Source organism: Bubalus kerabau, chromosome 3, assembly GCF_029407905.1.
Source record: "Bubalus kerabau isolate K-KA32 ecotype Philippines breed swamp buffalo chromosome 3, PCC_UOA_SB_1v2, whole genome shotgun sequence".
Classification (NCBI taxonomy): Eukaryota; Metazoa; Chordata; class Mammalia; order Artiodactyla; family Bovidae; genus Bubalus; species Bubalus kerabau.
In genome coordinates, this window is record NC_073626.1 from 160,848,036 (window position 1) to 160,918,897 (window position 70,862).

The 70,862-nt window shown below is 45.2% G+C and overlaps 2 protein-coding genes across 10 annotated transcripts; one reads left to right on the plus strand and one right to left on the minus strand.

The window, feature by feature from the left end:
• The first annotated feature begins 2,049 nt into the window (after positions 1-2,049).
• On the plus strand, positions 2,050-45,515 carry LOC129646770 (sterol 26-hydroxylase, mitochondrial). The gene is made up of 9 exons (XM_055573497.1): positions 2,050-2,805; positions 38,294-38,484; positions 42,705-42,904; positions 43,008-43,205; positions 43,354-43,526; positions 44,336-44,502; positions 44,690-44,771; positions 44,852-45,064; positions 45,201-45,515. Exons 1-9 carry the CDS (start codon positions 2,536-2,538, stop codon positions 45,318-45,320), a joined length of 1,614 nt encoding a protein of 537 aa, XP_055429472.1. The 5' UTR covers positions 2,050-2,535; the 3' UTR covers positions 45,321-45,515.
• A 1,760-nt stretch (positions 45,516-47,275) lies between these two features.
• PRKAG3 (protein kinase AMP-activated non-catalytic subunit gamma 3) lies at positions 47,276-57,744 on the minus strand. Of its 9 annotated transcripts, none has more exons than XM_055573494.1 (15): positions 57,510-57,560; positions 57,116-57,173; positions 56,831-56,940; positions 56,492-56,647; positions 55,751-56,154; positions 54,796-54,877; positions 54,512-54,570; positions 54,365-54,410; positions 54,105-54,159; positions 53,779-53,905; positions 53,479-53,647; positions 52,340-52,377; positions 52,044-52,190; positions 51,454-51,685; positions 47,286-50,871 (listed from the first exon to the last, which is right to left on the minus strand). In XM_055573494.1, exons 4-14 carry the CDS (start codon positions 56,643-56,645, stop codon positions 51,569-51,571), a joined length of 1,398 nt encoding a protein of 465 aa, XP_055429469.1. In that variant the 5' UTR covers positions 56,646-56,647; positions 56,831-56,940; positions 57,116-57,173; positions 57,510-57,560; the 3' UTR covers positions 47,286-50,871; positions 51,454-51,568. The 9 variants fall into 9 exon arrangements, with proteins under 9 accessions (XP_055429462.1, XP_055429467.1, XP_055429465.1 ...); XM_055573495.1 differs by having other exon boundaries at positions 57,116-57,155; positions 57,510-57,546; XM_055573492.1 differs by lacking the exon at positions 56,831-56,940 and having other exon boundaries at positions 47,285-50,871; positions 57,116-57,155; positions 57,510-57,586.
• Between the last annotated feature and the right edge of the window lie 13,118 nt (positions 57,745-70,862).

The window sequence follows — 70,862 nt, forward strand, 5'->3', positions numbered from 1 at the left end:
ATGAACATGCTGAGTGACTTCACATCAACAAAAATAAAATATATCAACAAAATGAACCCAGAAGGCAGAAAATGAATAAAGATAAAAGCATAAATTGGATTTCCACTTCTGTTAATACTGGACTTAACTCTCTTTCAAAGGATAACTTGAAAAGCTGAATCAAATATGACCAGCATTCTCTTAAAGGCATCAGCATCAGAGAATGAACAAGGCAATAAAGGGTTATCAGATAGAACTCCCAAGGTAAGTTAGGTGTTAGGTACCACTGTCCTCTTAGTGCATGCTGCTCAGAAGCTCAGGCATGTCCAACTCTTTGTGACCCCATGGACTGTAGCCCACCAAGTTCCTCTGTCCATGGGATTATCCAGGCGAAAATACTGGAGTGGGTTGCCATGCCCTCCTCCAGGGGATCTTCCTGACCCAGGGATGGAACCCACATCTCCTGCTTGAATTCAAGTGTCCTGCATTGGCAGGCAGATTCTTTACCACTGAGCAACTGGGGAAGCCCGTTCCTCAAAGTAGTATTTCCCATTTTCAGAAAAAGAAGCTGAGAAGCTGAGTGGTTTAGATTCATGGGGCTATCTGAAGTATAACTGAAGTCCATAACCCAAAAGGATTAAGGACCGGAAATACACTAGCCTTCTAAAGGACAGCAGTACAGCTTCAAAGCATCTCATTTCCTTGAAACTGGAATTCTGGTGATTCTGGATTGTGGTTGCCTTTAGGCAACTGTCAATAAACAAAAGTAAATCTTCTGCGAGGAAAATGAAATCATCCTAAGCTTCAAATTTGTTCCACCAGAAACTTAAAGAATACATTTTCTGAATGAACACACAATCAAAAGAAATCAGGCCCAGGAAGAAACCTGACAATATACACAAAACCACCAGAAATAATGGACAATAGAAATTGTTCCACATAGCTTCCATATATTGGAGTTATTGGTCATAATCCTTAGAACTTTTGTAACTATGCTTACAAAAGTAAAGGGGATAAGAAAAAATAAAATTAAGAATTTGGTACAAAATTAGAAATATTAAAAAAATAGATTTAAGAAAACTAATCAAAATTGAAAACTGAAAAATACAATAATAGAAATTTAAAATTCAATGGATGGATTTAACATAGACACAGCTGAAGAGAGAATTAATGAGCTAGAAGAGACTAAATGATAGAACAGTACAGAAGAGAGGGTAAGATACCCGGAGGATACATTTAGAAAGTCTAACATATAATTTGAAGTCCTAGAAGGAGAGGAGAAAAGTAAATGGGGTAGAAGGAAAGTTGGAAAGTCTGAAAACTTCCAGAACTAATGAAAGATATTCAGTCACAGAGTCAAGAAACTCTATGACCCGCTAAGGGGATAAATAAAAAGAAACCCACAACTAGCTACATGAGCCATCAATCTAATTTTCGCCCTCTTGATCTTAACAGGCCATTACTGCCTCTGCCTGCCTATAAATAACCAGTTCTTCAAATGCTCTTAGAACAAACTTTATCCTCCTGCTGGTTCAACCTCTAATGGGTTGAGTACACTTTGGCTCCTTGTTTATCTTATATGTGTATGAGTCATGTTTTTAACATTTCGAAACTTGTACTTCGAATATACATATATGAAACGGAGATTTCATGAAATAATTCTTCTCCTTCTTGAAATATTTTCTGTTCTATTTTATTCTTTTCCATCTTATTAAAAGTTCATTTTGGTCACATTCACTAAACGTAATCTCAACCCGGTAATCTCAATTTGCCTTTTGAAAAATCCTGCCTCAGCTGACAAGGGAGTGAGTGGGTGATGGGGTGGGAGAGGGGGTAGAATTGCATTTAAAAAAAAAACAACAAAAAAACCCTAATACTTAAATTAGTTACTTTGGCTTCCTCCCTCCAAAGAATCAGACTACCCTGGATACAGGATCAGGTTTTCTGGGATTTTGTTTTTCCTTTGGAGGATTTTTTTTTTTTTTCCCCCCTCTTTCTTGCTCAGCGCTCGGACTCCGGGATTAATCCCCGGGGACTATTTGGAAAAAGCCAGCGGCCGGCTCCATTTGGCCCCTGGGAAGAGAGGAGGCCAGCCCGCAGGACAAGCGAAGGCCGGTCTCCCTGGGTGGGGCCTCGCGGCCTTGGAGGGCTCCGGGGTTGTCCAGAACTTCGCTGCACTCCTCGCCGGAGTTGAGACCAAGCGAACTTCGAGTTCTCCTCGAGAGCTCGCGGAAGTGCGAGATGGGCAGTCGCGGAAGGGGCGGCCATCGTTAGAGCTCCGTCGGGCTCCCCTAAGTCCCCCGTGCATCTTCTGCCTTGGGGTTGTCCGGCCCCTTCCCGAGCCAGGAGGCTTCCAGTTGGAAAGGGTGACTTCTGTGAGTCCCTTAGGTCATATCTGGAGGGACTGAAGACCGCGAGGAAAAGGGAACAATAAGGGCCCGCCTTAGTCCGGCACGCCCTGGGCCACCGGTACCCTTGAACCCGCCCCTGCTGTTCTGTCTCTGGGCAAAGTCCAGGCGCTCTGGCTCGAGAGCCAAAGGCGCGGCGGGGCGAGCCATGAACCGAATGGGCGCTCTGGGCTCCGCGAGGCTGCGATGGGCGCTGCTGGGGACGCGGGCGGCACTCCCTGGCCTCGGCTCGTACGGGGCCAGAGCCAAGGCGGCGATCCCCTCCGCCCTCCCTGCGGCCCAGGCGGCTGAGGCTCCCGGAACCGGGCCTGGCGATCGGAGGCTGCGGAGCCTGGACGAGATTTCAGGGCCAGGGCAGCTGCGCCTCTTATTCCAGCTGTTGGTGCAAGGCTACGTTCTGCATTTGCACCAGCTCCAGGTAACCGAGCGAGGGTGGTGGCGGTGGTGTGGGGCTCGCGTCAAAGGGATGCGGTGAGCACCGGGACAGAGAGGCTGGGGATGAGGAGACAATGAACAAAAAGTGGAGGACATCAGGAGAACGTAGCCCGGACCGACTGGGGCTGTGGTCATAACCCTGGACGTGTGTAGCGGTTCTGAGTTGAAATGAACAAACAAGTCAAGGAAGGGCATGAAGCCGTAGGGCACAGGTAGGAGATACGTCGGGAGGCTAGGATTAAATTGGATAGAGGTTGGGAGAGAAGGGAACTGTCTTGGTAATAGAATAGCAGTTGCAAGTGTGCAAGCTGCGGGATGTTATAGAACCACTTTTTCTGTGGTGATATCCCTACCAGACTTCTTTCAAAGGAAGTGGTTTCTGGAGGATTGCAGAGGTTTGGCAATTTGCAGGGTAAATTTGCCCTTAGTGGAAAGAAAGATGTCATTGCTTAAAAGAGTGAAAGCAAAATCATAGACATTAATGAAAAGGCACATTTTTGTTATTAAGAAATCAATATCCAGTGAGAGGTTTATCCGGTGGAACACTGTTATGAGGCACGGATGGATAGCCCACTGTCAATGGACAGAGACTGGAAAACCCAATGTTGGTTAAGTTGGAGAGGTTTTAGGAAGTGAACCGAAGAGATTCACGTGGGATCTGTCTTCCTGAGAACTATTAAATATTAACGCACCCACTCTGCCCCGGGAACTTTTCTAAGAACTGAGCTTCAATAAATTATGGCCAATACCCACATGCGGGTTAAATGCTCCTTTTGGGGAAGAGGGGGATTGTTGTTGTTCAGTCATTAAGTGGTGTCTGACTCTGCCACCCCATGAACTGCAATACGCCAAGCTTCCCTGTCGTTCACCAGCTCCTGGAGTTTGCTCAAACTCATGATGTCCATTGAGTCAGTGATGCCATCCAACCATCTCATCCTCTGTCATCCCCTTCTCTTGCCTTCAGTCTTTCCCAGCATCAGGGTCTTTTCCAATGAGTCGGAGTAAACAAATCAGTAATCAACTAATTTCAGAAAGACCTGAGTGCCCTGGGAGGAGAAGCCAGTCTGGGGATGGGGGAGAAGTGGGACCTTTGATTAGACTGTGCCATCCAGGCACATGTGAGGTTATCAGTGGTTGACAAGAAGCATCGACAGCCCTTGGGCTGGGCTGATGAACTGATTGGTCACCTAGTGGCTGTGCTGGGCAGTAGTAAAAAATGAGGAGGAACTGTGGGGACTTGGGATATGACAGGCCTTTGAGGAGGGCCTTGAAGGCCAGACTGCGGGTCCTGGGGGTTCCTCTGAGGGGTCATGGTGGGCTCTTGAGCAGGCATGGGGAGAAGATGGCTTCCAAGGGACACTGCCCAGTTATGTGCCATGGGATGGATTGGGCAAGAGAAGCAGAGAGAGCCTCCGATAGCAATAGAAATGGCAGTATTTGAGTAACCACTTCCCCTCCCCCTCCGGAAACTGGACTGAGAGTTAACAATGAGAGAGAAAATGACTGTGAGGCTTTGAAAGTCCATACTGAACAATTTCTCTGCACCTGGCTGGGCCACTGCCATCTCCCCTGGGATCTTCTCTGTTGGGTTCATGTTTTTGAGATATGGTGGGCAGGTCACAATGCACTCAGAGATGGTTAAAAAAAAATCATTTGCTGTGTGCTCCGCTCCAAGAAACCAAGTAAGCCAAGAAACCAAAGTCCTAAGAGCTTCTCCTGCTTGATTTAACCTCTAGAAATGTGAGCAACCCAGAGGATGCCCCAAGGGTGGGTTCTAAGACTTCTTACCATTTCTTAGGGAAAGTTTACTGGAAAGCTTTCCTCAGGATTATCTCTATAGCAGTAACTACCAAAGAAATTCTCGACTGCCCTAGAAAGTGGAAGACGAAGCAGGAGAAAGCCAGAAATGCGTGGCCTTTTAAAGGAGAGATCAGGACTCTAATTTTGCAGAGCCTCCTGGCTCTAGCCTTTGTATTTCAAAGATCTGGAGTCACGTGAACCTGGGCTGCTCCATGGGCAATATATTAACTCCTCCGCTGTGTAGCTGGTGTGAGTTAGTATAGAGTGGAGGGCTGCACATCCTTAAAAGCCCATTAATACCCTTTTTTTGAGGAAGAGGATGCTTCCAGTGACTCACTTTTTATCAGTTCAGATCTGTTTGGTTGCCATTCTCACGGTTTTAAACTATAAACCAGCTTTATTGGTTCCTATTAGAAAAGTCTAATAATTGTGTGCCCATCAGGTATATTTTGCTCCAGGTATTCATGAGACCATGCAACCCACCATTTTGGTCTTCTGAAGTTCTCTTGGCTCTGCTGTCTCACAGAACTTAGTTGATTGGCCCGGGTTAATCGCCCATTCCTGAACCCATCATAGTGGCCAAAGGTGTGCTATAGCTTAGACTCATGCAGGCTCACTCCTAGAGCTGGGGCTGGGATCCCTGCCACCTAAATAGGTGTCGACTGCATAGGAGGAGGAGTGGAACTGAGATAAGGGTAGCCGACCATAATGTCCCCTGCACCATCAGTCGTCCAAAACTGCATATTACACATAAAATTAATAAAATCAGCTTAGGGAAGCATTGTAGGACTTTAAGGGGTCGGACTGGGAATTGAGACATGTGAGAATCATGCAAGTGCATAAATGCCAGTTCCCTTCTCTTTTCTAACTAAAATAATGAGAAAGAGTGTTGAAAAAGTGAAATGTGAACATATCTTAAATTTATATGTAAATTTACAACAAATTGATATCTTTCAAAGGTGTGGACCCTGAGAATGATAAGGTCAACTGTCTATTCTGTAGCTCTGATTGTGGACTGCCTGGGTTGGTGACCCCTCTTCTGTCTCCCTAATGCTTCCTGTACATATTTGTCATTTCATGCATCATCTTTTTTATATATGTATATACTTAAGAAAATTTTTTTTCCTGTGAGAAGCACTTTGAGATTTACTCTTTCAGCAACTTTCAAATATACATATGGTACTGTCATAGTCACCGTCCTGTGTGTTACACCCTGGGAGGTAGTCCTGTAATCCCCACTTACTTATTTTATAACTGAAAGTTTGTACTTTTTGACCACCTTTATCCATCTTGCCCTCCTCCCATCCCTTACCTCTGGCAACCGATGGTGATGGGTTTTCTGTATGTTTGAGTTTTGTTCTAGTTTGTTTCGATTTTAGATTCCACATATACATGAGATCATTCAGTATTTGCTTTTCTCTGTCTGACATTTCATTTAGCATAATCCCTTCAAGTATATCCATGTTGTAAATGGCAAGATTTCCTTGTTTTTTTATGGCTGAATAATATTCCTCTGTGTGTGTGTGTATGTGACATTTTATTTAGTCATTTATCCACTGATCAACACTTAGGATGTGTCTATGCTTCTATGTCTTGCCTATTGTAAATACTGCTGCAGTGAACATTGAGGTATATAGTGTTTTCATTTTCTTTGGATAAATACCGAGAAGTAGAACCACTGGATCATATCATAGTTTTATTTCTAATTTTTTGAGAAACCTCCATACTGTTTTCCATAGTAGCTGCACCAATTTACAGTCTTACCAACAGTGCACAAGAATTCCCTTCTCTCCACATCCTTCCCAGCGCTTTTTTTTTTTTTTTTTTTTGTCTTTGAGCCATTCTGATAGGTACAAGTTGATATCTCATTAAAGATTTAATTTGTATTTCCCTGATGATTAGTGATGATGAGTACCTTTTCTCTTACCTGTTGGCCATCTGTATGTCTTTTAAGGAAAAATGTCAATTCAGATCCTCTGCCCATATTTTAATTGGATTTTGTTTGTTTTACTATTGAATTGTTTGAGTTCTTCATGTATTTGGATGTTAACTCCTATCAGATATATGATTTGCAAATATTTTATCCCATTTGGTAGGTTGTCTTTTCATTTTGTTGATGGTCTCCTTTGCTGTGCAGAAGTTATCTGGTTTAATGTAGTCCAACTTGTTTATTTTTGTTTTTATTACCTTTGCTTTTGCTGTCAAATCCAAAAATAATCATCAGCAAGGCTAACATCAAGTAGCTTACCACCTGTGTTTTCTTCTGGGATATTTATGGTTTCAGATTTTATGTTCAAATCTTTAATCCATTTTGGGTTAAGTTTTGTGTATAGTGTAAGATAGTAATCTTTTGCATGTGGCTATCCAGTTTTCCCAAAACCATTTATTGAGGAGGTTGTCCTATTATATATTCTTTACTCCCTCATCATAAATAATTTATGATATATATATATATATATATATATATATATATATATGGGCTTATTTCTAGGCTCTCTATTCTTCCACTAATCTGTGTATATGTGTTTATGCCAATACCTATTGGCATAATAGCTTTGTAATATACTTTGAAATCAGGACACAAACCCTCCAGCTTTGTTCTTCTTTCTCAAGATTGCTTTGAATATTCAGGGTCATTTTTAATTACATGTAAACTTTAGGACTGTTTGTTCTATTTCTGTGAAAAATGTCATTGGAATTTTAGTAGGAATTGCAATGAATCTGTAGATTGTTTTGGATAGTATGGACACTTTAATAATACTAGTTTTTCCAATCCATGAGCATGGAATATCTTCCCACTTGTCTTCTTTAATCTCTTTCTTCAATGTCATAATTTTCAGTGAACAGGTTTCCAGGATATTTTATTTTTCTTGATACGACTGTAAATGAGAGTATTTTCTTAATTTCTCTTTCTGGTTGTTTGTTATTAGCTTATAGAAATTCAACTGATTTTTGTATTTTGATTTTTTATCCTGAAGCTTTACTGGATTCAGTTATTTCTTCTAATAGTTGTTTTGGTAGAGTCTTTGGGGTTTTCTGTATATAATATCAGGTCATCGTCAAATAGTGATAGTTTTACTTCTTTTCTGATTTGGATACCTTCTTTTTTTCTTGCCTAATTGCTCTGTCTAGGACTTCCAATGCCATGTTGAATAAAAGTGGCAAGAGTGGGCATCCGTCTTGTTCCTGATCTTACAGGGAAAGCTTTCAGCTTTTCAGTTGACTATGATATTAGCCATGGACGTGTTACATATAAGCTTTATTATGTTAACAGTTCAGTTCAGTCACTCAGTCGTATCCAACTCTGTGACCGCATGGACTGCAGCTTGCCAGGCTTCCCTGTCCAGCACCAACTCCCAGAGCTTATTCAAACTCATGTCCATTGAGTCGGTGATGCCATCCAACCATCTCATCCTCTGTTGTCCCCTTCTCCTCCTGCCTTCAATCTTTCCCAGCATCAGGGTCTTTTCCAATGAGTCAGTTCTTCATATCGTAGCCAAAGTATTGGAGCTTCAGCTTCAGCATCGGTCCTCCTAATGAATGTTCAGGACTGATTTCCTTTAGGATTGACTGGTTTGATTTCCTTGCAGTTCAAGGGACTCTCATGAGAACTCCTATGTTAACAGTACATTCTCTCTGTATCCAATTTTGTTAGCATTTTTATTGTAAACGAATGTGGAATTTTGTCAAATGTTTTTTTCTCTATCTGTTGAGATGACCCTATGATTTTTATCCTTCATTTTGTTAATGTGTTGTTACATTCATTGATTTGCTGTTCAACCATCCTTGCATCCCTGAAATAAATCCATCTTGATCAGGGAGAATGTTTTTTTTTTTTTTTTTAATATGTTGTTAAATTTGGTTTGCTAATATTTTGGTGAAGATTTTTTCATTTATAATCATCAAGAATACTGGCCTGTAATTTTCTTTTCTTGTAGTGTCCTTGTCTGGTTTTAGTATTAGGCAAATTTCAGCATCATAAAATGAGTTTGAAAGTGTTCCCTCCTCCCCTCCCCCACTTTTGGGGAAAAGTTTGGTATTAATTCTTCCTTAAATGCTTGGTAGAATTCCCCAGTGAAGCCATCTGATCTTTGACTTTTGTTTGTTAAGAGTTTTGATGACTGATTCAATCTTTTTACTGATCTGCTCAGATTTTCTATTTTTCTTGTTTCAATTTTGGTATGATGTGTGTTTCTAGGAATTTATCCATCCCTTCTAGGTTATTCAATTTGTTGGCATTTAGTTGTTCACAATAGTCTCTTGTGATCCTTTGTATTTCTATAGTTCAGTTGTAATGCCTCCTCTTTCATTTCTGATTTTATTTATCTGAGTTCTCTTCTCTTTTTTCCTTTGTGAGTCTAGCTAAAGGTTTGTCTATTTTGTTTGGCTTTTTAAAAAGCCAGCTGTTAGTTTCACTGATCTTTTCTGTTGTCTTTTTAGTCTCTATTTCTTTCTTTTAGATCTTCGTTTTTTCCTTCTGTAACTTTGAGGTTAGTTTGTCCTTCTTTTTTCTAGTTCATGAGGTATAACATTATGTTGTGTGAGACCTTCCTTGTTTTGTTTTGTTTTTTCTTCTTTTTTTACATCATTCTTATTTCTTAATGTAAGCATTTATTGCTGTGAACGTCCTTCTTGAAACAGTTTTTGCTGCCTGCCATCAATTTTGGCTTTTACCACTCTTTGCACCCTTTCTGCAAAGCTTGTTCCCACCTTCTACTGGACATTAACATCAAAGGCCAGATGATCTGTGACCTTTTGAACCCAGTAGGCTTTGTTCTGCCCAACACAGAGGATATCATTCCCATGTTCAGCAGCTTCATCACCATGTCAACCTCCTTGCTTGTCTGCATCTTGGCTGGCAGCATGGGCAGCCCCATAGTGACTCTGGAAAGGGATGATGTCTGGGTGTTCCCTCCTGCTTGGTCTCCATTGTTGTTTGATCTGCCCCAACAATCTACCCACACACCACTGCCACGTCAGTGCCCCTAAAAGCATGTTTGATAAGTTGTTCACTTGCTCAGGAATCCCCACAGGACCTGGGGAATCATCCTTAAATATCTCAAGCAAACATTTGCATCCCCAGCCTCCTTTACCTAGGCACCCCTTCCTTTAAGTTTTGGTATGTTGTATTTTCCATTTTCACTCATCTTTAGTTATTTTAATTTCTCTTTTGATTTCTTCTTTGACTTAGTAGTTTCTGTAGCATGTTGTTTAATCTCCACAATCTCCATGTTGTTTTATCTCTTTAACCAGTATTTGTGAATTGTCCAGATTTCTTCTTGCAGTTGATTTCTAGTCATTCTATTATGTGGGAAAAGATGCCTGATTGGATTTCAGTCTTCTTAAATTTATTAAGATTTCTGTTGTGGCCTAACATTTGATCTATACCGGAGAATGTTACATATTTGCTTGAAAAGAACATGTATGTTGTCGCTTTTGGGTGGAATGTTCTGTGTAGATCTGTTAAGTTCATCTGACCTAATGTGTCATTTAAAGTCAATGTTTCTGTATTGATTTTCTGTCTGGATGATGAAGTGGATTTTCTGTCTCCTACTGTATTGCTATCTTTTTCTCCTTTTAGGTTTGCTATATATTTAAGTGCATGTATTTCTTTCTTTTCTTTTTAATGTTTATTTATTTATTTGACTGTGCTGGGTCTTAGTTGCAGCTCATGGGATCTTTGATCTTCATTGCAGCATGTGGGATCTTTAGTTGTGGCATGCAGGTCTTTAGTCGCAGCATTCTAATTCTTTGTTGTGGCATGTGGGATCTAGTTCCATGACCAGGGATTGAACCCAGGCTCCCTGCCTTATGAGCACAAAGTCATAGCCACTGGACCACCGGGCAAGTCCCCTAAATGCATTTGTTTCTTATCATTGCCTATTTATGTGGCTTAGAGACTGGGGTGTGAAGTTCCAAGGGATGGGCCTATGTTTTTCCCAGCTCTGTGTCCCGCCAGCACCAGGCACAGTTCTGGGTACAGGGGAGGTTCTTGGTAATGTTTGATAAATAAATACATTTCATGTACCAGTCAAAAGGCTGTGAGTGGTACTCAGCAGTAGCTACATCTGGTGGTAAACTTTGTGAGACTCTTCTCAGCTCCCTAATCTGAATTGTTTGACATAAGATAGAGTGAAAAACAGACGATGATGGAGATGGGCATATTGATCAAGACTGGCCCTTCAGGTTTTAGCTTTGCAGGTTCAGAAACTAAATTTTGTCAGTTCATTCAGCATGGGTAGACTATTGGGGACTGACCCCCATTGGCCAAACCCACAGAAAGAAATTGTGGATTGGAGTATTTATTTACAAGACTTAGCCCTCCAGGGATCTTATACTTCATCACACAGAAGCCCCCTATTCTAGTTACTCCTACCTGTCAAACTATCCCCAAACTTAGCAGCTTAAAGCAACAGTTTGTTATTCTCCTCATGATTTTGTGGGTCAGGAATTTGGGTAGTGCGTATCAGAAATGGCTTATCTCTGCCTCACAGTGGAGTGGAGCTTTAGTTTGAATGGGTGAAGATGTCTGAGATGGATCAAGTAGGGCCATATATTTGGGCCTCAGGTCTGACTTTTAGCTGGTTTCCTTAACTTTTCTCCATGTCACATATGCTGAGGCTGGAATTTCCAAAATGGCGTCTTCAGTTGCATGTTGGGTGCCTGGACTGGTTTGACCAAAATGGCTGAGTGTCTCTTTCTCCACATAGCTAGCCTGGGACTTCCTCACAGCATGGTGGGTCTCTGGATAGTCAAGATTTCTTCCAGGGTGCTGGTTTCCCCCAGAGTGGAAATTCCAAGAGATGAAAGTGGAAGTTGCCAGTTTCTTAAAGTCTCTGTCTGGAAACTGGCATAGCATCATCTTTGCTGTATTCTACCCATCAGAGCAGTTACAGAGCACACCCAGAACCTAGAGAAGATGGAGACCTGACCTATTAATGGCAGAGATATCAAAAAGTATGTGGCCCTCTTTAATAGGCTTAACCTCTTCCTAGAATCCAGGTACCTAGGGAAAGAAATTAGTAACTGCTTTAATGGATTGCCTGGTGTACAGAACTAAAGCATAGAATTGCATGGGAAAAAATTTCATCTAGGCCTTGGAGAAACCTGTTTGAACATGCTTCTCTGGTGCCTGTTCATTAGATTAAGTATCTCTCTCTCTTCAGAGATAAACACTGCCTAGTTTTGCTGTTTGGCTCCTCCTTCTGGGTTTTGTAATGACCTCTCTCATCCTGTTAACACATTCTTTCTTCAGTTTGGCTAATACCGTTGATTAGATGGATTTTCTTTCCCAGTGCTCAGGTTACCATCAAGCCTTCCAGAGATTATCCTCCAGTTACCTTGACTTGGCTCAAGTATTCCTCAGTCTCATCTGGCAGACATTTACAAATTGTCCCTGAGACTCTGGTGGAATCTAATGTATCGCTTTAAAGCCTCAGGGATGGGAAATTTGAAACTAGGTATTAGGGTATAGGTGGCTCAGTGGTAAACAATTTGCCTGCCAATGCAGGAGCCGTAGGAGACTAGAGTTTGATCCCTGGGTCAGGAAGATCCCCTGGAGAAGGAAATGGCAACCTACTCTAGTATTCTTGCTGGGATAATCCCATGGACAGAAGAACCTGGTGGGCTACAGTCCGTGGGATCACAGAGTCGGACATGATTACCGTTACCATTAGGGTATAAAGTGTCACTTATACCAACTTAAGCAAATGCACTGCCAGAATTTTTATCTTACAGATAAAATTTGTGGTCATTGAAATATTCCAGACTATTCAATATAGCAGTATTTCTGATTGGGAAATGTTAGAATGACCTACATTGCCGAGGTCCAGCCCCGGCTGATCCAGGGTATTCGAAGGAGAGACGGCCTAGGCGACTATTTATATGTTAATTAGAGATAATAAAGGTGGGAAGATTTGGGAGAATGGCATTGAAACATGTAAAATATCATGTATGAAACGAGTTGCCAGTCCAGGTTCGATGCACGATACTGGATGCTTGGGGCTGGTGCACTGGGACGACCCAGAGGGATGGAGTGGGGAGGGAGGGGGGTTCGGGATGGGGAACACATGTATACCTGTGGCGGATTCATTTTGATATTTGGCAAAACTAATACAGTTATGTAAAGTTTAAAAATAAAATAAAATTAAAAAAAAAAAGAGTAATAGAATGAGGATAGCTCAGTAGGAAAATTCAGTGGAGAAAAGAAGCTGAGTGGCTTGGTTTACACGGAAAATCAGTATAACCCGTGACACCAGGTTAGCTCTGACCACGGAGGCCGCAGGCGCCCTCTCGAATAGCGGAAGGTGCCCCACCTTAGACACCTTCTCGAGTGGGTCTTAGAAGCCCAGGCAAATAAATGGTCGCAGAGGATATCCGCGCTCCAGATGGACACTCAGCTGGAAGTTAAAGGGAAGAATGACATGGGGAGACCAAGCGTTGGTGAGCAAGGCCCATAGCTTTATTTTCAACAGGGGCTTTTATACCCTAAGTTACACATAGAGGATAATAGGGGATGCAAAGTCAGCAGTCTTTGATGCTTATCAAAAACCAGGGTTTCTTTCCTGCAAATTTATCGTATACAAATGGTTTAGGTGATTTACATCATCTTCTGGCCAGAAGGCCTATTAACATTTTATGACTCTTGACAAGGACTTATCAACAAAGACTTATTTTCTCTAAGAGTAATTATTTTAAGGTTTGGTGCCATCTTTCGAAGATAAAATTGCATTCTTATAGGGCGGATGTGTAATGGGTTTACAAAGGAAAGAATTTATTACCTTAAGTGTCTAAAGTTACTAACACCAAGGCCACTACTTATTTTTTCTACGTACCAACTATATTAATTAATACACATTCAAGGATACAATTCAGGGGATGTGGAAACTTGGCAACAAACATTGGCTCATCAATGAAATCTTTTACTAGTTTTATTCTGACAGTTTCTAACTCTCTGAGAGGCTCTAAGCTATTTGAATATCTTAAGCTTCCTGTGCCTCTTGAGGCTGGGAGACTGTAAACAATCATATGCATAGCTGTAGGTGTCCGGGTAAACTTGTCAGGCGAGTTAGAGAGCCATCTGAGGGGTTTGGATTTAAACACTCCTAATTGCCCAGGAACTTTATTAATTGAAGCTGTAAGTTAACTCTTTGACAGAGAGAGCGAGATGGTGGCGGGGGACAGCTCCCAGTAAAGTCAGAGGTGAGAGCACAAAGCAATAAAGTAGGCAGACTCTGGTTTTTTGGGGGTAGATGCTCGAGAATATCCGGGGGCACTCCCGAGGCTCGATCCCGCCTTTGCGTATGCCGAGCCTCCTTCCTCATGACCTTTGTCACGAGTGGAATGTCTCTCGCCGGCTCCCGGCACTACATGTCGCAGTAGGGAACTAATTAAGTTGTAGTACATTCATACAATGGAATTTTATGCAACCATTAAAAAGAATAGAGGCACGAAGTCTTTCCTAGTGGTCTAGTGGTTAAGAATCCGCCTGCCAATTCAGGAGACATAGATTCGATCCCTGGTCCAGGAAGATTCCACATCCTGTAGGACAACTAAGCCCGTGCACCATAGCTACTGAGTCATCACCTGAGAGCCGAAACTTCTAACCCTACGTGCTGCAGCTGCTGAAGCCTGCATGCCCTAGAGCCTGTGCTCCATAACAAGAGAAGCCATCGCAGTGAGAAGCATGTGCACTGCAACTAGGGAATAGTTCCTTCTTGCTGCAACTAGAGAAAGCCTGCACGCAGCTACAAAGACCCAGCAGAACCAAAATAAAAATAAACAAATAAATTAAAAACATCTTAAAATGTTAAATCTTTTAAATCTATGTGTATTAATATGAATTTCTTGCTATGATATGGGAGGAAAGTAAGGTCCAAAACCATATAATATCCCATCATGCTTAGTCACTCAGTTGTGTCCAATTCTTTGTGACCCCACGGACTGTAGCCCCCTAGGCTCCTCTGTCCATGGAATTCTTCAGGCAAAAATACTGGAGTGAGTAGCCATTCCCTTCTCCAAGGGATCTTCCTGACCCAGGGACTGAACCAGGGTCTCTTGCATTGCAGGCAAAATTTTTTTACTGTTTGAAATTTTTTTACTGAGAGAGAAAGAGAGAGAATGTGTATAAAATATCCCTGGGAGGACACACAAGAAATTGGTAATTTCAGCTGCTTCTCTGTAAGGGTCTTGAGTCTGGAGATGAGACTTAGGAGAAAGACTTAACTTTTTACTGCAGGACTGCTATGAACCTCCATCAGAGTTTCCTCTGGCTTCATCCTGCCCAGGCATAATTCACCAACTTTTGAGTCTTTTTGTACCCTTTTTGTACTGTTTACGTTTTAACAGTGTGCATATACATATTACCTTTAAAATTTTTAAGAACAACAACAAAAGAATGGAGAGCAAGAGATAAAAGGATGGCTGACCTAGCTTCCTGGTCCAGCATAATATTTTGAAGTCTTTAATAGGTCTTCCTCTTGTGCCCCTGTTTGGCTCTGTGTCCTTACTTTTGATGTCCACTTCTGCGTCTGCACCCTCTTTTTAGTTCTGTGTCCATTGCTCGTCACCTTGTCCTTATTCTTGGAACACTCTCATTGTTCCACTCCAGAACAGCCCAACTGGCAGGTGTACACAGTGTACAGAGGTTTGCCTCTGGGTGTGTCAGGAGTGTGGCTTTGGGATGGGAAATACTTCTGTTTTCCTAATAGCCTCTATGAAGATGTCACAGGCAATGCCTTTTCTTGGATCACCTTTAGATCTTCCTCTACTCTCAGCCCATTGTTTCTCTACAGTAAACAGTCAGAGGGAAATTCTTATTGTTCACCTATCCTGTGCATGTCTTTGTAACCTTATGACAGTGTTTCTGTCTTGCATAAAAGCAGACATTTTTATGATTATCAAAGTAATGGCTGCACACATGCACAAAAGTGTTTTTTTTGTAGCTTTGTTTGTAAAATAAAAAATTCAGAAGCATATTAAATGCCCATCAACAGGGTAGATAGATTGTGATATAGTCATATAGTGGAACACTATGCAATAGTTGTAATGCATGCACAAGGTTTTATATATCAATATAGAACTTAGCAGGGAGAGGGATAAATTAGGAGTTTGGGATTAACAGATACACCCTACTATATATAAAATAGATAAACAGCAAGGAGCTACTATATACCACAGGGAATTATATTCAATATCTTGTAATAACCTATAATGGAAAAGAATATGAAAAAGAAAAATATATATACATATGTGTATATATATATGTCAAATGGAATTACTTTTTGTACACTGGAAACTAATACAATATTGTAAATCAACTATCTTCCATTAAAGAAATAGGACTCAGAACCAAAGTTGAGTATAAAATGATATGTGTTGTTGTTCAGTTGCTCAGTTGTGTCCTACTCTTTGCAACTCCATGGACTGCAGCATGCCAGGCTTCCCTGTCCTTCTCTATCTTCTGGAGTTTGCTCAAACTCATGTCCATTAAGTCGATGATGCCATCCAACCATCTCATCCTCTATAACCCTCTTCTCCTCCTGCTCTGCCTTCAATCTTTCCCGACATCAGGATCTTTTCCAATGAGTTGGCTCTTTGTATCAACTAGCCAGAGTATTGGAGTTTCAGCTTCAGCATTGGTCCTTCCAATGAATATTCAGGTTGATTTCCTTTAGGATTGACTGCTTTAATCTCTTTGCTGTCCAAGGGACTCTCAGGAGTCTTCTCCAGCATCATGGTTTGAAAGCATCAATTCTTTGGCACTCAGCCTTTGTTATGGTCCAGTTCTCACATTAGTACATGACTACTGGAAAAAACCATAGCTTTGACTATATGGACCTTTGTTGGCAAAGTGATGTCTCTGGTTTTTAATATGCTTTCTAGGTTTGTCATAGCTTTCCTTCCAAAGAGCAAATGTCTTTTAATTTCATGGCTGCAGTCACCATCTGCAGTGATTTTGGAGCCCAGAAAAGTAAAGTCTGACACTGTTTCCACTGTTTCCCCATCTATTTCCCGTGAAGTGATGGGACCGGATGCCATGATCTTCGTTTTCTGAATGTTGAGCTTTAAGCCAACTTTTTCACTCTCCTCTTTCACTTTCATCAAGAGGCTCTTTAGTTCCTCTTCACTTTCTGCCATTAAGGTGGTGTCATCTGCATATCTGAAGTTATTGATATTTCTCTCAGCAATCTTAATTCCAGAGTGATTCATCCAGCCTGGCATTTTGCATGATGTACTCTGCATATAATTTAAATAAGCATGATATGTAAGATACTGTTAATATTTCTAGAAATTAAAAGCCACATGAAGATGATATGAGCTATCATTGTGTGTATATAATATTACATATTATATTACATATAATATGTAATAAAATTACATAAATATTGACAGAACAAACACTTTTCAGATTCAAGATAGTGGCTGCTCTGGGGCCAGGGCAAAGGGAAAGATAAAAGGGGGACTTTGAAATGCTTTCATGTTTAAAAAATATTTAAAACAAATATGACAAATATTAACAGTTCTTGATTCTGGAGGGACAGTATATAGTGTTACTTTTTAAATCACCCACATTAAAATATTCATAATAAAAAATACAAGTAATCATGCTCGTCATGAGTCCATATGGATGCCTGGCTTGGTCTGATCTTCGAGAAGAGCGCTCAAGGCAAGATTCAGAGCAAGGAGAACCTGGGAATGCTGTTAACTATTTAGCACCTTCTGTCACTTGGAAATGTGAATTCCACTTGTGTGAGGGGGTTGAGGCTAAACCCCAGATGGCACTTGGACAGCACTGACTCATGACTGTCCCGCTGGACTCCTCTTCACCTTTGACCCTAAATGATGCCTCTTGCTGGCATCTGTCAGGGGAGGCAAAAGGGTGCCCTGTGCCTGAAGTTACATCTCTCCGTCTGTTTATCTACTAGATGGTTGCCAGCTTTTCGGGCCAGGTTTGTTGACACTGGCCAAAAAGCACTTGGTGTTTATGAGTTCACTTTTGTTCTCAGGACTATTTACTTGCTGTTTCAGTGTTGTTTTTCCTGTGCTGAGAGCCTGCCTAAAGAACCCATCATCAGTAAACCAAACAGGCCCCTGAGTAGGAGAATAGAACATCACAAGGCAATATTCCGTTGTTTTTTTTTTTTGAAGGGAGATTTTAGACTGTAAAGAATCTGCCTATAATGCAGGAGACCTGGATTCGATTCCTGGTTTAGGAAGATCCCCTGGAGAAGGGAATGGCAACCCACTCCAGTATTCTTTCCAGGAGAATCCCATGGACGAAGGAGCCTCGAGGGCTACCTACAGTCCATGGGGTCGCAAAAAGTCAAACACGACTGAGTGACTATCACTTTCACTTTTAGATGATTTTAATGTGTTTTTTTTTTTCCTTCTGACAGCTTTCTTGAGATATAATGACATACCGTACAGTCCTTCAGTCTCTCATGTTCCAGGAGGATCACAAAGTCTGCCAAAACTCATGTTTTAAGCTCTTAAGCTGTAGCTCAGGTCTTTGAATGTGTGGATATGTGTGTGAGTTTGCCCCATGGCTCCAACCCTGACCTTTCACTGATCCAACTAAGGATTCTCAGGGGCAGAGATCACCCCATCAGACAGACATTCTAAATATTTACTTTTATATATTTATTTAGCTGCATCGGGTATTAGTCTCAGCATGTGGGATCTTAGATCTTCATTGCGGCACATGGGATCTAGTTCCCGGACCAGGGATCAAACCCTGGCCTCCTGTATTGGGAGCACGGCGTCTTAGCCACTGGATCACTGGGGAAGTCCCCAGATAGATATTCTAATTTTACTGTTAGGAGCTCATACCAAATCTGTTCTGTTTGTCTTAGGCACCATCAGGTGGAAGTCACTACAACCATGACTCTCTCTAGTTTGACTAGGCCTATTTGGACTGCAGCAGACTACCGGCGAAGGCAATGGCAACCCACTCCAGCATTCTTGCCTGGAGAATCCCAGGGATGGGGGAGCCTGGTGGGCTGCCATCTATGTGGTCGCACAGAGTCGGACACAACTGAAGCGACTTAGCAGCAGCAGCAGCAGACTGCACCCAGGCTCCCCGTTCAGGGGACGACTGGAGTTGTCAGCAGCCACACCTCCCCCACCTCAGCTGGGCCACAGAAGTTCTGGGCAGTGTGATTGTCTATTGCCACCCATGCTGAAGCGTGTAGAACAACCCGTGACTCATGAATAAACAAAAGAGGCCAACGGTAGCAGGATGAGGCTGAAGAGGCCAAATCAATGTTCAGAAAGTTAATCTCGCTCTGTCATCTTTAGTGGACACTAGTTTTCTGACGTCACTGGATCTTGGGACATTTCTGAGAGTTTTCAGATCAGATTCTCTCTGGCCAGTGGTCAAGTTGAGGGTGGTGACAGCAGTCTGGATTAAACTGGTGAGATGTCTGTAGACAAGAACTGAAAGAGAGAGATTAGTAGTCCCTCCCTCCACCCCCAGCCTCCCGGGTTGATCTCCGATGTCCCACGCTACAGGCGCACCTGTCATTTTCACGGCCACATGACCAGTTTGAGCAGTCTCTCTAGCAGTCACTCTATTCTTTGTCCCCATCCTCCTGTGTCTTACCCTCACATGATCCCGGTTTCTCCTGAGGTGCCTCAGTTGTTTCTTTCTTGTATACCTGGTACCACCCTAGAACATCTCCCACCTCCTGACATGGGGGCCACATCAAGACCACCTTAGGAGTTGTCACCTCATATCATGGTCATTAGCATCAACATCTATGATTGTGCAATAGCGGCAAGCAAAGATGGTGACTGAAGAAGCACCAAGTTGGAGTAGTTCACTCCCTGACTCATGTTTCTACTTGCAAATTCCGGTGGCCTCGTTTCCCAAGGGGGTAGGTGTGGGAAGAAAAATGGAAGAATGAGAAGAAGGAATTATGTAGTTCGGGTGTCTTACAGCCTATCTGGACCTCTTGCCACCTTCCCCATATCATAATGAAAAATTGCTTAAACAGGAGGTGCTCTTCTGGTGAATTGCCACATTTATAGTCCAAACTGATTTTCTTAAGTGTCCACTGGGAACTGAGCCTTGGTTGTCCAGTTATCTTATTCAATTTCTCCTTTAAGTGTCTATTTCCTCTTTCAATGGCACCTGCTCCCTGGGAGTGATATGAGGCATGAAAGATCCAGTGAATATCCCCAAGTAGCTGCCCACTGGTAGGCAGTTGTTACTATAAAGGTGGTGCCACTGTCTGATTGGCTGCTCTTGGGAATCCAAATATGTAGTAGAGTCCATCTAAGAGTCTTTCACTAGTGCTCCACCCCCATCTGCTGTGTGGATGAAGATGGCAGTGCCATGCCTTGAAAAGGTATCTACTGCAGCCAGTGTCCAATGCCATCCTTATGAGAATGATAAGGGACCTACACAGTCTATTTGCCAGGACAGGCCAGATCCAGTACCCCTTTGCTATGTGCCCCAAAGTGTCCTTTGCCACTGGCCTTTGTAGCTGGCAGTCTGCCAGTCTTTCTTGACTTTGTGTGCTCAAACAACTTGTTTTGGGGCTCAGTCTTGAATTGTGAACCATTTACCCTGCCTTGTGCAATGGGCATCCCAGATCTTATCAGTTTGCTGATTCCACTGATGTTCATCCAAGAACACCTTTTCCATAGACATCACCTGGGTCACAGACAGGGAGTGTGGATCTTGTGTAATCTGCTGCCATTATGGTATCTTCAAAAAGGCTGAGACTTGACCATCTAGGCATCCTGCAGCCAGGTAACAGCCCAAACTGCCTTGAATCAGTGAAAATGTAACAGGGTATTTATGCATAGGTCTTTTCAAAGCAAGTTCCATAGCTCGTAACTCTGCCCAGTGAGCAGCGTTTCTGCGCATAGTTTTTTATTTCTTTGTCTGCACTTTGCAGCATGCAGGATCATAGTTCCCTGACCAGGGATTGAACCTGTGCCCCTGCATTGGGGACACAGAGTCTTAACCACTGGACTGCCAGGGACCCCCCCTTCCATGCATAGCATGCATAGTTCTAAACATTTTTCTTCGTGTTGCACAACAGTAGCTGCTCAGTACACCTCACGGCCTTCAGCTTAGCTGATCCATCCATGAAACAGGCCAAGGCTTTGTCAGGAACCTCAGTGTGTTGAAGCCCCCAAGAAACCCAACGTTTAAGTATATACCCTGCATTTGAATCAGCACATCTAGAGAGTGACTAACCACTTAATGCTAGGTTTACTTCTTTCCTGGACATTGTTCTCATTTCTTTCTCCCCTACCCCCTACTTTTTTTTTTTTTTTTGCCTTGCCGTACAGCTTGTAGTATCTTAGTTTACTAACCAGGGATTGAACTTGGGCCACAGTAGTGAAAGTACAGAGTCCTAACCACTGGAGCACTAGGGAATTCCCCTGGTATTCTCCTTTCTGACTCACCTGAGAGGCACATCAGGGTGCAGCAACACTTTGCTTTGTCTATCTCTCAATGTCCACCAGAACTCAAAAACAAGCCAGGCAGTATCTTTCAAATGGCGTGTTCTAAGTGGTGACGTCAGGCAAGCACCATGTCCAAACCCCTAGAGAGCCAGTGCCTAGTGGCCACATAACTTTGCCACAGCTCCTGTCTGCATAATTGTTAGTCACTGGCACAGGCCTTGTAGATGACTATCATCATGTTCACATGGCATTCTCCCCTGAACTTATGTGCGTCTATGTCCAAATTTCCCCTTTTTATGGGGGCCCCAGTCATAGTGGATTCAGGTCCACCCTTATGACTTCATTTTAACTGGATTACTTCTATAAAGACATCGTCTTAAAATAAGGTCACATTCTGAGGTACTAGGCTTAGGACTTCAACAGATAAATTTGCCAGTGGGACCCAGTTCAAGCCATTAACACCCTCTCTTAGCCTGAAGGGCACTTATCTCAATCTGTGTCTAGGCTTCCATTCTGGAAAATTGGTTGCCTAGAACCAAATAGTTTTCCAGCGTCTCGCTTTGGGGCACAAGAGAAGATCTAACTGTCCCTCAAAGATTGATGGTACCCATTGAATAAACTGCTCTACCTAACCATCATCTGGGCATTCGTGATTTCCACTATAAATCCAGGCCTGAGTTACAGTGGCCCTCCAGAAAGTTATAGTTTCCCCTCTGAGGGAAATTGTGAGTGATTGTGGGTGATTGTGAGATGATGGCTTCATTGTGGATATAAAGACTCACTGCAGCAAGCCCTAATTAGTCTTTACCTATTCTTCCTCCACCCTCATGTCATCAATAATGTATTCATGGCCAGAGTGGCTAGGAGCTTCAGTTCAGTTGCTCAGTTGTGTCCAACTCTTTGCAACCCCATGGACTGCAGCACGCCAGGCCTCCCTGTCCATCACCAACTCCCAAAGCTTACTCAAACTCATGTCCATTGAGTCGGTGATGCTATCCAACCATCTCATCCTCTGTTGTCCCCTTGTCCTCCTGCCTTCAATCTTTCCCAGCATCAGGGTCTCTTCAAATGAATTAGTTCTTCGCATCAGGTGGCAAATTATTGGAGTTTCAGCTTCAGCGTCATCCCTTCCAATGAATATTCAGGACTGATTTCCTTTAGGATGGACTGGTTGGGTCTCCTTGCTGTCCAAGGGACTCTCAAGAGTCTTCTGCAATACCACAGTTCAAAAGCATCAATTCTTTGGCGCTCAGCTTTCTTTATAGTCCAGCTCTCACATCCATACATGAAAACTGGAAAAAGCATAGCTTTGACTAGAGGGACCTTTGTTGATAAAGTAATGTCTCTGCTTTTTAATATGCTATCTAGGTTGGTCATAACTTTTCTTCCAAGGAGCAAGCATCTTTTAATTTCATGACTGCAGACACCATCGGCAGTGATTTTGGAGCCCCCCAAAATAAAGCCTGTCACTGTTTCCACTGTTTCCCCATCTATTTGCCATGAAGTGGTGGGACCAGATGCCATGATCTTAGTTTTCTGAATGTTGAGCTTTAAGCCAACTTTTTCCACTCTCCTCTTTCACTTTCATCAAGAGGCTCTTAAGTTCGTCTTTGCTTTCTGCCATAAGGGTGGTGTCATCTGCATATCTGAGGTTATTGATATTTCTCCCAGCAATCTTGATTCTAGCTTGTGCTTCATCCAGTCCAGCATTTCTCATGATGTACTCTGCATATACGTTAAATAAGCAGGGTGACAATATACAGCCTTAACGTACTCCTTTTCCTATTTGGAGCCAGTCTGTTGTTCCATGTCCAGTTCTAACTGTTGCTTCTTGACGTGCATACAGATTTCTCAGGAGGTCGGTCAGGTGGTCTGGTGTTTCCATCTCTGTAAGAATTTTCCACAGTTTTTTGTGATCCACACAGTCAAAGGCTTTGGCGTAGTCAATAAAGCAAAAATTTCTGGAACTCTCTTGTTTTTTTGATGATCCAGTGGATGTTGGCAATTTGATCTCTGGTTCCTCTGCTTTTTTTAAATCCAGTTTGAACATCTGGAAGTTCACGGTTCATGTACTATTGAAGCCTGGCTTGGAGAATTTTGAGCATCACTTTGCTAGCATGTGAGATGAGTGCAATTGTGCAGTAGTTTGAGCATTCTTTGGCATTGCCTTTCTTTCGGATTGGAATGAAAACTGACCATTTGCAGTCCTGTGGCCACTGCTGAGTTTTCCAAATTTGCTAGCATATTGAGTGCAGCACTTTCACAGCATCATCTTTTAGGATTTGAAATAGCTCAACTGGAATTCTGGGAGCTTGAAGTCAGTCATTAGGTGATGAATTGATTTCCATCTGCCTTCTCAACAAGCAGAACTGATGTGGCTTTTGCATCTGCTACTGGGAGCAACCAAACTTCTAGAGTCTCATTAGATTTTTAGCCAAATCTATCTCCAGTTTCTCCTTTCCTGCTCCTTTTAAGAAGGGGTCTCAGTCTATCTCTGAGGAGCTGATTGCCCTGGATGAATAAAGATATTTTATGTATGGTCACAACCTCCTGTCCTAGCCAGGCAATTTCACTTTCCTGGTGGTACAGAAGGGAAAGGAATAATCATGGAATGCTTCTAAAAAATTGTGTGGGGTCCTTTCCCCTTTAAAAGGACTTACCTGGTGGCTCAGATGGTAAAGAATCTGCCTGAAATGCAGGAAACCTGGGCTCAATCCCTGGGTTGAGAAGATCCCCTTGAGAAGGGAATGGTACCCACTCCAGTATTCTTGCCTGGAGAATTCCATGGACAGAGGAGCCTGGCAAGCTAGTCCGTGGGATCGCAAAGTCAGACACGACTGAGCAATTAACACTTTCCTCTTTAACTCTAACCACCAGTAGAATTCATTAGGCTCTCAGGACAATGGTTAAGGACTCCTGTCCCCTTGTCGCTAAGTCCACCAGGAATCAGGTCCTGCCACTGCCCACTGGGATCCCATTCCATACCTTGTGAGTTGGCCTGCTGGGGTCCCACTTTCATTTTTCTAAAAGGATGTTGTGACTTTATCAGCTTTGGGGAGGTTGTTGTTTTTCAGTCCCTAAGTTGTGTCTAAGTCTTTACAACTTCATCAACTGCAGCATGCCAGGCTCCTGCGTCCTCCACTATCTCCCAGAGCTTGCTCTGATTCATGTCTGTTGAGTTGGTGATGCTATCTAATCGTTTCATCTTCTGCTGCCCTTTCTCTCTTTGCCTTCAATCTTTCCCAGCATTAGGGTCTTTTCAAATGAGTCAGCTCTTCGCATCAGGTGGCCAAAGTATTGGAGCTTCAGCTTCAACATCAGTCCTTTCAATGAATATTAAGGGTTGATTTCCTTTAGGATTGACTGGTTTGATATCCTTGTAGTCCAAAGGACTCTCAAGAGTCTTCTCCAGCACCACAATTCAAAAGCATCAGTTCTTTGGCGCTCAGCCTTCTTTATGGTCCAATTCTCACATCTAATACCTGACTACCGGAAAAACCATAGCTTTGACTATATGGACCTTTGTTGGCAAAGTGGTGTCTCTGCTTTTTTATACTCTGCCTAGGTTTGTCATAGCTTTCCTTCCAAAGAGCAAGTGTCTTTTAATTTCATGGCTGCAGTCACCATCAGCGGTGATTTTGGAGCCAAAGAAAATAAAATCTGTTACTTCTTCCTCTTATCCCCTTCTATTTGCCATGAAGTGAAGGGACCAGATGCATGATCTTAGTTTTTTGAATGTTGAGTTTTAAGCCAGCTTTTTCACTTTCCTCTTTCACTCTCATCAAGAGGCTCTTTAGTTCCTCTTTATTTTCTGCCAATGGTTATCATCTGCATATCAGAGGTTGTTGATATTTCTCCCAGCAATATTTGGGAGGAGAGGGTTCAAAATCCCATATAGTCCATCTGTCAGGAGCAGGGGGGCAACACCCCTGGAGTATGGTTCCTTTTGCAAGTACAGTATTTATATCAGGAACATACTGCTTTTTAGTTGGTAAAAGATAGCAGTTTTTCTTCGACTGCCAGAGAGATTCTGTGTTATCACTCCAACATTGTTTCCAGAAACCACTTGACAAGCTCACTCCAAACCTTGTTGGGGCTTAGCAGTCAACCCTGCTGAGATCTTTATCTTGCTAATCAAGATTTCCTTTCGGGGCTTCCCTGGTGGCTCAGTGGTAGACAATGCAGGAGACACGGGTTTAGGTTTGATCCCTGGTCCAGGAAGATCCCGTGTGCTGCGGAGCAACTAAGCCCACGAGCCACAAGTATTGAGCCTGTGCTCCACAATGAGAGGAAACCACTGCAATGAGAAACCTGCCCACTTCAACTAAAGAATAGCCCCCCACTCCCCGCAACTAGAGCAAGTCCATGCAGCAACAGAGACCCAGCACAGCCGACAATAAATAGATAAATAAAATTATTTTTAAAAAAAGACATTACACATGTAAAACTTTGGACATCAGAGGAAGTTTCCTAACATTTTGGAAAGTCACATAATTAAACATTGTATTACTGGTTTCACATTTTTGCCAAAGTAGTAGAAGGAATGGCCTCAGACTCCTCACTTGCAGGATCACTTCCCCTTTTGTTCTCTCTTCACTGTAGTTCTTGCCCCAAACTATTATAGTTGCCTTTTTTTTTTTTTTTTTACAGAAACCCAGACACAGGAATGTAGAACAGACACCTCAGGAATTCCACAGTGGCTGGAAGCCCAGGGGTCCAGCGCAGGCAGCCAACCCCACCCACTACCAGAAAGGACAAATTTGCATTTACTTTCAGTTTTCAGTGGCCAGTTATGGACAAAATAGATAGGACTGTGAGAAGACCCCCTACTCCTCTGCAGGATGGGTCTACTCTCTCTTAACCTGGCCACCCAACCCCTCCACCCACCACCACTTTCCTCCTCCCCTCACACGCTAAAGAACAGCCCTAAACAAAAGGAGTCAGATGACTGCGATGCTGAGTTGTGGAGTACCAGGTTGTTGGGGAGCCTCTGCTAGCCTTCAGGAAGAGATTTTATTATCTGTAGCTCTTTTCTAAGAGAGGAGAACAGCACAGCCACATTGGTCAGAACTCAGAGGCCATGGGAAACTCTTCAGGATACCGGGTCTTATGCCTGTCAGGAGATATAGGGGACATAGGGAGGGAGATAGCTGGGTGACAGCTACATGTAGGTCTCCAGTTCTGTTATGGGAGGAAAGGGCATTCAGCCTCAGGGAAGGCAGGTGTGGACAAAAAATGTTGCCTGCCGTATCAGTCAACACAGGATACTGTGGTCATTAAGTCACTGGCCACTGGACCTGCCCCCAGCAATCGGCTGAGAGGGGATCCAGGGTAGAAAAGAGCAGGATACTGGCCCTAGGTAGCTAAAGTGCATATCAAAGGAATGATTTCAATGAACCCAGACTCTTGCATATATGTGACAGGGACAGAATAAAGGGACAAAGTAGATAATTAAATAATTAATCCTACTAGGGGATTATAAGTAGAAAAAATATGGGATACCCTTGTTAAATTAATGATTACTTAAGAAAGCAGGTTTACTTAACCACAAAACCGAGCAAGCTTGCTTAATGAGCAACACAATCATGCAATAGAAACATGAGACAGGCCCCGAAACAATAAAACAACAGTGGCATGAGGCCCACAGCCTGCCCAGTGAGCTCAGTAAGTTAGGACACTCTCTCTACACACATAAAAAGCAATAATTTGTGGACCTAGCTTGACCATGTAAGGACATGAAAACTCCCCTGCTCAACCTGGAGGAGGAGCTAATGATGGAAGCATGACATCTACTCAAGAAAAACAAAAAGGTCTTCTCCCACCACCCCGCTTTTCCTTTTATTATAAAACTGTAGCCAAGTAAGTTCTTGGGGTATAGCATCCTCACCTGGCTGCTTGTAAGCCTCACAAACATCCTATTCTAATAAACCACTTCTTGTCATTACTTTGCTTCTTGTGGAATTCTTTCTGCACCGAGACATAAAGAACCACACAGAGCTCTTCAGAGGACCCTCAAAATGCCACCCAACAGTTTCACATAGAAAAGCACTAAGTTCATTAATTGCAGATGTCTGGTTTTCTTTAAGTAACAGTAATCTTCTCATGTTCCAACTACCTGGGTTTTGTTGCAAAAGCTGCTACATGTACTGTTTCCTCACTTACCTCTTTGGAGCAGTCCCTCAGAGCTATCTGAGAGGCTGCCTTCTGGGCTTAAGTCTTCAGAAATTTCACTGAATAAAACATAATTCTCAACTTTTAGGTTGTGCATTTTTCTCGGTTGACACAGGGTTCAAACCTTTGTGTCTGCAGACAGAAAGATCAGGAGGGTGCCACCGTCAGTCTATTACCCAACACAGTGACTGAGCCCCTGTGCTGGAACTGAAACTAGGGCAACAATCTCCTTCCAGGCAATCTTGACCCCTCAGCTGAAATGAGCAGGACAGCTGTGGATGACTGACTTGAAATCAGAACCCATGACAATGAGACAGGCACATTTTTTTTCCTATAAAATGACCCTTGTTCTAAAAACAGGCAAATAAATATGAGTTGCCTACTAATTATTTGTGATTACATAACACATTTAAGAGAATGTCATTTTGACTTAATTGAAGTAATTTGCAGAGGTAATACCAGATAAATTTCTCTATTTATCGTACAGAAATCAGAAAATATAAAGACACAAAACAAAGAAAATCCAAATCTTCCATCTCAGCACCCTGTACCTATTAAGTGTCTGGCACACATAGGTGTTAATAAGCTTTTGTGGGCTTTCCTGGTGACTCAGTGAAAAAGAATCCACCTGTCAATGCAGGAGACATGGATTCAGTCCCTGGTTCAGGAAGATCTCACATGCCGCGGAGCAACTAAGCCCATGTGCCACTACTCTTGAGCCTGTGCCCAAGAGCCTTCCTGTGCACTGCAAGAGAAGCCACCACAATGAGAAGCCTGCGTACCGCAACTAGAGAGTAGCCTCTGCTTGCTGCAACTAGAGAAAAGCCCACACAGCAATGAAGACCAGCACAGCCAAAAATAAATAAATAGAATTTTTTAAAAAAGCATTTGTGAAATGAATGCATAAATATACACATAGTCTTCAGGGTATTACTCCTGCTTGTTTGTCTTTGGTGAATAGACTTCCACGTTTCCCCCATGCGTCATCCACATATTTACTTTTTGAATGAAAGCATACCATATACTCTCTTTTATAACCTGCCCTTTACTAAAATATGAATATCTTTTACTATCACTTGAGTAACAATTTTTAATGGGTATTGCATTGTGGCTACATGAGAATATACTGAAGCTTGTTATATTGTTATATGTTTAGATTTTTTAATGTATGAAGATTTGGTAAATATATCTATTGCTAAATATCCTGCACATCATGAATTAGCTCCTTAAAATAAATTTTCCTAGAGATGGGAATACCAGACCACCTGACCTGCCTCTTGAGAAATTTGTATGCAGGTCAGGAAGCAAGTTAGAACTGGACATGGAACAACAGACTGGTTCCAAATAGGAAAAGGAGTACGTCAAGGCTGTATATTGTCACCCTGCTTATTTAACTTATATGCAGAGTACATCATGAGAAATGCTGGACTGGAAGAAGCACAAGCTGGAATCATGATTGCCGGGAGAAATATCAATAACCCCAGATATGCAGATGACACCACCCTTATGGCAGAAAGTGAAGAGGAAGTAAAAAGCCTCTTGATGAAGGTGAAAGAGGGAGTGAAAAAGTTGACTTAAAACTCAACATTCAGAAAACGAAGATCATGGCATCTGGTCCCATCACTTCATGGGAACTAGATGGGGAAACAGTGGAAACAGTGTCAGACTTTATTTTTTTGGGCTCCAAAATCACTGCAGATGGTGACTGCAGCCATGAAATTAAAAGACGCTTACTCCTTGGAAGAAAAGTTATGACCAACCTAGATAGCATATTCAAAAGCAGAGACATTACTTTGCCAACAAAGGTCCATCTAGTCAAGGCTATGGTTTTTCCAGTTTTCATGTATGGATGTGAGAGTTGGACTGTGAAGAAAGCTGAGCGCCGAAGAATTGATGCCTTTGAACTGTGGTGTTGGAGAAGACTCTTGAGAGTCCCCTGGACTGCAAGGAGATCCAACCAGTCCATTGTGAAGGAGATCAGCCCTGGGATTTCTTTGGAAGGAATGATGCTAAAGCTGAAACTCCAGTACTTTGGCCACCTCATGCGAAGAGTTGACTCATTGGAAAAGACTCTGATGCTGGGAGGGATTGGGGGCAGGAGGAGAAGGGGACGACAGAGGATGAGATGGCTGGATGGCATCACTGACTCGATGGACGTGAGTTTAAGTGAACTCCGGGAGATGGTGATGGACAGGGAGGCCTGGCGTGCTGCGATTCATGGGGTCGCAAAGAGTCGGATACGACTGAGCAACTGAACTGAACTGAACTGAAAGTGGAATTGGTGCAGTAAAAGATTTCCTCCAGTGCCGGGAGCCAGCACGGGAGTTCCCACCCATGGCAAAGGTCATGCGGAGAGTTCTGGTGGGCAAGGCGAGCCAGAACTCTAGGGGTGCCCCTCTGGGCCTGCCTGAGCGTATACCCCAAAACCAGAATCTGTTTTACTATTTCACGACTTTCACCAACTCCTCTGACAGTGCCCAGGGGGCTGTCCCCGACCACCTTTTCTCTGAAGGAAATCAACTTAGAGCTCTAGCTAATTAATTAACCTCCTGGGCATAATAGGAGTGTTTAAATCCAAACCCCTCAGATGGCTCTCTAACTTGCCTGACAGGTTTACCCGGACTCCTACAGCTACGCATACAATTGTTTACAGTCTCCCAACCGCGGAGAGGCACGGGAAGCTTAAGATATTCAAATAGTATAGAGCCTCTCGGAGAGTTAGAAATTGTCAGAATAGAACTAGTAGAAGATTTCATTGTTGAAAGATTTCATTGTTGAGCCAATGCTTGCTGCCAAGTTTCCACATCCCTTGTATTGTATCCTTGGAAGTGTATTAATTAATATAGTTGGTATGTAGAAAAAATAAGTAGTGGCCTTGGTGTTAACAACTTTAGACCCTTAAGGTAAATTCTTTCCTTTGTTGTAAACCCACTGCACCTTTGCCCTATAGGAATGCAACTGTATCTAACACCTTTGGAGGATGGCGCCAAACTTTAAAATAATAACTCTTAGAGAAAATAAGTCTTATGGTTGACAAACCTTTATCAGCGTCATAAAATGTTAACAGGCCTTCTGGCCAGAAGATGATGTAAATCACCTAAACCATTTGTATACGATAAATTTGCAGAAAAGAAAGCCTGGTCTCAATAAGGATCAAAGACTTCTGACTTTGCATGATTTCACACCCCCTATTATCCTCTATCTGCAACTTAGCGTATATAAGCTCCCTTTGAAAATAAAGCTACGGGCCTTGCTCACCGAAGCTTGGTCTCCCCGTGTCATTCTTTCTTGTTTCCTTTTCCTCCTTTTCTCTTCTGTTCTTCCTTCACGCCAAAATAATTGGAGCGTGGGGGTCCTCTGCGACTACTTATTTGCCTGGGCTTCTAAGACCCACTTGAGAAGGTGCCTAAGGTGGGGCGCCTTCTGCTACTCGAGAGGGCGCCTGCGGCCTCCGTGGTCAGAGCTAACCTGGTGTCACAGGTTATATTGATTTTCCGCATAAACCAGTTATTATTGAGCATCTAAGAAATCTCTGCTTTGCTATTCTAATCGCCAACACCGTCCTCCTGAGGGAATCCCTGGAGCCAACGGGGGCTGCTGCTGCTGCTGCTAAGTCGCTTCAGTCGTGTCCAACTCTGTGCAACCCCATAGACGGCAGCCCACCAGACTTCCCTGTCCCTGGGATTCTCCAGGCAAGAACACTGGAGTGGGTTGCCATTTCCTTCTCCAATGCATGAAAGTAAAAAGTGAAAGTGAAGTCGCTCAGTCATGTCCGACTCTAGCGACCCCATGGACTGCAGCCCACCAGGCTCCCCCATCCATGGGATTTTCCAGGCAAGAGTACTGGAGTGGGGTGCCATTGCCTTCTCCGCCAACCAGGGCTGGACCCCAGTAATCCAGGCCTTTGATATATATTGGCTGCCAAATCATCCTCCAGAAGTTATAAGGGCAACAACTTTGTGCAATAGGGGGAATTCCCATTTCTAAAAAAAAGACTCTGCCGGTATCTTCTTCCCAGAGCAAATAAACAGATGAGCAAACACCCCTTAAAACCTGATCTTTAATCCTATATAAGTAGCTGGCAAGGCAAAGGAAAGGTTGGTCTAGTCCTCTCTTCTTCTTGATTCACAAGAGAGGAAGTCTTGGAACCACAGAAGAGCCAACTCAGGGGAAGCCCCCTCACTCCCTTTCTGTTCTCTCTTTGCTGAGGGGAAATCTCAGCAGGGCCCTTTCTGAGCCTCTGGAGGTTTTAAGTATCACAAACTTCTAGGCTTTTTCTTAGGGGAAATTCATGAAGTATAAAACAATGAACCATTTTAAAGTGCACAATTCAGCAGCATTTAGTGTATTATTAATGTTATAAAACTACTGCCTCTCTCTAGTTTCATAACTTTTTCAAATTTTGATACCCTAGAAAGAGACCCTGTTATTAGTCACTCCTCATTCCCCTTCATGCCACCCTTTGGTATAAACATTAATTTGCTTTCCATCTTTATGGATTTGCCTTTTCAGATATGTCATATAAATGGAATCATACAGTATGAGACCTTTTGTCTCAGCTTCTTTCAGTTAGCATATGTTTTCAAATTTCATCCAAATTTTAGCTTGTATTGTACTCCCGTACTTTGTTCCTTTTTATGGTGGAATACTATTCCATTGTATGTATATCCCGCAATTTGCTTTCCCATTCATCAGTTGATGACTTTCAGGTTGTTTCCACCTTTTGACGACTATAAGTAACCCTGCTATAATCATTGCTGTACAAGTTTCTGTGTGGTATATGTTTTCATTTCTCTTGAGTATATACCTAGGAATGGAATTGCTGGATCATATGGTAATTCTTAATGTTTAACTTTTGGGGAACTTGCCAAATGGTTTTCTACAGCAGCTGCACTATTTTTACTTTCCCATCAGCAATATACGAGGGCTTCAATTTCTCCACCTGCTTGCCAACAACTTGTTACATTCAGTTTTTTGGATTTAAGTCATTCTAGTGGATATAACCCCCGGAGAAAGAAATGGCAACCCACTCCAGTGTTCTTGCCTGGTAAATCCCTTGGATTGGAGGAACCTGGTGGGCTACAGACCACGGGGTCACAAAAGAGTCAGATACAACTTAGTGACTAAACAACAAGTGGATATAAAATGCTTCCTTTTTATGGTTTTGATTTGCATTCCTTAATGATCAGTGATGTTGAACATCTCTTTGTGTGTTTATTGGTTATTTGTATGTCTTTGGAGAAATGTCAAGTGATTTCATCCTTTGAAAATTGGATTGTCCTCTTGTTAAGTTTTAAAGAGTTGTCTGTATATTCTGGATATTAAACCCTGATCAGATATATGATTTGCCAATATTTTCTCTCATTATGTAAATTGTTTATTCACATTCTTGATAAAGTCCTTTGATATGCAAAAGTTTTAAATTTTTATGAAGTCCAATTTTTTAATTTTTTTCCTTTTATTGCTCATATGTTACTATTCAAATCTAAGAATCCATTGCTAAATCCAAGATCATGATGATTTACCACTGTGTTTTATTCTGAGAGTTTTATGGTTTTAGCTCTTTTATTTAGAGTTTTGGTCCATTTTGAGTTAATTTTTGTATATGAAGTGAGGTAGGGGTCCAACTTTGCTCTTTTGCACTTGGTTATCCATTTGTCCTAACACCATTTATTGATGAGATTGTTCTTTTCCCCCTGAATGATCTGGGCACTCTTGTCAAAAATCAATTGACCATAGATATTTAGGTTTATTTCTGGATACCTTTGATTCTAGTCCATGGGTCTATATGTGTATCATTATGGAGAAGGCAATGGCACCCCACTCCAGCACTCTTGCCTGGAAAATCCCATGGATGGAGGAGCCTGGTGGGCTGCAGTCCATGGGGTCGGTAAGAGTCAGATGAGACTCAGCGACTTCACTTTCACTTTTCAGTTTCATGCATTGGAGAAGGAAATGGCAACCCACTCCAGTGTTCTTGCCTGGAGAATCCCAGGGACAGGGGAGCCTCATGGGCTGCCGTCTATGGGGTCACACAGAGTCGGACACGACTGAAGCAACTTAGCAGCAGCATGCTATTACCAAACTGTTTTGATTACTGTAGCTTTGTAATAAGTTTTAAAATCAGAAAGTATGAGTCTTCCATCTTTGTTTTTCTTTTTAAACATTGTTTCAGCTATTTAGGGCTCTTGCAATTTCATATGAATTTGAGGCTTGGTTTCTGAGAAAAACCCATGAAAATTTTAATGGAGATTGCATTGAATCTGTAGGTCACTTGGGAGAGCAGTGCCATTTTAACAGTATTAAGTTACCCAATCTGTGAACATAGGATATCTTTCCATTTATTTAGGCCTTTAATTTCTTTCAGCAGTGTTTTGTAGTTTTCAGTGTACAAGTGTTTTACCTCCTTGGTTAAATTTATTAGTAGTAATTTTATTCTTTTGGATGTTATATATTAGTTTACTTTGGCTGCTCTAACAAAATACCACAAACTGGGTGTCTTAAACAACAAAATTAATTTTTTTCACAGTTCTGAAGGTTGAAAGTAGAAGATAAGGTACCAGCATAGTTGATTTCTGGTGAGAGTCTTTTTCTAACGGGTAGAGCAGGCACATGCCCATTAGCTGGAGACTGTTAGTGTTACACCCTTAGCACAGTAGTTTGAGGTCCCACTATACCAACAGTGGACCTCACTGTGGTCCTTGTGGTAAAGGGTACAGTAAGAGGTGGATCGTGGTCTTCTCCCCAGGGCACTCCAGGCTCTCAGGCCTTGGGGCTGTTGGGGTGATCTAGAGAGGCCCAGGGACGGGCTGAAGGCTGGGGCTATGTCCTGAAGAGCTCCTGAGTCCTTGCAAGGGCCGCCCGCTGGCTAAGCCCAGGCTTCAAGGCATCAGTGAACTTCTCCCATATCCCCACCTCTGTAACCTAATGGCAGTGACAGTATTCATGGGTCACAGTCCATGTAGGCCTCAGAAACTGGACACTGCCATGAAAGTCACCTTCATCCAACTTCAGGCTTTCCATTCAAATAGTTTCAAAAATAGGTACAGTTTAGATTGGTTATCTACTCCTAGGAGGTGACCAGAGGTCAGGGTTAAGTTGAAAGGACATTTCACGTCACTACTTCAGGTCCACCTCTGTGGTTGGGGCTGTTTTCAAAGAAGGGTGATTCTTGTGAGCTGGTTGGTATGTGCTACAACAAGTATTCCCATTGATCCTATACAAATGATTGTCTCAAGTGAAAAGCCTGAGGGCCAGCTCGGTCCTGGGTACCTGGCTCCCTCAGTGATGACAGCTGGGCTGAGCCTGGAAACCTGGCCCTGAAGGTGCCAGCAGCTGAGAACCGCCTCTTCAGCCAGGCGTGGGCACTGGCGGGAGGACCCAGACTGGGTACTAGATGAATGCTGCTGAACAGGGTCATGAGCCCACACAGGGACCCCCTCCTGTTAGCCAGGGCCTGGATCTGAGAGGGTGAAAGTTGAGCCATGGGCCCTTGCCCGTTTTTGTCAGAATAGAGAATAACATTTGTCTTGGTGGAGGTTTATAGATACATGGTGACCGGACTGTGATCTGACCTCAAGAACAAAGGATCTGACACCAAGAAATTTTTTTTTTTTTTTTTGGACATCAAGAAATTTGCAACAACTAAACCATGCCCTGGGCTTCCCAGGTGGCGCTAATGGTAAAGAATTGGCCTACCAATGCAGGAGATATAAGAAATGCGTAGTTCGATTCCTGGGTCGGGGAGACCCCCTGGAGGAGGACATGGGAAACTACTCCAGTATTCTTGCCTGGAGAATTCCATGGACACAGGAGCCTGGCAGGCTACGGTCCATAGGGTTGCAAAGAGTCAGACACGACTGAGCAACTAAGCACGCAGGCACAACCATGCCCCTCCTTCTCCTTCATCTTTCTTATAAAAGGGCTTTGCTGAAAGCTTTCAGGAAGTTCAGGGATTTTAAGGCATGAGCCACTCACTTATCTCCTTACATGGCCCTGCAGTAAGCCTTTCTCTGCTCCAAAGTCTGATGTTTTGGTATTGTTTGGCCTCATTGTGCATTGGGCACACAGACTTGCATTTGGTAACAATTTTTCTGGCTTGCAGACAGCTACCTTCTCCCTGTGTACTTAAATGATCTTTGCTTGGTGGGTGGGTGTGTATGTGCACACACACAGAGAACTCTCTGATGTCTCTTCTTAGGAGGATACTTACTGATCCTACTGGATCAGGGCCCCACTCTTATTTAATCTTATTTTCTTAGATGTCTCTTCTCTAAATATACACTGAGGGTTGGGGCTTCAACCCATGAGTTTTGGAGAGATGCAAACATTCAGTCCATAAAAGATGCTATTATAATTATCTATTAGAATTATTCTCTTAATTTCCTTTTCATATTATCCTTCCAGGCTTTCTAAAATTAATGCCTGCCCCAGTGGAGCCGCTGTTATCAGTGTCCTATGTATCCTCTCCCCTGCTTCCTTTCTGACTCTGTCTCATAAGCTCTGTTTTATCTGCAGCTTGTTATTCTTCCACTTGATTCGTTGGCAACTGCTAAATATTTACCGAGTGCCTGTAATGTGTTTATCAGTGTGTCTCGCAGTAGGGGAGGTATAAAGAAGTACAACATGGTTCCTGTCCTTGAAGACTTTCAATTTAGTTAAAGAAACAGACATCTACATCTACAAAATAATTTCGGAAATGAACTTCCTTGGTGGTCCAGTGACTAAGACTTCAGCTTCCAATGCAGGGGGTATGAGTTTGGTCCCTGTTCAGGGAACCAAGATCCTGCAAGCATCTCAGGCAAAAAACCAAAACATAAAATACAAGCAGTATTGTAACAAATTCAATAGAGACTTTTTAAATGGTCCACATTAAAAAAAATCTTTAAAAAATTTAAGGAACCATTTATAAGCATAAGTAATCCAATTCTTAACTATGTGGCTCATGCCTTAGGATGTAAATAAACTGTAAAAGAGTAGGTCACAGCAGTGTCCCCAGCCCCTAGATCAGTATAGGAGGAACAGGATATGAGCTCAATAAATGAGTATTGGATGAATTTAATACTGTCCATCTTTGGAATTTCATCTGGCAGAGGCTAGCCCTCCCATTCATCCTGGAAGATGATCCCCAGGGGACTCTGGTCTGCAAAGGGGCATTTAGATAGGACGTATCTGAGAACGCTGGGGCTCTCTAACTGGTTCAGGTTACGGCTTAATGGTAGGCTCACAGACATAGCACACATCTCTCAGCAAGTGTTCTGGTGTCTTTCTAAAATAAGTTCTTACATAAATAGATCCTTGTTAAGTTCCACCGAGTAAACTAACTGAGAAGAGGCGTATGAAGGAAAAGGGAAGAAAGCAATGTCTAGGCATGGGGGAAAATGTCCCAGAAAATTCCAAACCAATAGCCAGGAAGTGGTGCCAGGAGCTTTGGATTCCAGGCAAGAAGTGCTGCCCAAGCTTATTAATCTGATCCTTTAAAATATGATTTTTTTTCTGATTCCAAGATGAAGGTAGAATACTTGAAAAACATATCACAGTATAAAGAAGAAAGTAAACTATCTATAAACCATGACTTAGAGATAAGTATTGTTTGCATCATTATATAAAAACATTACATGTCATTTTACTTGAACTTAACAGAAGGAAAAGAAATCAAACTTCAGATAAGACCCAGTGAAATTGATGATTCTGTGGACTATGAGTTCTATAATATGCATAAAAATCTCTTCTCTATAATTAAAAAAAAAGTTTATTTATTTTATTTTTGGCTGTGTCAGGTCCCAGCTGTGGCATGAAGGATCTTTGTGTAGTTGTTTCTCTGTAGTTGTGGCACACAGCTTGGTAGTGGCAGCAAGTGGGCTCAATTGCCCTGTGGAGTGTGGATCTTAGTTGCCAACCAGGGATCGTGTCCTCTTTATTGAAAGGCAGACTCTTAACCACTGGACCACCAGGGACATCCCTTGTGTCCATAATTACAATGTTTCTTTTATAGAAACCCTTTGGACTAATTTTGATATTGGAACACATCTGATCCTCTTAAAACATATTCAGTAACAGATTATGAAAGATGAAGTACTTGGGAAACCACTATGTTTCATTTTATTTCAGGGTAATTTAGCTAATAAATTTAATCTTAGTATTTCTGGATTTTTTTAAGTTTTACCTCCCCCTGCCAAAACATATTTGTTTTCTCCCTTATTTTCAACAACTTTAAAAACATCATTCATTTGCAATGTCAATTTCATAGATGTTATGTGTCTCAACTGTCAAGTGCTGTAGAAATTCTAAGATAAAATATTGAGAATATATACTTTCCTTAACACAGCTAATAAAATTTTTTATTAAAAAAATTCATGCCACATCGTTTACTTCATACTTACATCTTGATTTTCTCATTCAGCTTCTTATTTTTCCTGGCATTTCTAATTGTGTTTCTTTTTTCTTATTGGTTACACGAGATGCTTATCTTCTCATGTTTGGAAGCAAACTGCAGGAAATTTAAATGCCTTCTATGACAGGAGGTACAAGAGATTCAGGTTGGATCCCTGGGTTGGGGAGATCTCCTGGAGTAGGAAATGGCAACCAGCTCCACTATTCTTGCCTGGGAAATCCCCTGGACACAGAAGCCTGGCAGGCTACAGTCCATGGGGTTGCTAAGAGTCAGACATGACTGAGCAGCTGAGCACACACACATGAAGGGGCCATAGACATTCTACTATACTTCACTAAGGGCTCAGTTTCCCTAAAACCCTGGACCCCCAATACCCATACCTCAGCCTACTCCAGTTTCACAGGTATCTCATTTTTCCAAAATTTCATTCCTCTAAGACCTTAGTTCCCCCAGTTCTGCCAGCTACTCATTGCTCTCAATACTTTAACTCCTGTGTAGCTATTTTGTCCAGTGTTCTCCTTTTAAGACTACAGGCCATCCCAGCACCTACCTCCTACACAGTGAGTTTTGCCCAGCCCACCTGCTCTGGTGTGGCCATCGGACATTTCCTCTATCCTGTTTCTCCTCTCCAGGAAGTGCCTGCTTGCCTAGGCCATGATGATTCAGCTTTGGTTGAACCCTACAGGTGCTGAACAAGGCCAAGTACGGCCCAATATGGATAAACCGAGTAGGGCCTCAGATGCACGTGCACCTGGCCAGTGCCCCACTCCTGGAGCAAGTGATGCGCCAAGAGGGCAAGTACCCTGTACGGGACGACATGAAACTATGGAAGGAGCACCGGGACCAGCAAGGCCTGTCCTATGGGCCCTTCACCACGTGAGCTGGGGCTGGAGGGACTGGAAGAGGGCCCCAGAGGCCAGGCACAGGAAGTGGCACTGGGCAGCCAGAGGATAATGGGCAGAGTAGGATCTCCCTGTGTCCTCCGAGCCCGAGTCTGGAAAAAAGCCTCTGTGTCTAGAAAGCGGTGGTTGGGTTGAACTGAAGCCCATGAACCATTCATTGGCTTTTCCACTAATATAGCCTATGACTATGAACAAATGAATAATATACCCTCCTTGGGCTTATGTTTCTTATGTATAAAATGGGAAACTTGAATTACAGGATCTCCAAGGTATCTTTCAGACCTTTCAAGCTCCATGATTCTGTATTATGGTTGAAAATATATTAACTCAAATCCTACTGGGACATATTTACTTATAGTTGAAAAAAAAACACAGCAGCATCATATTAGTTGGGAGGGCTCAATTTAATTTTAAGAATATTTTCCAAATTATGTATTATATGCTTGTTGTTGGTTATAACTTTCATGGATGCTCTCAACACGGAGAGATACGTGTAGGTTTTAGCCTCAAAGTCATACCTAAAAAAGTTAAGATTATTTTGGCAGTGACACATTGAAAGATAAGCTGAGTATATTATATATTCAAATACCAATTAAGGTAAATAATTGAGAATCATTGGTGATAAACCATTCCCAGTGCCACAACTTGTAATTGGGTATATTACAGGCTTCTTTTTGCTATAGTATGTTAAGAGAGCTTCCAAAACAATGAATGGCTTTTTATTTTCCCTAGTTGTCTGACATCCACGTTTCTAAAGTTGTTTTTTTAAGGGATTAAAGTTAATCCAGGTGGTTGAAGTAATAGCAACAACACTGATAATAACTGAGTGTTTATGACATGCCAGACATCAGGCGAGTCTCTTTACATTTATTATTTCATTCTAACCTCACAACAAGGCCAGGAAGTAGATAGTATTATTAATCCCCATTTTACAAATAAAGAAACTGAGGCCCAGGAGGGTTTGGTTTTTGCATGACTTGCCAGAAGTGACACGGTGAGTAGTGACATAGATATCTCTGATTCTGAAAGGCAAGGACTTACTGCCTTGATGTGTTTGGAAAGGAACAGACTGGTTGGAAGGTTCATTTTCTATGTCTTTGATGCCTGTATGTTCATTCTGTCATTTCATACCTTTCTCTTTTCCTGGTTCCTTCATAGGTGGGTGGTTTCAGAACTTAATTCCTTGGTCCTTTTTTCTAAGTTCTGAGAAGAGAATAGAGAATGTTCTTTAAGAGCTGTTTAGCCTGATATCTGACCTTGAGGGCAAGATTTGGGTCTCAAGGATCCTGTACAATATTTGAGACCCAAATCTTGCCAAGAGAGTAAATCCTTAAAGTTTATATTTTTATGGTGACAGATGGTCAGTTCAGTTCAGTCGCTCAGTTGTGTCCGACTCTGCAACCCCACGGACTGCAGCGCACCAGGCTTTCCTGTCCATCACCAACTCCCAGAGCTTACTCAAAACTCACGACCATCAAGTCGGTGATGCCATCCGACCGTCTCATCCTCTGTCGTCTCCTTCTCCTCCCACATTCTAGTCTTGTTATGGTGATCATTTTGCAATGTATTCAGATGTCAAATCATTATATTGAAACCAATATAATGTTGTATGTCAATTATAAATCAATAATAATAATAATAATAAAAGATTTGGGTCTCAGTTTTTCACCAGGTCAGGCCATCACTGGACTTGATGGTTCAGATTTAGAGCTGGAGCTAAACATATACATATATATATATATATATACACACACACACCCCTTTGTGATCTATTATACCCATTTCCTCTAAAGCCAGTTTCCTAAATATGTTATATAATATATGTATTTAAAATCTATTTTGCTAACCTATGAGACTTTTTTGTTTTAACATATATATATATATTTAAAATCTCATTTTCTGAAGCATTGTTTCCCAAGAAATATTTTAAAAACCACAGAAAGGTTCTCATTTAAGTTCTGCAAATCTATTCCTATTGTTGGGAGAGTTTTACTCTTGGAGAAGCACCCAAAACCTGGAGTTCCAATAAATACGTCTGTTCTGGTTTTCATTTTTTTTCTAGCAACACTTTTAGTTTACCTTTTTGCAGTTTCCCCCAACATAAGATGTCGCTAGTGTAAAGAACCTACCTCCAAATGCAGGAGACCTAAGAGACGCGTGTTCAGTCCCTGGGTTGGGACAATTCCTGGAGGAGGGCATGGCACCCCACTCCAGTATTCTTGCCTGGAGAATCCATGGACAGAGGAGACTGGTGGGCTCAGTCCATAGGGCCGTAAAGAGCTGGACATGATGGAAGCAACTTAGCACACACACCAATATAAGAAAGAAAACTCCTAGGGTTTGAAGTTCATTTATTTATTTATTTAGTTTGTTTTTTAGGGTTCATTTAAGTAAAATATATTTTTCAAATTTATTGAAGTATAGTTGGCTTACAGTGCTGTGCTGTGCTTAGTCACTCAGTCACATCCAACTGTTTGCAACCCCATGTTTTGTAGCCTGCCAGGCACTTCTGTTCATGGGGATTCTCCAAGCAAGAACACTGGAGCATGCCCTTCTCCAGGAGATCTTCCCAAACCAGGGATCTGACCCAGGTCTCCCACATTGCAGGCAGATTCTTTACTGTCTGAGCCACCAGGGAGCCCAATAGTTCAAAATAAAAAACTTGATTCTTGCCTTAATACTTGTGAATGTTTTTCTTTTTTAAAGACCGTATGAATTTTTAAAATTCAAAAGTAATATTTATTGTAAAAATTCCAGTAATAAAATATTGTCTCCCTACCCCTTGGTCCCATCCCATCCTCCTAAGTAATCCTGACAATTTGGTGTATATTCTTATCTTGTTGTTGTTTAGTCGCTAAGTTGTATCCAACTCTTTGTGACCCCTGGACTGTAGCCCTCCAGGTTCCTCCATCCATGGAATTCTCCAGGCAAGAATACTGTAGTGGGTTGCTATGCCATGCTCCAGGGGATATTCCCAACCCAGGGATCGAACCTGCCTCTCTTACATCTACCTGCATTGGCAGGTGGGTTCTTTACCCCTACCGCCACCTGGGAAGCCCTATATTCTTCTGTGTGAACATACAGATATGCATGTAGATATATATAGGGTTCCCTCTCTTCCTCTTAAAATTTTACCATGTTATACTTATTACTCTACATCTAGCTTTTTAAAAAATTGACCCATACCCAGCTTGCTTAGGAAAGGTAATGGGTTTAGGGGACTGCTGAAGATGGGAGTAGCCCCTGAAAATTAAACCCCTGAATGGGAAGTGTGTGTCCATCCCCATGAGCATCCCTGTCTAACCAGGGTGAGGACCCAAATACCTACTGCATGGCTATGGCAAGAGGACCTGGAGCATCAGCCAGATAACGCTCTCCATCTCCTTGGTGCCTTGAGCCTAGCAGAGCACAAAGGTCCTCTGAGCACCTCAAGAACCCTCAGTTGCTCTCTTTTATCCCTCAGCCTCAACACAGAGGGACCAGAGCCACTGTAGCTGCCTAGCTCATTTCACATACAGAAGATTATAGAGTTGTGTCATCCTAAGATAATCACAGTCAACATTCATTAAGTATTCACCCATTTGCCAGGCACCAATCTAAACACGTTAATTATCCTACTAAGATAGGTGCTCTTATTACTTTCATTTTACAGAAGGGAAACTAAGGCACAGAGAAGTTGAGTCACTTGCCTAACGTCACTCGGCCGACATCATCTGACCTATGATTTGACCCTAGGCAGATTGGTTCAGACGGCTTCCCAGGTGGCGCTAGTGGTAAAGAACCCGCCTGCCAATGCAGGAGACGTAAGAGATGGGGGTCAACCCCTGGGTCTGGAAGATGCCCTGGAGGAGGACATGGCAACCCACTCCAGTATTCTTGTCTGGAGAATCCCCTGGATTGGAGGAGCCTGGCTGGCTATAGTCCATAGGGTCGCAAAGAGTCGGATACAACTGAAGCGACTTAGCATGACACAGGTTGGTTCAGATGCCCACCTTAACTACTTCCTTTATGCTGTTAGTGAAATTCTGAAGTTTTGTGATTTGAAGATTCTGTCATTTGAGAGTTTGTGATTCCATAATTCTAGATCTAGGAGTCTGAGATTTTCCTCAACTCTGTAAGGGTCTCAGGGTGGGAAGATACCACCTAACCCAGTCCCCACCAGGTACTGACACTGGTGTCACTCTTCGTCTGCAGGATGGGAGAGCAGTGGTACCGATTGCGCCAGACTCTGAACCAGCGGATGCTGAAGCCAGCTGAGGCTGCGCTCTACACGGATGCTCTGAATGAGGTGATCAATGACTTCATGGATCAACTGAAACAGCTGCGGGCAGAGAGTGCCTCAGGGGACCACGTGCCTGACATCGCTCACCAATTCTACTTCTTTGCCTTGGAAGGTACTCTGGTGGGGAGAAGGGACTGGTGGGCATGTGTCAGGGCTAGGTGTGGGTTAGGGGTAGGCTGTACTCCCCCCTGATAACAGCTGCCATGTACCTCCAGCTATTTCCTACATCCTGTTTGAGAAACGTATTGGCTGCCTGGAGCGCTCCATCCCCAAGGACACCGAGACTTTCGTCAGATCTGTGGGGCTCATGTTCCATAACTCGCTCTTTGTCACCTTCCTCCCCAAGTGGACTCGTCCCCTGCTGCCCTTCTGGAAGCGGTACCTGGATGGCTGGAACACCATATTCTCTTTTGGTGAGGAGTCCAGGGGAAGAAGTGGGGGCATGGGTCCCAGGCTCGATGCAGTAACCGCCCCCAGTACTCTCTCCCAGGACTTTCTCCCTCGGTCCTTGGAGAGCATGGCTTTTGGCCGCATCCTCCTGGTTCCCCATTGTCCCTGTAGGAAAGAAGCTGATTGATCAGAAATTGGAGGAGATAGAGGCCCAGCTGAAGACAGGGAATCCAGAGGAGACCCAGATATCTGGTTACCTGCATTTCCTGCTGACCAGCGGACAACTCAGTCCTCGTGAGGCTGAGGGCAGCCTGCCCGAGCTGCTCTTGGCTGGAGTAGACACGGTGCGTGAGTGGGGCGGGCGCGGAGGCCAGGGCCTCCCAGCTCTCATCCTGGGCCAGTTTCCCACTATCCTCCACCTGAGCCTGACCTTCGTCCCTCCAGGTACCTGCTTCTCTTTCTGTAATGTGGATTTAGAGCTGGAAGGAAAATGGGGGTCATTCAGCCTCGCGGAGGTGGGCCAGGAGTGGTTCCAGTGTGAGGGATTCGCTCACTCCCTGGAGCCTCTCTGACAGCTGGGAAGTTTCATCTCATACCTAATCTACTCCTTCATGCTGTCATCTAAGCAGAAAGTTGAAGAGCTTGCCCATAGCACCTTCTTAGTAGGGCCTCTTTTGTGTGCTTTTGTCCTGTTAGGTTTCTCTGTTAGTCTCCTTTGCTGTTACGGTGTGATTCTCTATCATATCAGTCCTTATCCTGCATGAAGCCACGTTGAGCATTGGAGAGAGGGTCCTATAAACCCTGGAGTCTAATCCTGCTGTGTAAAAGTGTTAGTCACTCAGTCATCTCTGACTATTTGAGACCCCGTGGACTGTAGCCCACCAGGCTCCTCTGTCTATGGGATTCTCCAGGCGAGAATACTGGAATGGGGTGCCATTCCCTTCTCCAGGGGGTCTTCCTGACCCAGGGATTGAGCCCGGGTCTCCTGCATTGCCGGCAGATTTTTTACCATCTGAGCCCTCCGGGAAGCCCTGCCATACTCGAAGCAATTTAATTTCTCTCCCACATTTTGCAAACATGCAAACACCTTCCCACCATCTAACTGGGCCTCTTTCCTAGAAATCCCTGCTCACTTCATCTCTTTACCTCCCAGACATCCAACACGCTGACATGGGCCCTGTACCATCTTTCAAAGAACCCAGAGATCCAGGCGGCCTTGCATAAGGAAATGGTGGGCGTGGTGCCCGCTGGGCAGGTGCCCCAGCACAAGGACTTAGCCCGCATGCCCCTGCTCAAAGCTGTGCTTAAGGAGACCCTGCGGTAGGATACTGTCCCTGGGAACAAGGGTCTGTGTGTGGAGGGGAGCTCAGAGACAGGAGTGGGAAGTGGGGGCTGAGGGACTGTGGCCAGGGTCAGAGATGAGATGGGAAGAGGGGACTGGGGGACCAGAGGGGTGTGGCCGAGAGGGTGGGCACTCTGACCCTCCTGCACTTTCTTTTCCTTGCAGTCTCTATCCTGTGGTCCCTGTGAACTCCCGGGTTGTCGTGGACAAGGAAATTGAAATTGGTGGCTTCCTCTTTCCCAAGAATGTGAGTAGGGCTGGAGAACCAGGGTTCCCGGGGGCACCTCACAGACCTACACTGATGTGCCACCCAACCTGTGTGTGCAGACCCAGTTTGTGCTCTGCCACTACGTGATTTCCCGGGACCCTGACATCTACCCTGAGCCTGACAGCTTCCAGCCCCAGCGTTGGCTGAGGAAGAACCAGCCTGATGCCCTCAAAACCCAGCACCCATTTGGCTCTGTGCCCTTTGGCTATGGGGTTCGGGCTTGCCTGGGCCGCAGGATTGCAGAGCTGGAGATGCAGCTGCTGCTGACAAGGGTGAGTGGGGAGAGGCTGGAGGGGTATGTGGGCCAGGGGAGCTGATGGGGGAGTGAGGCACGGGTGGGGGTATGCTAAGGAGGGCAGTGGATGGAGGTCACAGACTCTAAGCGCCCCTGTGCCTTTTACCTCCCAGCTGATCCAGCACTATGAGGTGGTCCTGGGCCCTGAGACGGGGGAGGTGACGAGTGTGGCTCGCATCGTTCTGGTTCCCAACAAGAAGGTGGGCCTGCGTTTCCTGCAGAGACAGAGCTGAGCTGGGCCCTTGTTTCCCCACTTCCCTGGCACAGGGAGATGGAGAACCTCAGTGTGCTTCCTGCAGAACCTGAGCTTTTGCTACTTTGTATCATGTTGAGCATCTCCCTCTCAGACAGAAGGCTGCTGCCATGGCACATTGCTAACCTTGAGGGAAAATACTGAATAAAGGGTTTTTTATTCATAACTGGAGATCTTTGTCATTCTTGTTGACAACCCAGCATCTGAAGCTCTTTCTGTGGTTGGGGAACACGCTCTCCCACTTAGGAAACTTGGTGGGAGGCATAGCCGCCTCCCTCCATGGAAACTGAGCACATCCTATGCTTTCCCAGACCTCACAGAGAAGTCTTGGCCTTACCTAGCATTGGCTGAGGCCCTATCCAGGCGGAAGCTGCCAGTCCACTCCCCAGGCACAGAGAGGACACCATATTTTGAACAGAAAGTGCTTAGATACAGGCAGTGAGGTCACAAACATGGTCGGAAGAGCTCTAGGATAGGCCTACAGGAATGATTCTAGGGGCACCCCTGGGGAGGCTCATCAGTCCCAGAAGCCACACTCAGAAGGATGGGGTTTGGGAACTACGACTGTTGGCCCCAAAGCTACTCCATGTCTCCTGGATCTGTGCTGACTAAACAGAAAAAGAAAAGATGCCCCCTCCTCCCAACCGCCCTGACAGCAAAAGGAACAGGAGCTGCAGAGGGTGGTCTCTGCCTCATGAACACCTTTCAGATCTCTTGCATACAGTTAAGAGGCAGAGCCTAGGTCCTACCTGGGACTCCAGCTTTGAGACAGTCTGTGGATTGTAGTATTTAATTTTCCAGCCCCTTCAGTACAGGAAGCCAACTAGAAGGAAAGTGGGTTGGCATGGAGATCCAGTGCTCAGTAACACAAGCCTAAAAAATCAACTAATCCCAGCCTCGAGGAGGCCCAGCCCCAGTGGGAAATTTCTGCTGAGTCACAGAAACCTGGACTTTCTTATGTCTGTGGGGATTTGAGTTTGAGCCTACTAAAAAAAAAAACACAAAAAAAACACATCATTGCCATGATTAACATCCTTCCACGGCTCCTCAGTCCTGAGTCAAGGTCTCAAGTCCTTACGGTGGCTTAGAAGGCTGGTGTTCCAGCAGCCTGCTCTGTGCACTCGCCCACCGCCTCCACCCTTTCCACAGCGGTGCCCCAATTCCTTGTATCTCCCCCGAGCACGTTCTGCTCTTTCCAGCCTCAATACTTGGTACTTCATGTCCCGTCTCCTTGGAACACCCTCTTCACCAACTGGCGTATCGTCTCAGAGAACTTGCTTTTCCTCAGGACTCAGCTCAAATGTCACCGCCTCTGCAAAGCCTTCGCTGACCTCTCTGGGTGAGCGCGAACACTTCCTCTTGTGCTATCCCCTGTCCACCCATAAAACCAAGCACTCAGCGTGTTCACTGCATTCTAGACCCGAATGTCTCCCCAGCTAGCTGGGAACCCCACGGAGGGCACAATCCCAGTGTCTGACTCTGTGTCTAGCACAGAGTTAATCAAGGTAATGAATAAATGTTGAATGAGAAGAGACTGGACTAGAAGGAAGGAAAGGAGAGTGGAGGCTACAGAGCTTTCAATATTAAAAAGAGAAACCTGGAGAGAACTGAGCGGGGATGCTTGATTACAAGCCCATGACTCTCAAATCCACCAGTGTAGGGCTTCACCAGTCAGAGCTCTTTGTAAATGTACAGGATGGGGCTGGGCACTGAGGGGGCCAGGATCTCTGCACAAAGTTGACCAGAGCAGACTGCTGCCTTTCCCAGTGGGCTGCTCCTCCAGACCACCAAGGGTCAGCTGCCCAAACCACGGGGACCCCTCAGTGCTTGCATTTTGGGTCGAGGGTGGAGGGGAGGAGGAAGTCATGTGATGTGGCTGGGATCGAGGTTTTTAGCAGCTGCAGAAGAGTGTCAGGGTTCATGGTCTGTGGCTCAGTTAATGAATTTATAGGCTAATCTCACATCAAAATCTCTGAAGATCTGGTATATCTGTAGGTTAGAATACTATTCAGCCATAAAAAAGGAATGAGGTACTGATTCATGCTACATCATGGATGAATTTTGAAAACATTATGTTCATGAAGGAAACCAGACACAAAAGACCACATCTTGTATGATTCCATTGACATAAAAATTTCTAGAATAAGCAAATCCATAGAGACAGAAAGTGAGCTAGTGGTTGCCCGGAGAAGTGTGTGGGGAGTGACTGCTAACAGATACAGAGTTTCTTTGGGGTGATAAGTGTGTTCTGAAATTGGATAGTGGTGATGTTTGCATGACGAGGTGAATATACTAAGTACTGCTGAATTGTACACATTGAAACAGTGAATTTAACAGTATGTGAATTACATCTCAATTTTTAAAAATCTATAAAGACCAGTTTGGTGAGATTATTGTAGAAATAGCTGCCCCTGGAAGTTATACCTCCAAAGATACCACAGAAAACTGAGGCAGCAGTGCCCTGCTGTCCATCTGAAGGGCCTGAAATCCAGTCTCTAATCAGAAATCAGAGATGCAAAACCGAGACAAGAGCTCAGAGAACGGGTGATGTAATGATGTCCTCGTGAGGCTGAATCAAGAGCCGGCTATATCCCCTTACATTTTGCTGAAGTGTAGGCAGAGCCTCAGAGGCTTCCCCCCTGCAAGTGACAAGTGACAGGTTGTGTTCTAAAAGACGAGCTGAAGTGCTATTAACGTAGCTGTGAAACCTTGCCCAGAGTTTGCTACTGGAGAGTCCACAGACACAGCTCTGGGAAGAAAAGTGTCAAAGACTCCTACTCAAAACAGGAAAAGACAATATTCAGTATGGGCATGGTCAGAAGCTGTCTCTTTATACTTGAGGTTCTTTACATTTTTAAAAATTTATTTTAATTGAAGGATAATTGCTTTACAGTATTGGGTTGGTTTCTGCCATACATCAACATGAATCAGCCATAGGTATACATATACCCTTCCCTCTTGAATCTTCCTCCCACCTCCCTCTCCATCCCACCCCTCTAGGTTGTCACAGAGCCCTGGCTTGAGTTCCCTGAGTCATAAAGCAAATTCTCACTGGCTATTTATTGAAATATAGAAAAACAAATATGGCAGTTAGCATACATGAAGTTCTTTGGCTTTTCTTGGGAATTAAAAATGGCATCTCTCAGTTTATATTCCATCTCATTGCCTAGACAAGACACTTAGCATAAATGGAAAAAAATTACTTTCTTTGTCAATGATTCATTCAAATATATAAAATTCCTTTTGGATACAATGTTGTAAATAAACTTGGCTTCAATTAAAAAAAAAAAACAACCCATAAGGCTTAGAAAGCATTCACGGGGATTTCCCTGGTGGTCCAATGGTTAAGATTCCATGGATTTGATCCATGTCTGGGAACTAGAGCCCGAAACCTACAACTGAGAGCTAGCACAGTCAAACAAATTTGAAAAAGAAAAACACACACCACAAGATAGATGTGATATAATATGTGGGCTCTTTCCCATGCAACTTTCTCTCTGGAGAGTGAAAAACCAGGCCATCAGCCCTGGTCTGAGCCATGTGGGGCATTGCCTCGAAGACAGACCCTGCTACACTCATCCTAGAGCTGGGCAAGACAGCTCTCCCCAAGTCCCCAAGGACACTCACTTGAGACAGTGCTGAGGGCACCCCCATCCCATCCTCCCACTTGAACCCAAGACCCAGGACCTTTCTAGGTGGGGCCAGAGCAGAATCGGCGCTGATGCACTGGTTATAGCAAAACTGGAAACGAAAGTTGAGTGTCTATGAGAAAATGCCTTCACTTACTGCCTGACTCATCAGCACAGATGGCCCCACTTTGTTGCTCTGTGAGGTAAACAGGGTAGGATCATATTCTAGAAACACTAACCTCCCCCCCCCCACCCCCCACCCCCACCACCGCAACAGCAGACCTGCAGTATCGGTTATCACAGGGGAGGGGGTGACACAGCAAAGCCCAGCCTGACTCAGTGGGGCAGATGGCAAGAACTCAAGATGCTTACAGTGCATTTGGAAGAATGTATGACGGGCTAGAGCAAAAGGCCCCTTCTTTCCCCATCTGCATAAAGATTCCACAGGCTGGTGGGAGTTGAGGAAGCAAAGAGACTATAGACCGACATTTGGCAGGAGGGATGAGAAAAGGAAGCAGTGTCTGAAGTGAGAGGGGAGTATGACAAACACCTCAGAGAAGTTCAGAGATGAGAAGGGTAGGAAAGCTCTGGGCCCCATGTTTCCCAGATAGAGGCTGAGCGAACAGGAAAAGTCAGGGTAGACCAGACCGCTTGCTGCCTGTCTCAGCAGGTGGGCTTAGGATGGCCCCACAGAGCTTCCTGAAGTCTAGAGGGGTGTGGGACCAGGAGCTAGAGTGTCCTCACACCCCAGCAGGCAGACCCAAAGAAGCTTCATGGTGGGGAGAGAGGGGGCACCTAGCAGGGGCCACGCCCACTGGTAACCAACCAAGGGACAGTCACATGGAAATGGGGATGTTTCAGCAGGTGCTGGCATGGGTAGATGATTGATGGCTGAGGAGCAAAGTCTTACATCCTAAGACTTCCCCATCACTGAACTGAACCCTGAGGAAAGGTGGGAGGGGAACCCCAAATTGACTGAGATTAATTTCTACCACCTGGTGAAATGGAGTTCATAAAAGAAGTTACATTCAGTGTTAGAAAAATTATAAGTTTCTTACAGGTTAGAGTTTGAGGTCTGAATTGTACCCAGTACATAAGTAACTAACATTTTCTTTATAATTTTGTTATAAACAAATGATGAAAAAGATGTTTCAGTAGAATAATACTCCATAAGCAACAGAAATGCCACTTGCAGAGTTTGTCAATTACAGATTTCCCTTCGTGTCTTTGAATTCAGAAAGGACGGCGTGGGGTGGGAGTGGGGGGTTCTTGCCACGAGTTCAGATCAGATGACCATAGCATTTTCTGAGTGAAAATGATAAAATCTGAGTTCATGGGCTGTTCGTTCCCTTTTTGTTGTCTCAATGGTTCATCCTCAGTGATCCAAATGCAGGCCCTCCCTGGAGACTGAGAACACTGCTCGATGGTGAGAGCTAAGGCTGAGAATGGAGCGGGAACCCCACTCCAACCGGCAGCTCTACGAAACTGCTGCTCTGTGGGGCCCTGCAGGCAGCCCTGAAATGCAGGGCTGGGGGAGCAGGAGGGCAGTGACAAAGTCGGGAGGAACCGCTAGGGCAGCGTCCATGGGGGAAGCACAACTGGGACTCCAGGAGCTGGGGGCTTGACGCCAGGTAATCCAGAAGCAGAGGAATCCAGAGCCCCTGCCTGAACTCCAGAGCCCCTGACTGAGGGCTCCCCACCCCACTGGGGCCAGGTGGGGGAGAGCAGCGTGGGTGGCACAGAGCAGGCAGCCCCGGGAAATCCTAGTGCCTCTGATTCCAAGAGCTCCAGGCTTGACTCAGCTGTTCTCTTTAATTTCATCATTCACGGTAGACCAGGCATTCCTAAGGGCTTCTGGGAGCACAAGCAGGGCAGGGGGCAATTGGGGAGGGCTAGAGAAGCCTGTGAGGGAAAGAGGAAGACTAAATAAGGAGGGGAGGTTGCCTTTCCAATAGGAGAACCTCAGTCTTGCCATCCTTTGCCAAGCAGGTGGAACCTGTGCCCCCACCCTCTGCACCCCCCTGGCAAATGTGCTGCCAGGAAAGAGTGTGAGATCATGTCCAGTGGACTGCGATGATTACTTAGAGAGACAAGCTCTCTCCTTTCAGCCTTAGTTCTTACTGGGTGTGGAAATTCCATTCAGCCCAGGTTTAGTAACTGGCTCTCTCCCAGTGGAAGCCCAAGCAGAGGGAAATTGAACGGTGAGAGGCCAGGTCAATTTTCCTGGGGGCCCCTGAAGTCACATCGCTGCCCTTGCCTTTACTGTGGCCCTTGTCCACCCCTCTTATGAGGGCCTCCTTCACCTCAGCTGAGAACGGGACAAAGCAGTGGCCCGCAATGAGTCCTGATACTTGCAGTTTTCATGGGGCTGCTCAGCTCCGAGCTGGGCCCCTCCCCTCCTCAGCGGGCCCCAATCTAAGATGTGGGTTCCGTGGGGAGTCTGAGGGGCTGGGAATGAGGTCACTAGTACAGAGCAGAGCCTACCTGAACAAGAGCGGAACCCACAAAAGGGGGTGGGGGAGGGGAAGGCCGAGTCCCTGGCTCCCTTCACTGGCTTCCAGGTGTGGAAGGTGGCCCGAGAGTGAGGACTCCGATGTTCTCAGGCCCCAAGGGCGTCGATGCCAGCGGGGCTGAGCACTAGAGCTTGAAGGATGTCAGAGAGGGACACCACGCCCAGGAGGTGCTGGGTTTCATCCACAAGCACCAGCCGGTGCACCTGTGGGTCCACAAAAGCTCAGTGAGGGGGCGGCACCATGTGGCTACAGCAGCTGATGAGGTTGACACCAAGAATCAGGGACAACAATTTGACATAACTGGAAGAGCAAGAGAGTGTCTCCTAGTAAACTAGTGTCTCCCAGTTAGCAGGAGCTCTGCCTGCCCTGGGGTGGTCACCGGCTGGGGCCCTTGGCCCGAGGGCCCCAGGGACAGGACCCATCGCCGGTCAGTGTGGACACTGAGAGCTTGGCCATGTGATGGGAGGATGGGGCAGGTGCCTGATGGATAGAGCGAGCTGGAGCTGCTCATGAGAAGGCTGGCCCCACGCGTTGGGAGCGTGTCTGAAGGGGTGTGGGTACCTGCTCCCGGGCAATCCGGTCGATGACTTCCCCCAAGGTCTCGTGGGGCTGGCAGGAAAGGACTCCCTCCAGACACAGCGTCCTCCGCCTCAGTGCTTCTCCCACACTTATGTCCAGGTGGTTGTACGTTTGTTGGGCTGCCAGGTGCTGGGCAGGGAGGGAGCAGCGCTCTTCATCAGCCCTCAGCCAGGCTCCAGCTCCTCAAAGCTCAAGGACCCCCTGGTCATCCCTATCCTCACACCACAGCCTCCCTGTGGCACCCCCAGCACTTAAAATCCATCCCTTCATGCACTTACAATCACATCAAAGCGGGAGTAGAGGCCCACAACCTGTCCTGCAGGAGTTGGAGGGGCAGGGGGAAAGGTGAGAGAAAGACAGGGGAAAGATTCAGGTCAGAACCAGGATGCTGTGCAAGGGCCTAGCGTGGGCTTTCAGAACGAACTCCTCAACATCCTCCCCACCCCTCCAGGTTGCTGGCTTTATAACGAGGCATCAGGCTGCCACCACCCTGAACCCAGGGATAAAACAGTGTCTCAGAGACAGATACCCGACACCATGCCTCCCGATGTGACGAGATATGAGTATGTGGCATCACTTCTGAGATAGTCTAGCCTCAAATATATAGCCTGAATCTGCGTGAGCCTTTAGATCTAATTTTCAGTTTATAGGAAACACAGGAACAGAGGACCAATGTAAAGGCCACCTGCAGAAAGCGAACAGGCAGATCTCTGGAAACGGGACATGTTGCAGAACGCAGGCTTCCCATCATCAACACCATGAAAATTAAGTGGGGAAGGAACTGTTCTAGAATAAAAGACACTTAAGGGATAAAAGAAGCAAATTCAAAGCATAGACCTTAATTGGATCCTGATTTGAACAAATCAACTGTAAAAAAATAATTATTGGGAAAAACGGGGAAATGAGAGTTAGGATAGGATTTTAGGTAACATCAATACATTATTTGTAATTTTGTCAGGTGATGTAGGAAATATACTTATTTGAGAGATGCAGATGAAGTCTTGAGGTGAAATGACATGATTCTATACTTTACTTTAAATTACTTCAGCATAAAAAAAAAGAGGAAGAACTGGTTATGGCAATGTGTTAATAGTTAATCCAAGTGGATCCATGAGGTTCATTACACAGTGTTCTCTACCATTTTTATACATTTGAAATGTTTCATAATCAAAAATAAAGTAAAACATTTCTTGATAGCCAACTTCATTATGCTATTTTTAACTTTGAAGCAGTTTACAGCTGATTCTCAGAGCAAGAACCTGACGTCTGGCTTAGAGAGGCTAAATAATTGATCTAAGCTCAAAGCAGGCAGAGACTTCCAGCCCTGACTCCATCCTGGATCTCGAGCTAAGGTCACATAGACCCCGGCTCCCCACAGCCCCACCCCAGCCAGAATCCCCATCCTGGGTGCAGGTACCAGCTTCGTTGATCACCGGCAGTGCAGACACGCGCCGGTCCACAAAGATGTCCAGCGCGTTGAGGATGGGTGCCGTTTCCAGCACCACGGCCAAGTCTCGGAATGTGCCGATGCCCAGATCTTGGATGGTGCGGGAGAGGAAGGAGGGCCGGGGCAGCAGGGTGCGCTGCTTGGGTTGGAGACAGGTAGGGTTTAGGGTGGAATAGCCCCCAGGGGGCTCCCAGCTGCTCCCTCCCAACCCCTAGGGCAGAAGCCTTCTCTGCCCCTCTGGTCGTCCCCTGAGGCTGTGCCTGGGCTCACAAAGATGTGCAGGAACTTGAGAAGCCGTTTGTGTGTGAGGATGTGAAGCACGGTGCCTGAGACTGGGTCCAGGACCGGCAGGCGGTGGATACGGTTCTTGATGAGGGTGTAGACAGCTTCGAACAGGCTGCAGAAGTGGGAGCGATGAGGCTGGGGCTGCCTGGGGAGAGGTGCCTTTACCCCAGCCCCAGGGAAGGAGGACAGGGTGCCGAGGCTGCCTTATCTGCAGTCCACCAAGAATGAGCCCATGACTTCAGAACTGAGGAGCTGGCGAGGGGGGTCTGTGCAGGGCAAGGAGGCTCAAGTGATTGTCTGGGGACGCTTACCTGTCACTGGGAGAGATGGAGACCAGAGGCTTAAAGCAGCCTTGAAGGTAGATCTCTGCAGAAAAGCAGAGTCAGGGCAAGGGGCTACCCTGTCTCATCCAGCAGCCCCCAGCCTATCTCCCCTCCTTTGGGCCCTCTGAGTTCTCTATTACCCTTCCCTTCCCCGCTCCAGGAGCTGCCCCCTGCCCATCCTCTACCCCGGGTCCTTGGCCCCACACACCCTCTACACAGCCCCTTTGCAGGACCCTTTACCCACTCACCCCTCCAGGTCTCAATTTTGTGTTCTTCAATCTCATAGATCTGGACCTAGAACACCAACAGAACTCCCTAAGTCAGACGTGGGCTCCCTGAACTCCTTCCGCCCCAGTCCAGATGGGTGCCCCCAGGACCCTGAGCCCACTCCTCACCAAGGGGGACCGGTAATAGCGATGCAGAACCAAGATGAAGTCTGTGATAGTCAGCATCCCTGCGGGGGGTGGGGGAGGGCAAAGAGAGGAGTGGGGTTCACCCTGGACCCTGTGGCAGGAGGCAGGTGGAGGGCCCAGCCCCTTCTCCATCAGCTGGTCACAGCTGCCCCACAGATGGGGTCTCCCAGCCAGCCTGTTCCCCCCAAGCCAGGGCCCTGCCCCAGAGCCCAGCCCCAGAATCGCCCCACAAGGTCCCCCTTTTCCCCTTCTTGGCCCCTCCTCACCCACGAAGCTCTGCTTCTTGCTGTCCCATAGAGGTGCGGCACGGACGCCGTTGGCCACCAGGGCAAAGAAGGCCTTCTTGATCTGAGCCACAGGGAGAACAGTTGAGGGTGAGTTGCTCACCACCCCTCAGAGTCCCCTGTCCTGACCAGGGGCCTCCCAAGGGGCCTTCTCACAGGCCCTCCACTCCAGGAGCCTGCCTGACACTCGACACGACCCTCATGGGCACATTTGCTAGAGATAAGGCTGCAGGTGGCCGGGGGCACTAGGTGACCCCTTAACAGGCACACCAGGGTGAAAATGTAGGAGACAAACCCAGTATTTCTACACCAAAGTCCTAAGTGTACAGACGCACACAGGATAATTTGTGCCAATCTAAATACTAGAGGTGTAATTCTCTGATATTTACAAAATATTTTTCTCTAAATATATTTTACATTGACTCATTTTGGCCTCATCTGAGGCGATACTTACTATCCATATGTGCTGGTTGTAGCTTTGTAACACATATCAAAATAAATACAAAGCTACTAAATTAAATATTTTTGCTCATATACCGCTAGAATCAAAGTGATATACCTTGTTTCTACCCTACACTACACCCTGCTCTTCAATACACAGCAAGAAGAAAATGCTTTCTATACAATTCAGGGTGTGAAAAATGCTCCCAGTCATCCTGGATTGGCCCAGGAGTCCTCTGAAACTTGTAGGGTAAAGCAGGCATTCCTGTCCCCATTTTAGAGATGAGCGAAGTAAAAAGACCTACCCCAAACCCTATAGATACTGAGTTGTAGAGCTGAGATGACAATTAGGGGGTGCACACAGAGAGCAAAAGCTCCCCTCCCCCGGTCTCCGTGGTGCCAAGAAGGAGTTCTGGAAGGGATGTGTAGTCGGGCGGGGCTGGCGGGGGATCCTGGGGGCTGTGAGTATGCAAATGGGGCAGAGCGGCTGCCTTACCTGTAGCATGGTGTCGAAGATGACCAGCTTGGAGCTGGTTGCCATGGCATCGTAGCAGGTGTGCTCCTGCATGAAGTGCATGTAGACCTGGGCCCCTGGCTTCCGCAGCTCATCGTCCCAGCCGAGCCTGAGCACCGGCACCTGCGGGGACGGACACTGGGCCGGCCTCTCTTCCACCAGGCCAAGCTCATCCCCCCACGCTGCTGGGGCTGAGAACTCTATGCCCAGATCCAGATCGTCTGTGCTGGAGCTGGAAGCGGAGGCTGTACAATCAGCGGGGAGGCTGTCTCGCTCTGTTGTGGGGGTGCCCACCGCGGACAAGGGAGTGGCTTGGGCCAAGGGTGTGGCCTTGGGGAATGTGGCCTCCAGCCCGGTGGACTCGGCAGCTGGCCTGGACTGGGGACCTGTTCAAGGGGAGAGGACAGTAACTCCATCTTCCAAAGCATGTTCCCATCTGTTGTCTCCCTTCATCCTCAGAGCAGCGTGGGAAGCCTGGATGCTGAGGTCCCCATTTTGCAAGTGAGAGAGCTGAGAGAGCCACACCAGAGGGTGGCTATGTCCTGAGCTGGCCTTGCTGGGCCCCCGGATCAGCATTGCAGTTGCCCTCTCTCATGTAGGGAAACTGAGGCCACAGAATGTCATGCGTTGTGTTATGGAGGGATCCAGGGCAAGGCCAGCTCCAGTCTCGGGGACTTCCCACTGCCCCCATTCCCATTTCCCCAGAACTGGCCGTGGCCTCACCTCCCTCCAGGCCTGGCAGCTCCCTTTCCTCTGCATCCTCCTGGCTTTTCCATCTTGAGACCTTGGTCCTCTGTTCCCCAAGGCTTATTTCTGTGCTGGTGGTCATGGCTGGTGATGGCCATGAAGTGCTGTCTCCTTGCTCTAGGAAGCTCATCTCTGGAAGGGGGAATGGGGCCTGTTTGGTTAATGGGGAGTAACATAGTAATACAACTGAAATGTTATTAACAATAATATTCAATATTTGCAAACGTCCAAAGGTCTTTTCCTCCAATGTATTTCTCATTCAAACCTCATAGCAAGCAATCTTATAGTATCATCCCTATTTTACTAACAAGGCACCTGAGATCAGAGAAGTTAAGCAATTTGCCACAGATCACACAGCTAACATGTGATCAAGTCAGGAGGCTCCAAATCTTCAGACTCTAGATCCACCCCGCTCCTTTCTTCTTCTGAAAGAGGAAGGAGGCGAGAGGGAAAAGGAGGAAGAAGAAGCAAGTAGGAACAAAGAAGGAAAAGGAGAAGAAGCCAGGCTAGTGGGGTGGGGGAGATTGGGAGTCTAGAGATGTGGGAGGAAAGGAAGTGGAAGAAGAGGCTGGGCCCATGAGGAGGGGCAGCCCCACCTACCTTGATGCTCGGGTCCCCCAAAGCTGCTCCAGGAGGGGGTCTGTGTGGAGAAGAGTGACTGAAGAGGTGGGGAGAACATCCTACACTCAGAACCACAGGAGCTGCCCTTCCCGCCACACACACCCCCACAGACACACATAAACACATTCAACCCACCCAGAGACTTACATACACTCAGAAACTCGCATATTCAACCCTCCCCAGACACACGCACGAGCACACAGACTCACACCAGGAATGTACACATGCAGACAGCCTCCTGCTCCTATACACAGAGAAAATCGTGGTCAAACACACCCACATGCACGCACACACGCACATAGCCATGCGGCAGGGTGCTCTCAGCCCTGTGGCCTCAGCTGCCCCAGCTCCCGGCCCCCCAGGACCCCAGTACCCCGCACAGCGCGTGCTCCAGCTCGGCGGGCTCCATGAGCGAGTGCGCAACACTGTATCTGGGCAGCACTATTCTGGGCCCGGCCCCTGGCACCCTGCCCTCCTGGATCGGGTTCTCTCTGATTGGGTGTCAGGCACTGGGGAGGAAGGGGTCCACCCGTGCTTCTGCTCCAGCCCTGAAGCCTGGGGGCTGCTGGGGAGGTGAGGGGAGGGGCGCACATGGAATCTTGATGCCCGGTTCTGTCTGCCTCCTGGGTGTCCGATGATGGGAGAGAAGGATCCTGCTGTGGGGGGAGGGTGGGTGCTGGAGTGGGAGGAGGGGGTCTCTCAGAGCCCTGGGGTTTCTTCTCTGAGAGCCCCTCTCATCTTTGTCAGGTGCCAAAGGAGGGAAAACAGAGGCAGTTGAGCTGCACTCTCTTCCTTGTACAAACCTGGGTCATGGGTGGTGCTGGAATTAGAAAGGGCAGGTTGCAGCCGGCTGGCAGGCTGGGACTAAGAGGTTTGTGGTGGTACTGGGAGAATGGCCAGTGTGTGTCCTGATGTCACCATTCGAGCCCCAGGGGCCCGTTCTTCTCTAGGTGGAGGAGCTGGAACTGGACGGTTCAGGCAGGTGGGGAGTCCTGAGAATCACCTTGACGGCGTGTGGTGGGCTTGCACTTGTCTCCAGTGTGACAGACACCTGTTTGTGCCTGTGGAGGTAGGTCCAGGTGTGCAGGAGCCACTGTCCCCTCATGCCACTGTGTGTGCTGTTCCTACGTCTCCTGGAGCCAACAGGATCCCAGCTGGCTCTGGTGGCTGCCCACCCCCCACCTTCCTTAGCATTCCTGGGGCCTGAGTCAGTGTCCAAATTGGGAATGCTGACCCAGCTGCTCCAGCTCTCCTCTCTGCTCCCCTCCCCTTCCTCTTCTCTTTCCAGCCTCTTCCATCCCCGTTTCACCATGGAGTGAACGGATGCTCCATAATGGGTTATTGGATTTCTTGCTGAGTTAGTGAACGTATGTCCCATCATCCCTCAAAGCCCCTGTACTGCCTATGGGGATGGTGGAGGAGAACAGAGCCAGGAAGAGGCTGGCCTGCCATGTGTGTCTTAGTCAGTACTGGGGCTGGGTGCAGTTCCCCTTCTGCAGGGCCCCTGAGGCTTGTTCCTGTCTGGTTCCAGATGATGGAATAGCAAAGGCACAGCCAATGGGACATTTCAAATGGGGGAAAGGTCACGTAGACCATCCCTGGAGATAGGTAGTGCCTAGGTCCCGTAAAGCCCCGTCCGCTTATCCTCTGGACACCTTCACAGCCAAGCCAGATATATAACATGTGCAGCTCACACCACTGCCTTCCCCTGCAATACCTCATTCTCCCCTTTACCTCAGACATATTTCACCTGCAAGACCAGAAGCACGGGCTCCTCTTCCAATAAAGTCTCCCTTGATTGCATCACCCTTATTGTGGTTGTTCAGTCGCTCAGTCGCTCAGTCGCTCAGTTGCTCAGTCATTTAGTCGTGTCCGACTCTTTGCGACTCCATGGACTTCAGCGCACCTGGCTTCCCTGTCTTTCACCACCTCCAGGAGTGGTAGTTTGCTCAATCACCCTCATTGCACTGATGCTATAGCCATGCTCTGTGTGCACATCTCAGTGTACACTGGGCTGGCACTCACATAATTATTCATGTGTGAATGTCTTTTATCTCTTAGTAAACACTGGGTACCTTGATGACCACACTATGTTGGTTGGATGTGAGGGAAAATCTGTTTTGGGGTCAGATCGACCTTGTTAAAATTCTTTTTCTGCCATTTGACCTTGGAAAGCATTGCTTGTTCTCTCTGAGCGTGTTTCCACGAATGTAAAATGAGGATAAAAACATTCTGTGCCAGACACTGCCAGTTGCCTCCTAATAATTCTTTCTCTCTTCTTGCTTTTGTAATAGAATCACTTGAATTTTAACTGGAATGGCTCCCTATAACAAAGACCTAAATTCCCAGCTCTTGCAGTTAAATCTGGCCTTGAGACTTAATTTGACCAATGTGAGTGGTAGTGATGGGAGCAACTTCTGGATCCGGATTTAAAAGAACGAGCACAAGTTCCTTTCCTCCTCTGATGGCTGGAATGCTAATGTGATGGCAGGAGCTAGAGCAGCTATCTCACAGCCAAGATGGAAAATGCTTGTTCAAGGTTTCAGAGTCACCCTTCCAGGTTTAGACTGTCTGGAGACTACAACACTAGAGAAGTAAACTCCTTTGTTTAAGTCATCCTTAAATTGACTGTTTGTTATAGCAACCAAACATGTATCCTAACTAATGCAAAATCTGATATCTGGAAATAACACTGCTTTAAAAGCCTAAAATGAGTGGCATTGGTTTGGGAATTGGACTTCAGGTAGCAAAGAAAACTATTGCATGCTGGTAAGATGGTGACCATTGTTATGTTACAGCAACACATATGATCTGTCATCTATGATGCCTTGAAAGGTCATCATATGCTAACAGAGCCTGTAGCTCATGGAAACTGGTATGTATTGGCTTCTGCTGGCTGCTACAGGCAAAGTCTTATAAGAGAAATGCACTCAGGCAGCGAGTTGTAAGTGGTGGCTTGAAAGAGGCAACCTTAGCAAGGGTTACAAACCTTTCTTGAGTGCACCCAATTCTGTAGATAATGGAAACCAGTCCCATGGGCAAAACAGGAAAGTTCCCTGGTGGCTCAGACAGTAAAGAATCTGCCTGCAATGCAGGAGACTCAGGTTCACTCTCTGGGTTGGGAACCCCATCCCCTGGAGAAGGGAATGGCAAACTCACTCCAGTATTCTTACCTGGAGAATTCCATGGACAGAGGAGCCTGGTGGGCTACAGTCCATGGGGTTACAAAGAGTAGGACACGACTGAGTGACTAACACTTTACAACCAAGCATATTTTTTTGACAACCTCAAGGTAGCCACCAGCAGTTCAAGAGAGAATGGGAAGAATGCCAAGTCCAGAATAATCAAGCAGGAAAATGAGAACTTTGGCTGTGGTTACACAAATATGAAGTCAATCAGAAGCCTTGGGAGATTTTAAGGGTGTAACATTGGCAGAGAAACTACAAGCCTGGTCAGCAAAGACTGGTTTGCTCCCCCACCCGCCCAGTTGTCTCTAGCCCTCAAAATCTGCACCAGCAGAAAGACTGCTGTGTAAGGTCCGCAAGGACGGCCATGTTCACCAGCAGCCTAGGGGATGTCGCATGAGACATAACTTCCAAGAGGCAATGGCAGAAGCCACTAGGAGAGTAGAAAGCTTCCCTCCCAGAGAGCAGGACCAGCAGTGGCTGGATGAGCCATTCTAGAACCGACTCCTCTGTGGGGGAGCCATGCTGCAATTCCTGTCCAACTGGATTTAGTTATCGCTAAAGATCAGGTGACTCCTGGGTGTTTGCCATTCTTCGTGTTCTGGAGTTTATTGTTCCTCCTCCACTTTTACCTTGGGGAGGGGGAGGGACAGATTACCTGCCTTTTGGTTCACAGGGCTTTAGACTCTGAGGATCCCATCCATACCCAGGCCCTCACATATTCTGAGTTCTGAGCTGGAGCTGAGTCTAGATGGAACTCTGCCTTGCCTCTCTTCATTGTTATTATTGTTCAGCCTCCCAGTCATGTCCAATTCTTTGCAACTCCATGGACTGCAGGACGCCAGGTCTCCCTGTCCCTCACCGTCTCCCGGAGTTTGCCCAAGTTCATGCTCATTGCATTGGTAATGGCCTCAACTCTGGTGGCTCGGATGGTAAAGAATCTGGCTCTCTTCAGAAGGTGCTAAATGCAAGGTAGGGTGAGGGGTGGCCCAGTATGGGCTCTGGCAAAGCAATAGTTATTTTCCCCTTCTTCTTCCTCTACTGCTAATTCCCCACAATTTTAATGAAGTGCAGGATTATATTTCCCAGCTTTCTTTGCAGATAGCATGGCCATGTGACTAAGTTTGACCAATGGGATCCACACAGCAACGTTATCTGCAACCTCTAAGGATGCCCTCAGGAGGAAGGAGCAGATTTTCCTCCTCCTACTGACTGGAATTATGATATGATGGTGGGAGCTGGATTGGTCATTTCAACTCGTTGGTGGAAGATTGAAAATAATAGAATTGAGGTTGAAAATAATAGAATCCCATCCACTCCCCATCTCTGAACTGTTATGTTATAAAAAGAAATAAACATCTATCTTGTTTAAGACACTAATCAATAGAAACTTTGCTACAGCAGCTAAGCCTCTGTATAACTAATGTATTTACATGGCAGGATCAGGGTAGGGTGAGAAATTACAAGTGTATATAATGATGCTTCATATGTATGCAGTGCTAAAGATCTGCCAGACACTGCAAAACACGTTGTGGGCAGTATCCCAGGCAGTCCCTCACAACCCTATGTGGTGAATGCTTTACTGCTATGATTCTACAGATCACACGATCAAGGCACAAGGGATTAAGTAACTTGATCAAAATCCCAGAGCTAGAGAGATGAAAGTAAAAGTTGCTCAGTCATGTCCGACTCATTGAGACTCCATACAGTCTATGAAATTCTCCAGGCCAGAATACTGGAGTGGGTAGCAGTTCCCTTCTCCAGGAGATCTTCCCAACCCAGGGGTGGTCTCCCACATTCCAGGTAGATTCTTTACCAGCTGAGGGAAGCCCAAGACTTTGCCCAGGGCCAAACCCAGTGTTTCTGAACTAGCACCACACTCTCAGCCACTAAGCGTAATATAAACGAAGCACAGGCCTGGCATGTAATATATGCTCAGTAAGTGGTTACTATAATTACTACCTCACTACCTGCTTCCAGTCCCCCTGACTCTCTAGCTACAGGGTTCTTAAAGCAGGTAGGCTGGGGGTGGGAGAGGGTGGGGAGGTCTCTGACTCTCCAATAGTCATCTCATGGTGGCACCGAGGTTGGGATGGAAGAGGGCCAGGCTGGGGCACACACTAGCACTGCCCAACACTAAAATCATAGTGACTTTCCAGTTGTGAAAAAGGAGCTCCCATACCTGCTCTTGCAGCCAGCCCAGCCCCACCCATCCTCTTCGGCTGGGCGAATCAGCAGAAGGTACTGGCTTTGGTTGGGAAATAAATACTCCTTGGGTGTTAGAGTTTAGTCTCTGGTAATGGTATCATATTTCTTGAAACCCTCCTTCTCGGCTCCATCTCAAAACTGGGGGCAATAAGGACACTGCCCTCTGACCCTATGGTGAAATTGGCCACCATCTCTGGATCGCTGATTTGTCTGGGACATGAGGTTGGGATCCTGTTTAAGTGTTATTTTTATATCAGAAGGAGTAAAGCAGCTGGAGGGGGTCAAGGGAATAGCCTGGATGAGACCATTACTGATAAATCACAGATGGGGTCCCCTGTGCCAGAGTGGTTGGGAGGCTGTGAGAGCAACCTTTATGCCTGTCACCCAGACCCCAGCTCCTGTCCTGTCTGTGTGTAGCTGAAACCAAGCAGCTTCTATGCCAGTGTCCCAGGGACCTGGACTGAACCAGCACCTTGCTACTACAATTTAGTCAGCCCCGCAGGCCCCATTACTGGGCCTTTTTCTGTCAACTGTTGGAGATTGAAAGGGACAGATGGTGCTTTTGTCTACCCAGGATCCATTTCACCCCTCTTTTGGCAACCCCCCAAGTTTTCCTTCAGGGGACCACATTTCCTCCAATCTCAGAGCATCTGAATCTCAGAGGAGCTCACCCATCAGTTCCAGGAAGTATACAGCTGACTCAGACTTAGCCAATGAGCACATCAGATTCCCCTGACCACAGTGAAGGGACATGGACTGAATTAGCCCAATAGAAGTGAACCCTGGGACTTCTGCTACAGGTAATGGGGACTCTTTCCCACTGGGTTTGGAGCTATGAGGATGTATGTGTGGAGATTCTGCTACCACACAGAGCAGAGCTGCTTGAAAATGAAGACAAAAAAGAGAGTAAAAGAACCACGATATAATAAGAAAGATCAGGTCCTCTTGACATTCATTGAGCCCCTGGATCAAACTGTACCTGAAGACTTTATACTGTTTTTTTTTTCTGTTACATTAACCAATGGAATCTTTTTGTTGTTTTTTTTAATGCAGTTTGAACTGAGTCTTCTGCCATCTGCAGCTGAAACAGCCCTGATACCAGATTTAACAAAGAAACAACCCCGAGATACTTGCAAAAGCTTCTGGGCGTGATGTTCATTCACTACACTTTCCCAAGAAAAGAGAGCACATTTGAAAACACAATTAGAATGATCAAAAAGATGTCAGGGGATAGCAGGCTAAAAGTTACTTTGATAAAATGCAGTAAAAGAATTGGAATGGGACAAAGTTAGAGAAGGAAGGCCTCATAGAGAATATGAGTTTGAACATAGCAATAATAATCATGACAACAGCAACTGTTTGCTGAACCCTAACTATGGACTAGGCACCAAGTTAAGCAGTTGACATATGTGAAGGGATAATATTTTGAAATAATATCCAAATTGAAGGGTACTTCTTTCTCCCCAATAGTCATTTGCCCATTTGAGTTTCTCTGCTTATCGTCTCAAGGAAGAAATGATTGCTTTTGAGTTTCCAAAGTGATTTAGTCTTCTGGGAATACCTTTGGCTTAAACAAAAGATTTGAGAGCTTTGACAGGCTAGGTTATTGAGAAAACATATTCCACTAAAAACACCTAGTGAATAAAGAGCATCTTCTTAAAAGCACGGAAAAAATAAGATAGTAAAGATTAGGCCCAACTGAAAGGAAAATAGGCACACAGTGAAGTTAGTGAGAAAAGAGGTGGCTTTGCTCTAGGGCAGAGGTCCGAAAACTCTGGGATCTAATGCCTGATAATCAAGGTGGAGCTGATGTAATAATAGCAGAAATAAAGTGCACAATACATGTAAAGTGCTTGAATCAGCCTCAAACCATCCCTTACCAACTCGGGTCCATGGAAGAATTGTCTTCTATGAAACTGGTCCCCGGTGCCAAAAAGGTTGGGAACTGCTGCTCTAGAGCATCTGCCAATTCTAGCAAGAGCCATATGGGGTTATGGAGGCCAAGGACTCATACAAGTTGGGAGTATGTAGGAGATCCCATCTATTAAAAAACTGGGATCTCAAAAAACCACATCCTCTATGTGTATACCGGAAGCAAGCTAACTCTTACACAGGTTGGCAGTCATTGTCTTCCCTGTCTGAGCGGTTCAGGGAGTGTCAAGGTTCAAATTTGGTTTAGGGTCTGGTAAGGTCAGTAATGACTGCAAGGCCTGGCAGAAGCAAACAACAAATGTTCTCTGGAAAAAGTTATCTCTTCCAAAGCCACAAATAATTTCAACAACATCCAGCACATAGTTGAAAATAATTAGATATACAAGGAAACTAGGAATTATGAACAAGAGCCAGCATAAAATACACATAGCAGGAATAAACCCAGAAGAATTTCAGAAACTGGAATTACAGACACTTTATTTATAACAAATGCTTCTTTAATAAAATAGGAGACAAGTTTGAAAAAGCCTGGAGCAAATGCAAAGCTATAAAAAGCAGAAGACTTTTTTTTTTTTTTTTTTTAAAGCAGGGACTTGCCTGGTGGTCCAGTGGTTAAGAACCTACCTACCAATGCAGGAGACACAGGTTCGATCCTTGGTCCAGGAAGATTCCTCTTGCTGCAGGTCAACTAGGCTTGCACCACAACTACTGAGCTTGGGCCCTAGAGCCCATGCTTCTCAACAGGAGAAGCCACCGTAATGAGAAGCTCACGCACTGTAACTAGAGAATAGCCCCTGCTCGCCGCAACTAGAGAAAGCCTGCCTGCAGCCATAAAGATTAAATAAATAAGATAAAAACGTAGAAAGTTATTAAAAAAAATTTTTTTAAAGCAAATAGGAACTTCCCTGGTGGCTGAGTGGCTAAGACTCTGAATTCCCAATGCAGGGGGCCCAGGTTTGATCCCTGGTCAAGGAACTGGATCCCACGTGCCACAACTGAAGATTCGATGTGCTGCGACTAAGACCTGGAGCAGCCAAACAAATAAATCATTTTTTTAAAAAAGCACATAGAACTAGAAATGAATGAGAAATACACAAATGAAAGCAAAAACTTAATAAATGAGTTTAACAACAGATGAAAAGCAGCTCGAAGAGAAAACTGAATTTTGGGTCAGGATTTACCCACAGTGTAATACAGAAAGCTTAAAATTTTGTAAAAATACATATGAAAGAGAGTGAGAAGCATGAGGTTAAGTTGAAAAGCCTACAATATACTTAAATAGAATCTCAGAAGGTGAGTAGAGAAAGAAAGGGGTAAAAGTGCTTTTTGAAGAGATTAGCTGATATTTTCTGGAACAGATAAATGATAATCATCACTTGATAATCATCATTTGATAATCATCAAAAGCCTATGAATCCCAAAGAGGATAAATGAAAGAAACCCACATGTAGAAACATCATAATGAGAACTGCAGAAAATCAAAGAGAAAAAATGTGAAAAAAATTACAGTCTAATAGTTGACTTCTTGGTAGAAAATGGAAATCCAGAACTGAGTACAGTGCCTTCAGAGTGCTGAAAGAAAGTAACTTCCAACTTACAATTTTATACAAAGAGAAAATATATAAGGAAGAGAAAAAAAAAATTTTATGACAAGCAAAAACAGAGAGTTCATCTCAGGAAAGGAAATTGCTAAAGAATGTGCTTCAGAAAGAAAGTGATCCCATATGTTAGATATGAGAAATAACAAGGAAAATGGTTTTTAAAAAATAGATAAATCTAAATGAATCATAACTGTAGAAAACCACATTAAGCCTAAGAATTATAATGTCCTGTGAGATTAGAATTAAAATACTGCCAACCATAGCATACAAATCAGAGGTGGTGAAAATGGAGTATATGAAGTATTTGAAAATCTCTGTGTTATCTGGGAAGAGGAAAAAGTTTTGATTAACTTTTAATTTTTATTTATTAATCATGCATACTGTAATGTCTAGAAAAAGCCCTAAAAGAACAGAAACAGAGCTAGCAAATAAAAGAAGGAAGAAATGGGAGAGAAAGAAACAACAGAACAAATGGGACAAATAGTACCTCTGAAGAATTTCAGAAGATAAATATGAAACAGAGTGACTTCTGTAGCCCCAAGAGGAGATAAAGATCTCATGGTTTGGCAGGAAGAGAAGAGTTAGATGGGAAGCAAGGGTGAGCAGCTGTGGGTCCCTGAAGAGGGACAGCCTATCTTTTGCCTCCTACCTGTACCCCCTAACCCCTCGCCCTGGCTAGTGTGTTAGGTATCTGAGAACAAAGGTGGCCTGTGCTCAATTCCGAGATAAAATCCAAAGTAGGAAGTGTCACATGGTGTTATGTGGGGAGAGGGGCCCTTAGGTCACTTTACAGAGTTTCCCCAAAGCCAGCATGGTAAGAGGAGCATTCCTTGGATTCTAGCACCCAAAAGCACTGCAGGAGGCCAAGCTGTTGAAAGTCACATGACTTTGATCCAGTCTAACATCCGCATGGCAAGAGTGTTTACTATGAGACCAAGAGTGGGACAGAAACGGAGAGAGAGAGAGACAGAGACAGAAGATGGGAAGGAGGAACAGCATGACAGCAACCTATATGGTCCATCAGCTAAGGACCATGTGGTGTGATGGATGCCTCTGTGGGTGCCCAGGTGGACAGCTGATGACTGAGAGCCCGAATACCTACTCTGGCATTCCAACCTCAGCTTCGTGTAAGTACTCAGAAACTTAGACACAAACCCAGGAGAGTTGAGGAGACCCTGATTTCACTGAGATTAAATTTCTTAGAGGGCAGGCTGTATCAGCATCAGGCACAAATCATAGAAAACTCCATTCAAATTGGTTTAAACCAGATGGAGATTTTCTGGTTCACTTAACAGGGCGTCCAGGGGCAAACTGGGCTTCCAGTGATCTTGACCCAGTGGCTTGGATATGCTTGGATATACTTCCCCTTGATCGTCTTAGTCGTGGTTTTCTCTGGTGCCAGCTTCAACTACTGAGGTGGTAGCAGCAGTTTTGAACTCCTTATCAATGCCAAACCACATCCAGAAGAAAAGAGACCATCTTTTCCTGTACTTTCTTTTAAGAGAAGGAAATACCTTCCAAAAAACCTCCGCAAACTTGTTTGTATCCTATTGGCCCAAAGTGAGCCATGTACGTATTCTAGAACCAATCCCTATCACCAGAAGAACACAACTGACATAAGACTCAGTTCAGTTCAGTTCAGTCACTCAGTCATGTCTGACTCTTTGTGACCCCATGGACTGCAGCATGCCAGGCTTCCCTGTCCATCATGAACTCCCAGAGCTTGCTCAAACTCATGTCTTTTGAGTCAGTGATGCCATCCAACCATCTCACCCTCTATTGTCCCCTTCTCCTGCCTTCAATCTTTCCCAGCATCAGGGTATTTTCCAGTGAGTCAGTCCTTTGCATCAGGTAGCCAAAGTATTAGAGCTTCAGCTTCAGTCCTTCCAGTGAATATTCAGGACTGATTTCCTTTAGGATAGACTAGTTGGATCTCCTTGCAGTCCAAGGGACTTGCAAGAGTCTTCTCCAACACCACAGTTCAAAAGCATCAATTCTTTGGCACTCAGCTTTCTTTATAGTCCAACTTTCATATCCATACATGACTACTGGAAAAACCATACCTTTGACTAGACGGACCTTTGTTGGCAAAGTAATGTAAGACTAGTTGAGATTCATCCTTGACTGAGGTCAATCCTCCTAGTGGCATGGCTGCTACAAAAGAAGGAGGAATGGAATGGATTCACAGGAAGACCACAACTACGGTCCTCCACTTTAGCTGCCCAGTATTCACACTCATCCTCCATGCTTCGTTACACACACTTCAGAAACGCCCATACCTAATGAAATGTGCTCCGGCCTTACTGAAAAAAGCACCATCCAAACTTCATCTCATTATGTATCCAGGTGCAAACCCAGCATTTCTGGGAGATGTGCAGGTCTCTCCATCGAGTCAGCTACATGCACCTGATTTAAGAGAAACTGGCTGGGGGAACGAAGTGATTGTTTCTTGTTACATGCGTTTAGAGAACTCTGAGCCTAAGCCTCCTCAGATTAAAAATGTCTGCTATGGAGGCCGCGAAACTGATTTAAACTAAAAAACGACAAAAAGAAGCCAATATGAGTTGTGTGTACTCATTTCTCACCTGCTGATTATAATAACCGTACTGCTTTTGCATCTGATATGCCAAAATCCCTGAGCTCAAAGTGATGTCCTTTGATTAGCAAAAGACCTATTATTTTCCTCTGGGATTAGCCCTTCCCCCAACTCCTTCTCTGAGCTTGAGTTTGTTCCGCACACAGTCAGTTCTTTCATGTTGGCTGGGGTCCCGTGGGCCCTGCTGCCCTTTGCACTAGCCACCCTCTCTACCGGCTGAGGTCGCCCCACTGCCCACACCACTTCCTATGCCATTTCCTTACTCCTCTGACCACAGACCTCTGGGGCTTCTATCTCTCTCTTTGGCCAACAGAAACTTTCCACCTACTTCAGATCAGCTATTTCAAAATGGGTTCTCATAGTCAAACTTCTGACCCCTAGAAATATCCTTCATTCCCTTGTACCAGAGCCTCCTTCTTCCCAGAGTCTCAGGGTGTGGAGTGCAGACTGGATTATGGTCAAGTACAGTCTCACTTCCTTAGCCTCCCAGGCGGCGTTGGTGGTATAGAACCTGCCTGCCAATGCAGGCAGACGTAAGAGACTCGCTAGGTCAGGAAGATCCCCTGGAGAAGGGCATGGCAACCCACTCCAGTATTCTTGCCTGGAGAATCCCGTGGAGAGAGGAGCCTGGAGGGCTACAGTCCATGGTGTCACAAAGAGTCAGACACGACTGAAGTGACTTAGCATACATGCACACACACAGCCTCACTTCCCACCTGGCTTCGCAGCATCCTCCAGCATCCCAGCCCTGCTGCCCAGTACAGATTTCTTTCACAGACTGTGATTTTGCCTCTGGGCTCGTTAGCTGGCTCGCTTTCCCCTGGGCGCCCTTCCCAGTCTACCTTCTTCAGGAAAGCCCAGCCCACCAGCTGCACATGTTTAAAGGCCAATGACAGGTCAAGTTTTCTCCTGCAGAGCCCCTTGGTGGCATGCAAACTCAAGGGACTTCGGTCCTGAGAGGTCCGATTAGTCTACCTAGAAGCACAGAGAGAGGTCTTTTGAGAAGTCTGGGCCTCAGCAGAGCTTCTGCTCTGCCCAGCCAACAGTATCCCCCTGCCTATGTAATTTTCAGCAAACCGCTTATGTTCTTTGAACCTTGATTTCTACATCCCTAAAATGGCTAAAGCAGTGCTGAGAGAGAAATTTATAGCATTAAACACGTACATTAGAAAAGGGGGAATGAAGAAGATGGGAAAGATATTTTTAGTAATACAGAAAGGTATTCAGGACACACTGTTAAATGGAAAAAGTTTAGTTGATAAGTCGCGTCCAATTCTTTGTGACCCCACGGACTTCAGCCCCCCAGGCTCCTCTGTCCATGGGATTTCCCAAGCAAGAATACCGGAGTGGGTTGCCATTTCCTTCTCCAGGGGATCTTCCTGACCCAGGGATGGAACCTCAGTCTCCTGCATTGGCAGGTGGATTCTTTAGCACTGAGCCACCAGGGGAGCCCATATTTTATGGTAGTATATGCTATAATATAGATAATTATTTCCCATTGAAATATGTTTATAGCTTTTTTAGAAAAACCCATTACTGGTAATATACTAACGAGCTGTCTTACTTAAACAGCTTAAAATTTTAATTTTTATAATGTGAACTTAGATGAGTCTTGTGGGGAATACAATAGTTTCCTCTGTTGCTACGTTTCTTTTCCTCATGTATTTAAAACTATTTTTGTGAGGGCAGGAGAGAGAGAGAGGAAGAGAGACAGAAACAGGGAGAGAGAGACTAATTTTCAATACCAGCTCAATTAATGGAAGCTCCTAAAAGAATGCAGGGCTGGAATGGGAAAGATGCTCTTGGATTCTGTCGGTTTGGTCTCTCATTCCAATTAGCCCAGAGAGATAAATGTCCTGCCCAGAGCCAGGCTAGGACACTGCTCGCCCTGCGTCCACACGGAGCTCTTTCTCCTGAGCAGTCCTGCCCCTCCAGTCAGTCCCCTGGCTACCCCGTCTCTGTTGGCAGCTGTCACTCTTCCTGTCCCGCTGTGGCTATCTCCTCCCTTTACTGGGTCTGAAGGGTGCCTCGAATCTGCTCCTTGGGGTCTGGCGCCCTCTGCTGGCTTTGAAGATTCACCACAATCGTTAAAGGACCACCCGACCTGCCCTGAACTTGGCAGCTCATTCATTCCCCAAAGTCATAGGGGAAACTGAGGCTGCAAGTTGGGGGAGTGACTGGATCCAGAACACAAAGCAAAGAAA

What these genes read in the sequence shown, in the direction of transcription:
- LOC129646770 (XM_055573497.1), top strand. Translation starts at nt 2,536, where the DNA reads ATGAACCGAATGGGCGCTCTGGGCTCCGCGAGGCTGCGATGGGCGCTG. An exon ending in GAACACCATATTCTCTTTTG is followed by an intron (nt 43,206 to 43,353) that starts GTGAGGAGTCCA and finishes TTGTCCCTGTAG; the next exon opens with GAAAGAAGCTGATTGATCAG. An exon ending in TGCAGCTGCTGCTGACAAGG is followed by an intron (nt 45,065 to 45,200) that starts GTGAGTGGGGAG and finishes TTTACCTCCCAG; the next exon opens with CTGATCCAGCACTATGAGGT.
- PRKAG3 (XM_055573487.1), bottom strand. Translation starts at nt 57,729, where the DNA reads ATGTGCGCCCCTCCCCTCACCTCCCCAGCAGCCCCCAGGCTTCAGGGC. An exon ending in GCCGGTGATCAACGAAGCTG is followed by an intron (nt 52,378 to 53,478) that starts GTACCTGCACCC and finishes CAACTCCTGCAG; the next exon opens with GACAGGTTGTGGGCCTCTAC. An exon ending in ACCGGATTGCCCGGGAGCAG is followed by an intron (nt 51,686 to 52,043) that starts GTACCCACACCC and finishes GTGGACCCACAG; the next exon opens with GTGCACCGGCTGGTGCTTGT.